The 55,762-nt window shown below is 40.7% G+C and overlaps 3 protein-coding genes across 5 annotated transcripts in view; all 3 read right to left on the reverse strand.

Annotated features, from left to right (window-relative positions):
• Positions 1–1,477, reverse strand: part of mreg (melanoregulin) — a 6,096-nt gene extending 4,619 nt beyond the window's left edge. Inside the window, exon 1 of the mRNA XM_042504612.1 lies at positions 1–1,477. This exon is cut by the window's left edge and continues 293 nt beyond it. The gene's annotated coding sequence lies outside the window, so the exon portion shown is untranslated.
• An 85-nt stretch (positions 1,478–1,562) lies between these two features.
• Positions 1,563–15,835, reverse strand: stard3 (StAR-related lipid transfer (START) domain containing 3). 2 transcript variants are annotated; one of them, XM_042504611.1, is made up of 15 exons: positions 15,783–15,835; positions 12,776–13,017; positions 11,879–11,956; positions 11,473–11,550; positions 11,308–11,361; positions 10,572–10,689; positions 10,393–10,494; positions 9,834–9,889; positions 9,651–9,743; positions 8,132–8,194; positions 6,898–6,993; positions 6,726–6,805; positions 6,451–6,555; positions 6,256–6,349; positions 1,563–4,356 (listed from the first exon to the last, which is right to left on the reverse strand). In XM_042504611.1, the coding sequence occupies exons 2-15, from the start codon at positions 12,986–12,988 to the stop codon at positions 4,234–4,236; spliced, it is 1,353 nt and encodes a 450-aa protein (XP_042360545.1). In that variant the 5' UTR covers positions 12,989–13,017; positions 15,783–15,835; the 3' UTR covers positions 1,563–4,233. The 2 variants fall into 2 exon arrangements, with proteins under 2 accessions (XP_042360545.1, XP_042360544.1); XM_042504610.1 differs by lacking the exon at positions 15,783–15,835 and adding an exon at positions 15,609–15,687.
• Positions 15,836–18,701: 2,866 nt separating this feature from the next.
• ppp1r1b (protein phosphatase 1, regulatory (inhibitor) subunit 1B) lies at positions 18,702–52,021 on the reverse strand. Of its 2 annotated transcripts, none has more exons than XM_042505263.1 (5): positions 51,583–52,021; positions 34,455–34,538; positions 31,118–31,193; positions 29,706–29,843; positions 18,702–20,893 (listed from the first exon to the last, which is right to left on the reverse strand). In XM_042505263.1, the coding sequence occupies exons 1-5, from the start codon at positions 51,748–51,750 to the stop codon at positions 20,727–20,729; spliced, it is 633 nt and encodes a 210-aa protein (XP_042361197.1). In that variant the 5' UTR covers positions 51,751–52,021; the 3' UTR covers positions 18,702–20,726. The 2 variants fall into 2 exon arrangements, with proteins under 2 accessions (XP_042361197.1, XP_042361196.1); XM_042505262.1 differs by having other exon boundaries at positions 34,449–34,538.
• Between the last annotated feature and the right edge of the window lie 3,741 nt (positions 52,022–55,762).

Consider the following 55,762-nt stretch of genomic DNA (forward strand, 5'->3'; position numbering starts at 1 on the left):
AGCTGTCACAACAAACGGTCCACTTGGATGACTCTTATTAAACTGGTTTCTCTTAGTAAAAACGATCAAAAAGAACAAGGAGTCAAAAAAGTCATAGAAGTCACTGATCCCAAAACTCTACCTAATTTTCAGCTTCCCATTTTCAGGGCCGCAGCTCCACATCCAGCAGGAGGTTTGTCCTCCAGATCATTAGCCACAGCCTGTCTGGGTAGAGGCGCGCAGGCAGATGGCAGTCCAAGGACTGGTGCTTCTCATCAGCCGTACATGGAGGACAATGAGAGCAGTGAAATGCTCTCTCTCTCTCATCGATTCCAAAAACACACATATATTCACACACCCACAGCCTCAGAAGACGGTCACAACGTAATCATGTGAGCCGCTCCGTCTCTTGTCCTTAGCATTGTGTTTTGCCCCGGGGACAACACATCTCTTCAACAGTGGGTCTGATTACACGGTCTCTATCCAATCTGCCATGGCTGTATTGATTTAAGGAATATTTCACTGTGTGTGGTTACTGAAATAAATAATTAATCCGTATGAATGTTGTTCAATAAGAATTTTTATGTGGACTGCTTTAAATTTTTCAAGAATTCAGATGTCTTCACATCCTGGGATTATCTAATTTTCAGAAAAGTCTGTCAGAGGAAAAGCTTAAGTCTGAAGCATTGTGGACTTTTTACATCGATAAGGCTTCCATGCATGTGACATAAGCACAAGTCACAAGGTATTATTGTTCATGACAAATTCCCCCTACAGGATCCAGTGCTGGAATTACGTAGGTAGAAACTATCATGTTAACACGGTAAAGCAGCTACAAGAAGTTTTTAACTGGTTACGAAACAACATCTCGCAAGGAAACGAACCATCGTCAAGAGGAGGCTGTTACTATAGTGATATTCTTTACACCTGTCGCCGAGTCTGAATCTCTGCTGACACAAACAAAACAATTTAAGGCACATACACCAAAAGAGCCTATGTTTACATTTTCCCTGGTTATGTTAGACAGTAAGTTAGCTAGTTAAACTGAAGCAGGAGAGGATTTTTCTTCTGAAAATGTTGTTTTTGATGTCATATTTTGTGCTTGTGGCTGATACTGGGCTGAAACTGAGTCAGTCCTCTTCCTCTTTGACAGGTATGTAACGTGCTTTCTTTGAGTTGAGAGAGGAACTAGAATTTGTACCTTGCCGTTGTATTCCTCCGCCTACCAGTCAAGCCGCAGTTTACATTAATCAAGACTCATATGTAGCACAATACTTCAAATACGGACAGACAGGGTCACAGTTACCTTGAATTTTGGTTTTTGACCACCAAATTCTCATCAGTTCATCATTGAGTGTGAGTGGACATAGGTGCCAACTTTAAAGAAATCTCCCTTAAGGTGTTCTTGAAATATCACATTGATGACAGTGGGACAGTGGGACAGAGGGACGGACAACCTGAAAATAGTCACCATCACAGAGGCATACAAATGAAAATATCTGTATCATTATGTAGGTCATAAGTCAGTCTGATGTTGGGATGTACAGGATAACAGAGTATAAAATAGTTAAATCAAGAGGTTTCTATTAACTCTGTGATGAGTTCATATATTTTATTAGACATAAGACACTGGTTAAGACTCAAAAACTGTTGGTCAGTATTTCTGTAATGGCTTTAAATTAACATGTTTGATGAATGAGCTATAGACACCATTATTTAAAAAAAAAACTAAAGAAAACATGTTCTCTAAGCCGGCTTAATATGCAAATGGCATAACGTCGCTGAAGGTAGTAAGCATTGATTTAACGGTATAAAATGAAAGCAAAGCAGAAGAAAAGGCAGACATGTAACGTTACTGTGATAAAGGCACCAAATTGTTGATATAATTAATAACTTTCTTTTGACATTCTCTCAGTACAATATGTAGCTAAAATCAATCCTGACAAATGATCCAGTTTAATCTCAATAGCGAGACTTTAGGGCTTCATGAGAAGGAATAATGTCCAACTGTGATTAAAGCATTCACAAATACATGGGCTTACAAAGTAAAACGCCTCAAGGCTGCGTGGCAATGATGTGAGTGTGATGTGGCGAATGACCACATCACACTCACATCGTCACAGTAACATCCACAAATATGCTCCTTCAAAGTGTAAACAGCTCGAAAAAATTGTTTCATGCATTATTTCTCACTGTTAAAAAGCACAAGGAAGAACAACTCACTCTCTTTGGTTCAACTTCACAGTCATGTGAACCATCAGCCAGCCCCAGTCTTTTTCTCAGATGTCATCACATATGCAATGATAAATAATAACTTACTGAGGTACAGACCATAGACTGTATCATGAAGACTGACAACATGACTGTTCCCCAAAAGTGAAGCCAAAACATCTCGATCACTCCCTAGTGGCTGCCTGCAGTATTAAACCCCGCCCACTCCATGTTAGCAATGCAACATGGGCTAAACTAAAAAAATCAAAGTATATGTCAAATATCTTGTTCTCAAAGATGCTTTTAGGTCATTCTTATAACATTTATGCATTTTCAAGTGCTCCTTTTTCCTGATAAGTTTTTCTGATCAGTTATTTCATGCTACAAAAAGGGGGTTTAACATCTTGTTGAAGGCTTTGTGCCAATTGATGTTTCTCACGGTTGGCTGGACTGGTGTATGGGTTAGGAAACCGAAACCCTGGAGGTTGCGACTGCGGCTCTGGCTCCACTGATGTCACCAGTGCAAGATGGCAGCAACAGTTTCCAGGATTAAGGGTGTAACGATACATTGATCTGGATGGATACATCTATTCAGTGACCACTGATCTAATATCACTGATGCAAACTGAAAACATCGAAACTTCCAGTTATATTTACGATACGCATCTATTTTGAAATTCCCATGGCATGTCTGTGTCACCTGAATGCCCCTGAATCGACATGGTGTCTAGAAAGACTTTGTGATATCAGCAAATATTGGATAGTTGTCCAAAGAGGCAATATCATATCGTATCACGGTGAAACCTGTGACTAACACCCCTATTTGGGATATAAAGGCTCCATTTTATACAGTCAGAGCAAGTGGACATGCGTTATCCATCTGTATATACAGTCTATGAGACAGATTTTGAGACAAAAGCTCAAACAAGCATTATGCAACATTTCTAAACTGTTTAAAGACAGTGTGATGCTCCATGATGTAAGAAATAATAGAAAAACCTCATTCAGTGCCACATCTCAGGACCTGAGGGGAGGCCAGAACTAAAGTCATGAAAGTAAAGTTACATTATTAATGTGTCTGATGACACATAATGAGTGGGACATTTTTCCATAAGGCCACTGGAGGTTATTGGCACCAAAGACAGCTTTAGTAAGTATACAGCAGCCTAATTTACAAACATTATCACCATTTTTCATTTGTCCCATTGAGCTTGTTAATGGATTTTAACACAAACAGCCTCCTGATCTGAGTCACGGTTTGACCTCCTGGTTGATCCCAAAGTGCAAAACAAAAACAGTTTTAAAAAGCATCAGTGATAGTTGATTAGATGTTGGCTGACAGATTTTTGCACCCTGGGATTGGGGATGTCAAACTCCAAGGCTTTCACTGTGTGGATCAGTGGTGTGTCCCTCTAGTGGTGATGAGACTGTGGGTGTTTGTTGAAAAACGGCTGTCATGTGTGGAGTTGTTTCAGGGCTGTTGCACCAGAAAATGATGGTGAGGGGAAAACACACACAAAAATCATATTTAAAAAGCAGAAAATCATGGCTATGTGTGCAGTTCGATAAGGCTCAGAGAGACAGCTGCTTCATGACACTGCAACAGTTTTTTGTAACAAGTGAGACGGACGCCCAGACAGAGAAAATCACAGGTTCAGTAATGTCCAGCCAGTCACACGATGACTTGGCAGGTTAAGGAAACGGTTTTCATTGCACGGAGAGGAACACAGCAAAACAATTACAGGTCCACATAAAAATATGTATGTGATCACGCTTTACAAAAAACCCAAAATGCTGAAGTTTAACGATGAGTGCGAACATCGTCTTTGAAATCTGAAAACTCCTCTTCTCTTGTGATTTAAATGTGGTGAATATGAGGTCACACATGTCACATCTCCTCTGCTTGGAAGTGCAATTTTCTCAGTTACGTAAGCACGTCCTCACAGCGGACGGTACTGCTACGTGCATTTTTGGGGTCCACAAAAAGAGAGCACTAGTGACGCCTCTCAACTAGCTGTCGCACAATTAGACGTCCTTCCTGTTTTAGGTGTGATGGTGGGAGCGGAGAGAGGGCCGCAGCTCACAGATACGTTGACGTAAATGCGACATAAACTCAAACATGGTGGCAGCCAGACTCTGATGGATGAGGTAGCGGGGCAGTCGGCCCTGACGAGACACAAAAAGTAAGTGTTAATTGTGTTCTTATTTTATATTCAAATTTTTTGCTCACCCTGCTGTATATTTTAAATTCCACTTTTGTTTACTTTCATGTGCATGTTTTAGCAATGTTTGCGGAGATGTGAGTGATTAGTCAACGAGTCAATTAAACATTGCTGCCCTTGCTAGTCAGCGCCAGAATTACCAGTTTCAAAATTTGATTTAATCAAAATTATTATTTCATTAAAATAACACATTTTAATAACATATTAATAAATATTCTGATGACTGTTAATATGTTTTTACTCTAGGGTAGATTGTTTGCTTTGCAACTGCATTCACCCAATGAAAACACTTAGTTATAGTAAGGCACGTTTCCTAGAGTTTTTTCTTTTTTAATGGAATATTGTTTTTCATAAATGTTGTTTGTTGACTTTTATTCAGTGAGTTCTTTTTTATATTGGATTTGGTTATTAAAAAATGTGATTAACAATTTCAAATGGCTCATACAGACAAATATTTTTTGGTACAATATTTAACCTAATAGACAGACATGCACAATGAGTGTTTTCTTACCCTAGTTGACTAGTCTAAAAGTAAACTTCTGTTTAAATGTCAGGGATATTAGCTGTTACAAACATCCATCTTTAGCGGCTCTATGGATGAAAATAGTGTCCTCCACATTGATCCAGATTTAAATATCCTAATAAATTTATTGATGGATTGCTGTAAAATTATGTACAGACATTTGTGGTTTCCAGGGATGAATCCTTATGGCTTTGGTGATACCTTGACTTGTCATATTGGGCCATTGTCAGGTCCAAATTTCAATTTGTCCAGTCAAACTCCCATCAAATTATATTTGCTCTGGCAAATGTGTCTTGACCCCCTGCCTTTCTGCAAAGTTTCAGCTGGCCTGGCCCTCTTTGGGACGATCACAACTGTTCGTTTAATATGCATTTTTCAGATAACGACTGACAACTTACGGAGCAATTGTGCTTTACACAAAACGTGATGATCTCATTTTAGGCTTGTGCACCCTCATGCCGAGGACACTTTGGCGAGCAGCATGAATGTAGCTTAGTAAAGACAGCTCAGGCATTTTCGAAAACAACTGAGATGGCTGCAGCTTATGTGGAAATTTCTGTTGAAGCACCATTTTCAAATTCCGATGGCAAAAATGGCAGCACTCATTCACAGACATATTTATACTACATGTTACTACAGACATATTCATACTACAAAGCTTATCTCTGCGCATTGTTACATTTTAACGTTTGTCCTTTGCTCAGCGCTATGTCACATTTTTTATAACGCTCTTTGGAAATCAAAAATGAACTGAGAGGCTCTAGGCCATGCTGCTTTTGCAGTGTGGTCTGATGATTTCAGGCTGATGTTCAGCAGCTCAAAACTTTCTTTGTCTTAGTGTGTTTCTTTAATTCAAATGTTTGTAATTATTCGTATAATTTATGTTAACAGATTCTGAGGCTCCTTTATCCCAACTGCAAATAATGTGGTCAAAAAACTACTGTAAACTTAAATATGAGATTGTAATCTGTACACCGTGGTACAAATGCGATCAGTGTTGTAGAATTGAGAGATCTTTGTTCCCTCCGTGTGAAGGTTTTATCTTGTGGCCATGTTTTATGTTTATATTTTGCTGGATACGACCAAAGAAAATGTTCCTGCCTGGGCTCTGTTGTATAATTGCCAGCTGAGTCATCGTTAAACGTCCCTATTTGCTCTGTTCTCATTCTATTTTTTGCATCCTGTCACTATTTTGTGTGGCAACAACATCTCTTCAAAACTCAGACAATTCAAATGTAACTAATCTTTGAGGTAAAACTGATCCCATCTTGCCTCAAATGACAGAAAACTGAGCAATAACTTCAGCATGTATCTTTTTACCTTCAAGTCTGTGTTGAGGACCCAGATGAAGGTGCAGACGGACGGGTTACTGCTGGATTTCAGGACCACAAATCCTCCAGGACCGTTCTCTCCCCTGAGGCCGACAACAAAGGCAGAGGAGAAGACACGGAAGTTAAAGAAACAAATTGAACACAACTGCATTTTGTCAAATCAATAACATGTCCATGGTCTGACCTGACGTAGCGGCCGCACGGAGGCTTAGCATCGTGGTCGGTTGCCATGCCAGCAGACATGTAGCAGTCTCGTTTGCGTTCAACCCGCCGAACATTAACAAAGTCCCTTGAGGAAGAAAAATCAATTGGTGAATCAATTTACTTTATTTCAGACCTGTAGTCAGTGTGAGAATACAATTAAAAAGACAGGAAATAGGGAGAGAAGATAACGGATAAAAAAGAACATTTTAAAAAAACAAACATATTGCAGCCTGATGTGTGCTGTCCTGTTGTTACCTCGCAGACACGACTCCCCCTGCTGCTCCAGAGGAGACGTCATACGATACCAGAGTGTTGTCATCAACCCTCTGAAGGATCTGAGGAAAAGGCAGAAAGCACCGTTAGACCTCTGCACAAATCAGATTATACATACTCAGAGGGATGAGGAGACAAACATCAAACTTGTCACCTGGCAGGCAGAAACAGTTCTGTTCCACTGGACCATCTTCTCTGGCTGCAGAATCACTTCCTGATACACGAGCTCAGCAGGACACTGCATAAAAGCCTGAACACGAACCATAATACACATCAAAATATGAAAATGCCCCTTTTTAAACCTTTTTTTACTATTTAACTACACTTTTATTCCATAATGTCACAAGCTGAACGCATGCAGATACATAATATGATCTGTGTTTTTAAATGACGTAAGTAATTTACTATTGTAGTGTTAGAGACTAAATAGTGTTTTTCTAATTGTGGTTATTTAGACGTAATGCGATGCTAAATATGATGCTGTTAGATTGCTGCTAGAATGCCCCTTTAATATAGGTGCAAATATGGAACAAATCCATATCCAACAAATATGGATTGAAGATAAAGAAATGGAGGAATTTTTGAAATGATTGCTCTGGAATTATTTGAAAAGTTTGGATCACAGGAGTTGGAAACAATCCTACGCCGCCACCACTGGAATCTCATTCAACAAATACTATTGTGGTCTAATAATATTAGTGTAGCCCAATCTTTAGCTGCAATTGTGCAGAAATACAGTGTTTAAACTAAATTAATATACATGCAAAAAAAAACGAAAGCATTTTATTGAAGTTTTGAAACTTCGAACTCCTCAACATATCTAAAAGTAAAATACATCTGAGGTTGCACTGGTTGTGACCAGTCCTTGTTTATGATTTACAGTAATGATTTGACATGTTACAGTGGTAAACCCTGACAAATAGCCTTCTGTTAAGTAGCATCCTGTGAATAGCAGACTTCTTCTGAATTTAACACCACATTGGTCTCAATTATTGCATCACTGTGCCCTCTAGAGGTTGTTCAAATACACATCAGCTGCAAAGTGTTTTTGATTCAGTTATTGCAAAGTGTTAAAAAGGATTGTAAAAGCTGCGCTGACATACTGCCTAACCTCCTCTTTCCTGTTACAGCTACAATAATCTAGTACAGTGTAAAATCAGTCACCAACATGAAATGCCAATGGTACCGAATATGGCAGTAAGCAACTTTTTTTAAAAGTTTTTTTTGATGGATTGCATATTTAGAAATGGCTTAAACATATTTTACCAAACAGCCTGTTTGAACACGATGAATAAATACAGTATCAAGTCACTAAATATGATTGACTGGGGTCGCTACTGGAGCACGTGTCTTGGTGAGACGCAGTCTCAACATGAGTGCTGCTTTACCTTGAGAATGAAAGTCTTTCCATGGAAGGGAATCTCCAGGGTGTAGACAGAGTCTCCCATGTCCTGACATGACACAAAATACTGTTATCATCTGGATGCTTTCGCTCTCATGGCAGTATTTTTAAGTAAAACTAAAGTAAAAGACTATTCACTCTATAAGGACATTCAATTAGTTTCGATGTTAAAATAAAGATCCTCTTTTTTATACTTAAAATTTCAGATTCAGACAAAATGAGTTGCACTTCAAATGAACTGAAAGCATTCCTGCAGTGAACAATGTGGCACGGCAAGAGTTAGGTTTCGATATGCGATCGCATTTTTGATCTCATTCCAAGTTGACACAATATGTGGTCACATTGTTTGGCTCAATAAATATCTCATTAAATCTGCTTTTCTTATTCGCAATGAAGTGTGTACAAAACATTTCAGTAACTACCCAATACGGTATGTATCTGACAGCAAGTCATAGTTCTACTGCTTTGAATGTCGATGTCTGACTTCATTTCTTTCCCATGAACAAGTGTCTAAACTGAACTGAAAAAGGTATAAATGAGTCACACTAAAGGGAAACTGAAAATTATAATTGGTGCAGTATTAAGCGTGAGGTCTGCGGCTGGGAAGGGTAAACATAAAAGATCTTAATCTTTCACCAAAAGCTTGATCTCATTAGGAATCCTTTCCATAAGAAACTTAAAATAATAATCTGCCAGTGGCAAAAACAAGCACTTTTAGTGGCCGTTAGTTGACGATGTATGGCACATGCCCCGAGTGTTCACGTTGCCGCCTGTACAGCGGCTCTTGGCTGCAGCTCTCTTGCTTAATACTGGATCAATTTCAAAAATGGCTGTTCTCATTAGTCACTAAAACACAGAAATATGGGAAAATACGGTCACGGTTGAAGAATACAGAAGTTACACTTTAACACAGCTCTGATACACTGTTAGGAGAGTGAAAAGTAAACAGTTAGGCTGATATAAATGAGATAAAATCAATGATGAAACCACATCAGTCTATAAATCCTCTAGAATCGTTTTTTTAAAGAACTGTGACTAAAATGCAGACCAAGCAGGACATGTTTCAGGACATGTGGTCGCATGACAGTCCTCCATGGTGGACAAACTATGTAATAGTGTCACTGTTAGTGAATTGCCTCAACCTACTTTTCTGCATTAAAATTTCTTTTTTTTTTAACTTGTCAGCTGACAAATACACCAATACCAATATGCTAATGTCAAATGGTTTATCGGTCGAGCTCTTGTACACAAATTCGATACTAGATTCAGATTCATTTAATCAAATCCCAATCCTCCATATGCAGCAAACACACTTAAATTTGGGATATTAATGGCTTGAACATTTTGTTTACACTGGAGATAGAGTCAAAAGCAGCACGTGAGCAGTCAGTCCCCCAGATGCATGTTAGCACTCTAGTTATGCGTGTTACCCCAAACGAAGAGGAGGAGGAGGAGTCACTTCTCTGTTGCATACGTCAAATATGTTCAAACAAAATTATACTCACATTGTTTTTTTCAAATTTCCAGTTTTCCTCCTGCGATAGGATCTGTTCTACCACAGACATGGCCTCACGACCCTGTCTGACGTACTCCTTCTCCTGCAACAAGAGCGAGAGGAGGAAAATAAATCATCGGCCACGAGGGCAGGATTTAAGGGACATAAAGACTCCTTGGACTGATGCGGATACCTGCGAAGTGACAGCTCTGCGTCCAAGACCCTCCTCATCCAGATCCTCTTCAGAGCCTGCAGACACAAGTTCAGGGCCAAAACTTACATTGTGGCTCAAATAATACACACATTGTATCTGAGGCTGATTAACCCTTTGTACCTTGAGTAAATTGGTTTGATTTCTTTCAAAAAATATGGTAAGAAGGCAGTGAGCAACAAAGAAGAAATGACCCAAACATTAGCAAGAAAAAAAATCCCACAAGTTAATGAAATATTATTAAAAAAATACACACCAAAAAAACAAAAAATGATACATAGTTTTTCTCTAGCTTTTATCCCTTGAGATTTTTCCCTTGCTTTTTTAAAAATAATTTTCAAAATCTACTACTTTCCTACAATTTGTCTAACATTTTTTAACAAGTTGCTTTTTGCCTTTTTTCCCTCACGTTTCTAAACGAAATCGCACCAATATGCTCAGGATTCAAAGGGTTAAATACTTGTGAAAGGCGTCTGAAAGCAGCACAAGAAAAGTGATGTTGCTCCAGGTTTCAGAGGGTTAACTGATTTATAAACATCACCTGCGACAGATTCAGGTGGAGAGTAAAACTGTCCGTCTGAAACAGCTCGGGGGTAGATCATAGGCGCTCGTTCGCAGGCTGCGTTCACCACCGCGAGGTAGGCTGATGTCGAGAGAGACAGTTAAAAAAAGGGAACAGATATTTGTCAAGTTGAAACTCGTCGGGATTCTTTCCCTCACCTCGCTCATCATCGGCCTCCTGGGTGAGCACCTTGAAGTCGAGGAACCAGGTCTCCAGCCAGGCCACCACAAATGAAGTGATGGGTAAGACGTAGCCAAAGGCATTCTGGGTCAGGAGCTGCAGAGAGACAGAAACCAAAGCTGTGTTCGAAACCGCTCATGCGTTCGTTCACTCACTCACTCACCTCTATGTAGTGTGTATTAAATAGTGAACAAGAGAATGAGATTTCGGACACTACCCTGGAATTTTCTTCTTCTGGAAATACACAACCGCATTGCATTGTGGTATATGAGAGTTAAATATAGGGTGCATCGTATGTACACTCAAATTTGCTGTGCATTGTGGGTATTTTATTGTGCACTATATAGTGGATGACAATAACCGCTGAGAATTTGAACTCACTATATAGTGCACTATTTCAGTGATGGGGAGCGGTTTTGAACACAGCTCATGTCCATTCCTGAGGTTGTGGGGGAGTAAAGGAAACTTTACAGGATCGGGTAGTCGTATGTTCTGTTGGTTTACTTCCCTACTGTTATATGAAAAAGATAAGAGCTGCATAAAGCAAATAAATTATAAAAGTTTTTATCAGCTCATCGTCCCGTCAGGGAGGAGATTACTGGCATAAATGCAGAAGTGAAAAGATCTCTGTGGTTTCCATAATGTGCTTGCACCAGACAAAAATACACAACTGTGAAAGTGTAGAGGTGACAGGAAGGGGCGGGGGTCACTCACACTCGAAACAATGACTTTAACAACGAGGAAGACGCTGGTCACAAGAGTGGTGACCTGTGGAAGGAAGAAGGATATAGATCTGTGTCATGATTCACGTCCACATTTGTTATTATGAGATTTTACATTGTTTCATGAGTGCGTGTTTCACCACAGCTGCTCACTTACCGCAATAACCCACCAGTGCTTCAACCGAAAAGCAGCGTAACCCACTTGTAGACACAGGAAACGAAACAAGGCGAGGAGCTGAGGCGAGGAGGAAGGAACGGAAAAAAAATGACCTCAGGCATTTAATGATATCATGTGTTGCAGACATGTTGACCTAAGCTAATATTTTTTCCTCTTGTGTCAATAAATTCAGACATGTGACCAGCCATGACATCTCACTCAAACACTATAAATCAGGCTGTATAACAATATCCACCGGTTGCACCACAGGAGCACGTTTAACATGAGTATCTGCTCATTAGGGAAGTCATCGGGAGGTCAGAGCTTTCCGAACGTGATCAAGATTACACACTTACACAATTCCATTACTGTACATTGAAATCAAATGAAATTTAGCTCCACTTACAAAAATGTCAAAGAAGGAAGACCTGTAGTCATAAAGGACAACCTCATTTTTTAAGCTCTCCCAGATGGAGCTGGAGGTCTGCAGAACAGAGAAAAGTCGACATCAGCTTTACACATCACTGCTGCACAGGGTTCCCACATGTTTTCATGGACAGACTTTCAAAAGTTTTCAGTTTTCAGGGACTCGTGATCTTTTTTTGTCTTGCCCCACTCACCCAGCGTTTTTCAAACATATCCGATTCAAACATGATTTAAACTAGCTGGCAAACATGACGGGAGAGAAGGATCGCGGGGAGAAAGTAAAAAAAATGTAGGTGATGATGAACAAAACACGTTAGAGCTACATCGACAGCTTTTATGTTAAATGTCAGATTATCCACGGGAGATTACTTTAACAACTTCAGAACACAAAATAAAATTCCATGACTTCTCCAAAACTTTCAATGATTTTTTTCAGTCAAAATGTTGAGAAAACTGTATTTATAATGATCATATTTATATATTTAAAATTATGTTACGGAATTGCTACTTTTTTTAGCGCTTTTCCTTGTTTGTTATTGTTTTTTCTTTCCTTTTTTGCTTCTGTGCACATATTTTTTTTCTTGATACTTTTTGCTTATTTGTTGTAGAATTTGGGTTGCTTGTTGCCCTCTTTCCATTTTATAAAGAAATCAATCCAGTTTGCTCAGGTTTCAAAGGGTTAAAATTTGAATTACCTTTCCGAAACTTTCAATTATTTTCACTTATTCCATGACTTTTCCAGACCTGGAAAACGTGATTGTGAAATTCCATGAATTTGAGGTTTTTCATGACCACTGAAACCCTGCCTGTTGCAAAATACAGCAAACAGGACAAAAATGTCCCTGAAACTGTCTGTTGAGCCCAAATGAACACTCACATTCAGCTCAATGATCCACAGAAGAGAGATGAAGAGCAGATCGAATGTCACGAAGAGACAGAAGGTTCGACGGACGTCAGAGATGGCCTTGCGCTCTGCGGGGGGCACCAACATGTACGGGGAAGGGAGGGACAGCGAGGTGGAGTAGGACGCGTTCAGGGAGGCGATGGCAGGGAGGCTGCCCCCAAGCTCCCCATAGTCTCCACCCGGCATTCCTGCAGTGACACAGGAAACTCCCCCTGCTGCAACAGGGATGACAGAGGGTTATATTTAGTATCACTGTCCCTCTGTATTAAGCCCAAAAAATGAAGATAATGTGCCTAAAAAAGGGCATTGTTCATTCAATATGAAAAGCCTTTAAAACCGGTATGTGAAAGTCGTTTATACCCAGTTACTGTTTCATTTCCAGTGTGTGTGTTACAGCAGCATGTAAACGATGAAATGCGTCCCGGCTTTGACTGAACAGATAGCTTAGTTTTTTTCCTCATCTATGCTCTCTTTTAGCCACCAGACTCCATTGAAAAAAAACTGTATTTTAAGCTCGCTGAACACTGGCGCTGCTGGTCTACTGCTGCTTCGTTCAGTTTGTGTTATCGCATGATTTGATGAATCAGAACTAACCTCTTTAAACACAAAGGAAACACAATAACACAAACAAACCAAAAAGCCCTGAGTGAGGCGGCAGTAGACCAGCAGCCTCAGTGCTCAGTGATGTTAAATCATTGTTTTTCTCAATCGAGTCTGGCGTTTATGAAAGCAATATCACGACATCGGTAGCTCGTTTTAAATCACTGTCTGACAATTGGTGAAAATACTCTCAATATAGCATGCACTTAAACTGACTCTGATTGTTTCAGGTGAGACTTTTTAGGTGGCTAAATTATGTACTATTGCTGACCCCATTCACAGCATTCACTTTCACCTTGTGTATGCTTACACAAACACACACACACACACACACACACACACACACACAGATAAAAACAATGAAAACAGCCAAGGAGAGATTTCTTCCTCGTTCACTACTCTTGTTACTCTGTATGCAGTCTCATGACTGTCCTCATGTCGCCATAGGGCCACTTTATCAGGTGTAACATCCAAAATACACATAATGTGGTTAAGATTAAAGATCTCAAGGTATCATTGTTAGCTCATTGTCTTTCTAAATAAAGAACCCCAGTCCCTTTGATTGTCTTTTAGTCTCAAAAACAGTCCTCTACTAGTGTTACAATTAATATAGTGTTTCTCCAGTAAAGATGTCACATAATACAGGCATGTCCAAAGTCCGGCCCAGGGCCAATCCCTTGGACTGATTTTAAACAGCCCTTGGCTTGTTGTTCAAAATACACTATATGTGGCCTCACATATAGTTATTGGTTAATAAAGCTAGATCACTTTGAATTTTTTCCATTCACCTCACAATGGCAGGACTATCACACAGTTTGCAGACACATACCAAGTGGAAAATATGCAAGAGGAACTAATGTAATTTCACGAACAGACAACAAACAAGCAAATGAGCAGTAAACTAACACCAGACAGTTCCTGCTATGTTGCAGACAAAGTCACAGCAAAGTAGGGTGTCAGAAAATATCGACACACTTGTGAATCACAACTTTATATTTATCCTAAAATGTTTTTGAGAATAAATAAAGTAATGATGTTTTAAATTAATATTTTATATGTGTTGTGTTTAAACCCCCAACTGCGAGACAGCAGTGCTGTGATCTGTCTTCAGTCATATGACCCTGTCATTTCAACCTAACAACATATTTGTAGCATGTTATACAGAAGCTGTGACAATACAGATCCTACTGTTCTGATTGAATTGAAAAAAGTAAACTTTTTGCACTCCAGTTTATGCATCCAGTTGAGAGGTCTTTATGACAGTTTAGCTTCAAATTTGATTTAAAAAATACCACAATATATCGCCTTGCTTACAGTATTGCAATATACCCTGACATAGTGAATCATAACTTGTGTTGTGTTTTTTCTTCTAAATAACCCACATGATGCGAGAAGCAGTTGGTCTTCAGGTATTTTCACATTATCTAATCTAAAAAATCTAAAAAAAAAAAAAAAAAGTTTGGACACCAACCAACTCCATGACAATGAAACCACAATCTGGCCTACACACAATAGTTTGAAATCTGGCCTATGATTTGCAGGATCTGATCTTTATTAAGGCTCATGTTTCTAGACTCAGCGAGGCAAACAACGTACCTCTTACAAAGCATATAAAAATGTCAGTATATTCTAGTCCTAGAACATTTCCTGAACATTTCCTGCTTGCGCGTTAACATCAGATTTTGGCAGAATAGCTGCTTGTAACAAGAAGAGGGTCTGTTTTCATTTAACAAGTTTGACCATTGGCCCATTGTTAAAAAGTGAATCACGATCAGTCAATGCTGAGTGAGTTTCTTCTTGAACTATTTCTAAACAATGAACTTCATGTCAACAGGCATCATGAGACATCCCCGGTTTATCTACATACTTAGAGAAAACACATTCATCAGCATTTGGATAAGACATCTTTAAATCGTTAAAATTCAGATTTAATTTAGCGGTTTCAGACCCCAACACTCCTCCGCCTCTCACTTCTGCTGAAAAACAAACAACTGCCTGACGGTAACGTTGCTTCGCTGTCTGTCAGGCAAGCTAATAAGCTAACTTACCCCTTTCAACCAGTGCAACCAGTGATACAAGACAAACATGACATTATCACCAGAATCGCTGCTACACAGCTGTAAACAAACACTGATCTACCGAAGATTAGCTCGCTAACTAGCCATTGGTGTTAGCTCCCACGGTTAGCTAACACCGGCTAACTTACCTTCGTTTCTAGACAAGCATAACTGTTACAGCATGAAGACAAATGTCACACTCATATCATGTCTCAAGGGAACAGCTAGCTGCAGAAAGTAAGGTTATGAAACGAGGACGTAAAGTGTCCTTAAACTTGAGTCATATTTTACATTAAAACCACATTTTTAAGCATTAAACTTACTTGATTTACCGCATCATCATCGCCTGACGTTTGTCTTCCGGGCTGACCTCTCAAAGATTAAATATCGCGGCAAGATGAATCACTGCCTCACCGCAACACGTCAAAATTACGTGATGAAATCGCATCGCTTTCTGTATTTTTTGTGGAAGAAAGGAAGTGGGGAAACTACAGAAAATTTCACACAAACGCAAACAAAAAACAAAAGTCACTCTTTGCTATTTACTTGGGGAAAAGTGACATTTCGTAAGAATCAGCAAAGTGGTAGCTATATCAGAGCCTCCTCTGAACGACAGATATTTTTCCTTGAGCCTTACCGAGCGACTGAGAGAAATGCACGTCTATAACAAATGACATGTCTCTGGAGATTTTTAAATTAAACATGATTTTCAAACCCACTTGCGGGATATCTGGTTCTGGGTATTTAAAATAAATACAAAATAAAACTGCCTCCCCAGTGCTTAAAAAATATTTGAAGTGCCTCCCTCATTTTGCATCACCTCCTTTCCCTCTCATAATTAACAAACAGTTCCTTTTTTAAATGATTTGTTTGCATATATTTTTCGCTTTTTGCGTCACTACACTATGCTACGTAGGGTAGTGTTGCATTTAGTGTTGTAAAGTTTATAATGTCTCACATTTTAAAATCATTATACAGAAGTAGTAAACCATGTCAAATCTGCCCTGGTGGTAGCTTGCAATATTTCCCAATGACTGTATGGTATTTACCATATAATTGAACAAATTTTAATTTTTAAAATGTGTTCCAGAGGATTAAATAGGCTATAATGTCTGCCTTTGACGTTTGATAAAATTGAAGATGAATAAAACTAAAACGTAATTGTACACTATGACGACAGAAGGGAAGTAAAGTCGTGATTATAAAAGCTCTCATGTAAATTATCCTCCACATCAAGAATAAAACACACAAGAGACACAAAATCCTCGCGCTACAACTTCCGGTGAGGACATTAAAATAAAAGCTTTTAAAATTGACAGGAGTATATATATATATGCGCTGTTTTACGGGCATGTAAATGTTATGCTCCAAACAAACCACTCGTAATACTATTGTTACTTTAAAGCCGAACTGCCATTGAAAGACGAATCAATGCATAAAGCTATCTCAAGCCAAAAATCATGAGACCACCGTTAGCAGCGACGTTCAAACAAAGGAAGAGAATCATCTGCAGTGTACTTCCGGTTTCGTAAGCAAATAGAATATGGCATTAAAAAAGCTTTAAAACTAGTTTTTAGCAAGATGTATAACCCCTACATTATATATCATTGCGTGTGTATGTTGTGTGTGTGTCTGCATGTGTTATAAATAGTTTTTGAGTTTGCATATTTTGTATCATTGCTCCTTGTGTCTGTAATATATGTTGCTGCCTGCCAGGACACACTTGAAAAAGAGATTTTTAATTTCATTATCAGGTTTTTCTTATTAATTAATGGTTACAGAACTATACTATACGAAAAAAGACCTCCATAAAACGCAGTATGGAGGTCTTTTTTCGTTATGTTAGACCCCAAAAGACAATGTGGTGTTCACAGTACTAATACAGTTATTCTATGTTTTCATAAACAGCACAAGAATGTTTTAGTCTTTGCATTGAATAAAGGACAATGATTGCGGTATTTGCGCGGCAAAACAAAATGAATAGAAATTCAAATTTGCTTGGATGAATTCAGATTTCACACATACATACAGGTCAGTTTAAAGGAGAAAGGGAAAAAAATGTTTTATTTTGATATCATATTGTTGCTCACTTAAAAACAACCACATTACATAGAGAAATGAGAGAATGGAAAAATAAAATAAAAATAAAGACAGAATAAGCATAAGAGTTCACACGTCTTTCCATGGTTGTTTTCTTCTGACCCGGGTGGAGGCGGGAGGTGGATGAAGAGCGGAAGAGGAAGGACAAAGTCAGCTGCAGAGCCTCGTCCAGTCATCCCACTATTTGGGCAGGTCAGAGGTAAAAGTTTCACACATTTTTATGTACAAACCGCAGCCCAGATGATACAAACAGCAAGCTTAATTCATCCTGTGGCCCAACTGGAAACCTTCTTTTACATCGAATCCTGTATTTTCTGTTAAACTGGAAATTAAAATAGATAGATGCTGACTAAAAATGTTTATACATTTTTGTTGACTCGAAGAAAGGAGAAAGCAAGTGAATATCTGCATTAGAAAGACTTCAGAAAGTTTCTGTGATTACTATTTTGCTCAAATGTCAGTCATGCAGCCTGGTTTTAGGCTTGTGCATTAGATACAAACAGTAGAAACAGGACAGAGCGGAGCTACTCATACACTGGACGTCAGATTAGAAAAATAGCTCTTACAACAGATCCAAGACATACAATCAAAAAGATGACAATAGAAAAGCGTTAACATACAAAAGGGAATCCGTGAGCACTGAGAAATCCCCAAATAAGTCGACAGATTTTGATTTTAAATTACATCTTTTGATTCTTCAACATGGTGTCAGTTCACGATGAATCCAGTTGTGTGATGCATGGAGGTTGGATACTGTTTTTCAAACAAATTAGAGGTAGCTTTGCCCTTTAAAGAGTCATTTTTACTCAAATATGAAAAGTGTGGTGTGAAATATTCACACACAAACACTCAATTTCTCATGGATTTAACACCATTATAGACAAAAACATCGGTGCATATTATTGAGTCATACATAAAGTGATACTCCACCCAGATATTTTTAGTATCTTATTTTTTTATTATAGATTCACTGATTCTATGACCTTTTCAAAAATATTCCTAAAAGTATGGCGGGCAGAATAGAAGCAGATTATGATACAAAAATGGTCTGAGAAGTTTCTTTGGACATTTTTTTTTTTTTACTGTTGTAGTCCTTAAAAAATGTCCATGAATAAAATGTGAATTAAAATTGATGACATCTGCTGTTCTCTTTTAATTTTTTAAGAGGTTAGTTATAGTTATAGTTAGTTTTATTCTTATAATAAAAATAAAATTTCAGTATGTGGTAATTTAAAGGGTTTCAACCTGGACTGTATTTTCCTATGTTTTTGCATCACAGTGACTAACTTTGAACTTGGTTTCATCATAGAAACACTTTAAATCCACAGAAACAAAATGAAACTAACAAAAATCATCTTATTTCATCTTTCGACTGTTCCAACAATCACATGTAAAAGAATATAGTCTATATACGTGAAATTAATGTTAATTTTAAATGGAGCCTGGTGGTTTGGTGAGGGCCATTTCGGGGCTGTCTCTGGTTTAACAAAAAGGATCTTATTCTTTGACAACAAAGTTCTTTAGGAATCTTTTCCACGATGTTGTCAGATACTTATAACAAACACCTGCACCTGTAAAGGCAAAAAAAAAAAAAAAAAGAATTTAGGAGGACATAAGCTGACGATACTACTTCATTGCAGCTGGTTTTGTGCTGTTGGCCTCAATGGTCCAGCTCAATACTGAACCATTTTCAAAAATTGTTCTTATCAGACACTTTGACATGTTAACATGGGCAAATAGAATCCAGGTTGGAAAATACCAAAGTTACCCTTTAACACAGCTCTGCTACAGTGTTAGGAAAGTGAAAGGTAAACAGTCAGCCTGATCATTAATGAGATAGAATTACAAAACAGTATGATGCATTTTTTCTTGTGAATCCTCTAGCTTAGGTAGGCAGTTTGAATCACTCATGGTAATGGCGGACTCCGCCACTAGCAATGACAACTACGGATATATATAATATAGAGTGTGAATGCAATAAAAGGCTGTTGCTTAAAACATTTCAACCAAATAGCATTAAAAGTGGATTTCACTCCATGAGAATATAAGTATTCCAACCTTAAAGAAGCAGAGTGTGGAATTAAGGGGAATCTATGTGCAGAAATGTTCATAATTATGGTTTCATTAGTTTATAATATTCTGATAATAAGAACAATTGTGCTTCATTAGTTTAGCATGAAACCTTCACATTTCTGTAGGGATGGGGTCCTCTTCCACTGCAGCTCTTTCTACAGTAGCCCAGAGGGGAAAAAACAAACTCTGGCTCTAGAGATGCCTTTTTAAAAATTTTAAAATGTGTTTTTTACCTGAAGGCCACCATACATTCTCCAACAAAGGAGGTGTGTGCAGAGAGATGTTAAGTGGGTTGTAATATAAAACCTCAGCACCAGATGCCGCTAAATTCTCCACGCTGCTCCTTTAGATGTTTGATACAAGGCAGAGAATCACTTTAAATCTGTTGTTCCTACTTTCAACTACAAGATGGCAGTACATGTGCATTTAATCAGGGCTAAACACTAAGTATGCTGCAAATCATTATGATATTTCAAAATAAAGTGGAACATATACCACACTCATTTAAAGACTTTCAAGTGCTTCTGAATATGTTGTATGAGAGACAGTCTTTGTTAAAAATGCGCCCGAGAGTTTGTGTGAGTGTGATTATTGTGGTAATTATTACCCTCTATACAGGATAGCTCTGTGCAGAAGCATTGAGTTAGAGGCAGGACTGGTCTTACAGGGTATGTGGTCATGCTGACCTTGTTGGCCCCTCCACTCTCATTATAAACAAAGGGACATTAGGGCCAGAGTGGCGTCTGTGGCCTGCTGTGTCAGTCGATCATTTCTCAGCTGCTCATATGGGCTGACTCCTAAAACACAAACTGCCTCTCTGTGCTCTTTTTAATCCACCTTTACCTTTCACCATACAGAGGTGAAGTAGTTCAGCGATCTTTGCTCGCTCTCGCGTTTAATTTCATGGAAGTATCTTTCACAGCTCATTCGTCTCCACACGCTGACATCCACAAAACAGCACACACCCATTTTCTCATCTCTACAGAGTTCTTCAGATTTTAACCATTTGACAAAACACCTTCACTCCTCTCTCTCTCTCTCTCTCTCTCTCTCTCTCTCTCCCTCTCAGTTACTTTTCTTTCACTCCCTCTCTCTCAGTAACTCCCCCGACTGTTGTCCTCTGTCGTTGCCTTGATTTTGTCTCCCTCGTCCTCCTCCTCATCCTCCCCCTCTTCCTCCTGTGCTGCCTGGATCTGCTTGGCCGTCTCTCTCACGCTTGAAAACTTGTCTGACTGCTCGGTGGTCGCCGTCTCTTGGTGATCTGAAGGGACAAAGACTGATGTCAACACAAGCAGTTTAATCATGACACAGTGCTTTGCTTAGGGTAATTTCAACCGTTGATATCAATGTAGTATAAGTATCACATGGAGTTTCTTAAAAATACTTGTGGATTTAATTTTAGTGAAAGAGATGCTTGGTGGGCAGGATGAGAGAATTATTGACAACTGAGCTGGAACAATTAGTTGATTAACTGATTAGTCTCCACAATAAAAAACAAACAAATAATAAATAAATAAAAATTAGGGAACTATTTCAATATTTTACAGTTGAAGGCATTTTTTAAAGCAAAAATGTCCTTCTTCAAGCCACTTTTTTGACTTGCATGATATCAATCTGAATATCTTTGAGTTTTGGACTGAGGGCCAGATGCTGACACTGTCTTTTGACATTTTATAGCACAAGTGATAAATCAGTGATGTTAGAAAATAACTGGCAGAGTAATTGATTATGACAATACTCATTTCTTGCAGCCCTAAGTGACAGGGTTTCCCTCTGTACTTAAAGGGACAGTTCACCCCAGAATTAAAAATACATATTTTTCCTCTTACCTGTAGTAAAGAGCTACTTGTGGTGCTCAAAACGCAGGTGAAAAGTAAATAGTTCCTATGTGAAACCGCTCACTAAAAAGTTTTTGTGAGTTTATCTTGAGTAACTGGGTCATGATTTCTGTAAAGAGACATTGCTGTTGAGTTTTTTTCAAATATTTGTTTTTAGTGCTTTGAGCAACACAAGCCGATTGCCATCTACTTCCATCATATTGGAGAGAAGGCAGACATCTCTACAGTCGATATCTCCAACACTTGGCTACTCACAAGAAAACAATCTAGATTCATAAGCAGCACTATAGATGAGAGGGAAAATATGTATGGGGTGAACTGTCCCTTTAAAGACAACTGTAAAACTATCAAAGACGTTTGTTTCTTATTAGTGTTACTGAAAAGCATATTGTACATATTGGCATATAATCAGTTAAGGAATGGACAAGTTTAAGTGTGAATTTTGTGTTTTATGTGTTTTTTTCTAAGCTGCAAACCCACTTCAGAAATTCAGAAACACACCAAATGTTATTGAGAAGGAAACTAAGCTTATTCTTGAATAGTTTATCCATCAGACCAACAGATACCTGATTTAATACCTCGTTTTTCTTGATTTGTCGTCTGTCTGTGATAACACAAGCCAAGCCCAAACTGTGTCACTCGACTGAAAGAACAAATGAACTGTAATCTAAGGACCCAGTTGGGATCTTTCAACATCCCATTTTGTGTTTCAGCAGGCTTCCACAAAAGGATTTATTGTAGGAGCCTGTCATCTGTGCCGACAGAGCAATGATTCTGAATGAAAATGCCACTGTTCTCATGTGAAATAATGGAGATTAAAAAGCAATAATTTGGCAGCATAAAACAAAATAATGAGGAAATATATATGCAAAAAAAGTTTGCTTCAACTTGAGATTTGTGTACTACTTTTTAGTTTTTGCTGGAGATAAAACTTCCACATTCATTGCTGCACATAACTCAGTCGAAAGGTTTTATGCTCTAATATAAAATAAGAGAAGAAGAGTTTAAGAATACAGAGTGGGGTCAGCACTGCTCTCTGTGTCTGGCCTCTCTCACTGGTCTAGGTGTTGCGTCCAGGCCTTCAGTGCCCAGCTTTTGGGAGAGAGACAGAATTAATATGACACTGAAGCTGTCTCTCAATGTACAGAGCTTTATCTGTGCTGCTGGCCGGCCCACAGAGGAGCTTACGTTACCCTGCAAACTGCAGCAGACTTTGAGAAGAGCAGCTTTGTTCTACCGGGAACAAATAGGGGTTTATATTAAATTTGTTATGGGAGCAAATGATGTCAGAAAAGGTTAAAGGTTATGGTTTCTGTTGCCCTTTTACTTCTGCTTTACTTTTGTCTTGACAGTCATGTTTGTTTTTCTGTATCTTTAAACAGGCTGTTCTCATACACCATTTGTATGTATACCTACAAAAGGTAATGTGCCTGAATGTGTATATTACTCATTAATTGGGGAGGCAGCATGTGACCAATGTGCTGATAGGGGTAACAAACAAACGCAGGACTTTTCCCCAGGAGACCAGTGTTTGTGTCCCATGTGAAACCATTTTAAGATATTAAGTCATTTAAAGGTATGTCATCAACATGGTTCTTTTCCTAAACCTCACCTACGAAAATCTACGTTAGGTATGCAACCCTACTTTAGGAATGTAACATGACCATTCATGGGTCGTTACGTTGTTAGATACCATATGAACTGTTTTATGAACTATTGCTTTAAAATACAAACTTGTTCACGTAAGACTTTAAACTTATAGCTTATAGAGAATTTTCTAACGCTTGTAATGTTGCCAAGTTTCTATTTCTAGAGATGTCAGGTGACAGGTAAGAGTGTAATGTAATGCATCTACCTAAATGAAAACACTTAGCTTAGGCAGAAACTTTATCTAAGCATACTGAGGCTTAAGTTTTGTTGTGACACATTATCTAACTTTTTACGTCTGTAAAACATGTTTTTTCCTTCACTGTTTAAGATGGAAAAAATAGTCCTTAAATCTAAATCTGTAAACTACATGCATTGTTTGCAGACAATGTCAGGATAAATATTAAGGAAAGGGACAAACTGGACCATTCACACAAACCTGAAGAAAAAATATACCCTTAGATACTCATACACTGCACATATCACCTGCCTGTGATGTGTTCTGTATTTTTTCTGATAAAAGACTATTATTTTTGTTTTCAGTACATTTTCATTCAGAGGAACTTTTTTATAGTTCCAAGAACCCTCCTGTGTTAGCGCAGCAATAAGAAGCAACGATCAAACTTCTTGGAATGCTGCTTTTTTAAAATTTAGCTATTAGCAGTGCGTAAGATTTAGGGGCATCTAGTGGTGAGAACTGCAGATTGCAGCTAGCTGAAACTTGTCTTGTGTGACAAGAGGAACTCCCAGATAGGATTCCTTTAATGGAGGTAACTAAAACACAGAATATAGCATTTCCCTGTGTCAAATCAATGTTTCTCCACTGCTGTCTGGCTTGTCTTAGACGGTTTTCTAACCCAGTATTGTGATGTGAACATTGTTGGGTTGGTCTTGTCAGAGTGGGAGCACGGGTGCTGTGTACCCACCAGGGGTTGATGTTCCTTGTGTTGCATTTATTTTGAAGGAGACTTCTGCTCTGGTGGTCACGTGTGCCCCTGGCGTTGTTGTATGCTTGACCTCTAGCCGACAGAGACGTTAACAGACTAGCTCCGGTTGTAATATTAAGTTTTGCCAGGATTTATATAAAGTGCAACTACGGCCACGAAGGTGTCGAGTGGTTCTTTTCCAGCTGAAGTTACCACATATTTTTGGCGACGAGGTGAAACTTTTTTTTTGGACGTGTCGTCTCCGTTTTTGTTGTTTTCTTAGCTATGCTAGGCTAAAGTGTGCTAGCTAGTTTCAGGCGGCTGTTACGAGCTACGCGCGGACGTGACAGTGCCAGGAGGGGAGACGCGACCCGGAGCAGAGGTGCGGTGCGACCACGGCGGGCACAGTGTCGGCGGCTGCAGAGGAGCAGCTCGGGGAGCAGGTCGAGGAGGAGAGACAAGCACCGGCGGCTGCAGAGGAGCTGCACGGAGGCGGGGAGCCTCGCGCTCGGATGGCTACGTTCGGGACTATCGGTGAATTTGTGGAGGGAAACGAGGACTGGACAGAGTATGAGGAGAGGTTGGGACACTTTTTCAATGCTAATGGGATTACTGAAGAGGCTAAAAAGCGCTCTATTCTCCTGAGTGCGTGTGGAGCAAAGACTTATAAGCTGATAAGGAATCTGGCCACACCGCGGAAACCGGGGGACATCCCCTATGAGGAACTGGTCGCGCTCGTGGCGAAACCACCACAATCCGAAACCGTCTGTGATAGTCCAACGCTTCAAGTTTCACAGCCATTTCCGGAAGCAAGGTCAGTCTGTAGCCAACTTTGTAGCTGAGTTACGGCAGCTGTCAGAGCATTGTGATTTCGGGACAGTGTTAGATGATATGCTCCGTGACAGACTTGTGTGCGGCATTAACAATGATGCTATACAGCGCCGCTTACTGGGGGAAACCCCACCGCTGACTTTTAAGAAGGCCCTAGAGATTTCACAAGGTATGGAGATGGCTGCTAACAATGCAAAGGACATTCAGAAAGGAAATGGAGGCGCACAGACAGCAGCAGTGCACCAAGTCAAGAGAGAGACTGTTAAGAATGCCAAACGGGTGGAGTGTTTTCGGTGTGGGGGGACACACTACGCAAATGATTGCAAATTTAAAGACACTGTCTGCCATGTTTGTAGTAAAAAAGGGCATTTAGCTAAAAAGTGCAGAAGTTCAAAAGGGAGGGAAAGCCTGGGCAGGGAAAAAGTCATCAGCCTCAGGCAACCACACACCATCTAGAGGAAGAGGGTGTGTGTGTTCCTACAACATGTTTGGGGTGGAAACAGACGAAGAACCTCCTGAACCTTATTATGCTACAGTCAATGTTAAAGGGCGGGACATCACGTTCGAGATTGACTCAGGAGCTACTGCATCTGTCATCAGTGAGGAGACGTACAGGAGCACATGGGGGCATAACCTGCCTCCCCTCAGACGTTCAAGGCTCAGACTCAGGACCTATACAGGGCAGCCCATCCCTCACTTAGGGGTGATCTATGTGGACATTTCAGCAGAGGGTCAAAAGGCGAAAGCCAGGCTGGTGATAGCTAAAGGCAACGGGCCCAGTCTTTTGGGCCGTGACTGGCTTCGCAAGATTCGACTCAACTGGCATGAAATAAAGTATGTGCACGCAACAGAGGACATTCTGAAACAGTACAGTGACGTGTTCAGAGACGAACTGGGCACACTGAAGGACGTGACAGTAAAGCTGCATGTTGACCCTGAGGCCACGCCGCGGTTTTGCAAGCCCAGATCAGTGCCCTATGCCATGAAAGGCAAGGTTGAGGAAGAACTGGAGCGGTTGCAGAGGCTTGGTATCATCGAGCCTGTCCAGTTTTCGAGGTGGGCGGCACCCATTGTGCCAGTTTTGAAAGAGGACAAAACTGCACGGATATGTGGGGACTACAAGCTCACGGTGAATCAGGTCTCGAAGCTGGAGGAGTATCCCTTGCCACGCATAGAGGATCTGTTTGCGACCCTGGCAGGAGGTAAGCTCTTCACAAAGCTTGACATGAGCCAGGCATACCAGCAGCTGCTACTGGATGAGGACTCAAAAGAGTATGTCACCATCAACACACACAAGGGATTGTTCAAGTACAATCGCCTGGTGTTTGGAGTAGCGTCCAGTCCTGCCATCTTCCAGAGAACAATGGACACTATGCTGCAGGGGATCCCGCATGTGGCAGTCTACCTAGATGACATTTTGATCACAGGGGCCACAGAGGCAGAGCATTTGGCTAACTTGGAACAGGTGCTGAAGAGGTTCTCAGATGCAGGGTTGCGGTTAAAGCGCAGCAAATGTGTGTTCCTAGCACCAAGTGTGACCTACCTAGGCCATAAGATCACAGCAGAGGGACTCTGCCCAGTGGAAGACAAAGTAAGGGCTATTAAGGAGGCCCCGAGCCCCAAGTGTGTCACTGAACTGAGATCTTTTTTGGGCATGGTGAACTATTATGGCAAATTCCTGCCCGACCTCTCGAAGGTTTTGGCCCCACTGTACAAGCTGCTTCACAACGACACTAAGTGGCAGTGGTGCGAGGAGCAGGAGGGAGCTTTTAAGGAAGTAAAAGAGCTCCTCCACTCAGCGACGCTCCTAGTTCACTTTGACCCAGATAAGGACATAACCCTTTCATGTGACGCTTCCCCATATGGTATTGGGGCAGTTCTTTCACACGTTATGGAAGATGGGTCCGAGAAGCCAGTTGGTTTTGCTTCACGTACGCTGACAGCGGCGGAGAAGGGATACTCTCAGCTGGACAAAGAGGGCTTAGCCATTGTCTTTGCTGTCAAGCGTTTCCATCAGTATCTCTATGGCCGTGCATTCAAAATCTATACGGACCATAAGCCACTGATGAGCCTGTTCAGCGAGAGACCAAATGCATCCCGCCACTAGCCTCAGCCAGGATACAGCGCTGGGCGCTCACACTGTCAGCCTACCAGTACACCATAGAGTACAGAGCGGGTAAGGACAATGCAAACGCAGACGCACTGAGTCGGCTGCCATTACCAGACACACCCGCTGTGACACACGTACCTCCCGAGACTGTTTTTACATTGGAGAGGCTGGCAGAGACACCTGTCAAAGCCTCCTGCATAAAGCAGTGGACAGAGAGGGACCCAGTCCTGTCCCAAGTCAAAACCTTCCTTTTGCAGGGTTGGCCCAGTGTGGTTGAAGGAGAGGAGTTGAGGCCTTATGCTAAACGCAAACAGAACTGAGTCTGCAGGATGGCTGCATCTTTTGGGGTGCGAGGGTCATCGTGCCTCCCCCAGGTCGTGCACAGATCATGGACGAGTTACATGAGACTCATCCAGGGGTATCGCGGATAAAAAGTCTTGCAAGGTCCTATGTCTGGTGGCCGAGACTGGATCAGGATCTAGAGAACAAGGTGAGAGCATGCACTCAGTGTCAGGCCAATCAGAACATGCCTCAACCAGCCCCCTTGCACCCTTGGGAGTGGCCAGACCGCCCCTGGTCTAGGCTACATTTAGACTTTGCTGGTCCGTTCAAAGGGCAGATGTTTCTTATAATGGTGGATGCACACTCTAAGTGGATAGAGGCCCACCTCATGAGCAACATTACAGCCCCCACAACCATTGACAAACTCAGGCAAGTGTTTGCAGTACATGGTTTGCCTGACAGATTAGTCACTGATAATGGCCCGACATTCACCAGCGAGCTGTTCAGTGAGTTCATGCAACAGAATGGCATTCATCACATACGGACAGCTCCTTTCCACCCCGCCTCAAATGGGTTGGCTGAGCGGGCTGTTCAAACAGTGAAGCAGGGCCTGAAGCGGATGACAGGAGATTCGCTCAGCACTCAGCTTTCGCGTTTCCTGTTTAAATACCGCCTCACGCCACACCCTACGACGGGACGCTCACCAGCAGAGATGCTGATGGGGCGTAGGCCCAAGTCGAGGCTGGACCTGCTGCGCCCTGACATGAAGGCAAAAGTGGAGGAAAAGCAGAAAAAGCAGAAAGACCGACATGATCAACATGCACGGGAGAGACAGTTGAAACCGGATGGCTGTGTCTACGTGTGAGGAACTTCAGCGGCAGTAACAACCAGCAGTGGCTGCCTGGAGTTATTCTCAAGCGTAGTGGGCCAGTCTCCTATGTTGTTAAGCTGACTGATGGGAGGATTTTCCGCAGACATCAGGATCATGTTCGCTTGCGGCATGATACAGTTGTGGAGAGAGACAGTGTTGCTGAGTTTCCAGTGGTGAGACCGACAGCTGTGGAGGTGGGTCAACCAGAGAGAGAGAGACACAGGCAGAGGTTTCTGAGCCATCCAGAGAGGGAGAACCCTCTCACACTGACACCCAGACCCCTCTCAGTGCTGCAACACCAGATCCGCCCAAAACACATACACCAGGAGGGAATGCTGGGTCACCGGGGGTAGTGCGAAGGTCACAGCGCACTCGCAAACCTCCAGACAGACTAAATGTTTGATGGACCAATGTACGTTGGACTGAATGTTAAAGCTGTCATGTTTTCCATGTGTTTGTATTTACAGCTGTTGAGGAAATACTTTATGTTTTGAGAGTACCCCAGTTAAAGACAAAAATGGGACTGTTTGGTTTCTGCTAGTAATTCACATTTTGGGGAGAATGTTGGAATTTAAAGGGGGAGAAGTATTGTGATGTGAACATTGTTGGGTTGGTCTTGTCAGAGTGGGAGCACGGGTGCTGTGTACCCACCAGGGGTTGATGTTCCTTGTGTTGCATTTATTTTGAAGGAGACTTCTGCTCTGGTGGTCACGTGTGCCCCTGGCGTTGTTGTATGCTTGACCTCTAGCCGACAGAGACGTTAACAGACTAGCTCCGGTTGTAATATTAAGTTTTGCCAGGATTTATATAAAGTGCAACTACGGCCACGAAGGTGTCGAGTGGTTCTTTTCCAGCTGAAGTTACCACACCCAGCACCTGCTAATGTGTGCTCACCTTTTTTCTCTGATAACCTAAGATCCAGATGTTCTGGTGGTTTTTACAATGAGCCAAATTATCTACAGAGATTTCCAAAATAAAACAGACTCTATGATTTAAAGCACTAAAGCAGACTATGATTTTAAACACTGAATAAAGCATTTTCAGGTTAAAAATATGTGTCTTTCTGATGTTGTCAGCTTGTAGTTGAAGAGCTGCTAACTGTGGTGGCTCACACAGAAGCAAGAAAAGGACCCACTCCCTTTGTAGATAAACAGCTAATTCTAAGGTAAAAAAAACTCCAGAATGATTCTTATTTCTAAGTGACTATACACTAAAGAAAACATACTTTCTATGTTATGTTCCATTTCTGACATATATCCCTTTAAATCCTATGCACTGGACCTTTATTTTTTTTTCTCCTTCTGAGCTCAATTATAGCTGTGCTGGAAATGTCTCAATCACACCACTCATCTTCACTATTCACAAGCAGAGAAGAAAAACACACGTCAACAAACCAAAGGCCTAGAAAATTAAGGTGCAATGCCAGTGGTTCTGTTGAAAGCAGTGCTCAAGTGCCACAGGGTGTATTTGTCTTTAGAAAAACAACAACAGCGTGGTCTTTGCTGCCACCATGTGCAGTGTTGCTGCTGTTGTGTTCCCAGCCAGTTGACAGAGAGCCTCCCTCTCACCGGCAGCTTTGGTGGGAGATGTGTCCTCTCCCTCCTCTCCCTGCCAGTGGTCCTCATCCTCCTCCCCTTCACAAGGGTCTTCCAAAGGGGGGTAGACACCTAGGTTCTGCATATGTGCCTCGGCCATCTTCTGCACAGCTACACACAGGTAAACACAACACACACACATACACACAGAGGGAGACGGCCACGCAAACACATGGACACAGGGATAGAGGGATATGTTGTTTTGGTTTTACCACGCTTCAACACTGTCAGTTTTTATCAAGCCTCACGGGGGTTTTTGATTACATGCCAGGCAGGCAGGGAGCCAATTAAACACATGCACTGATAGACAGACAGGCAGGCAACTGCAAAACGGTATCCCACACTGATTTTTTTTTCTTTTTACAGGAGAGCCTCCGCTGTTGTTTTCTATGCTTTCCGTCACCCTGTTCTCCCATCTGTTTGTTTGTACCCTCGCCTCTCCTCGACTGCCCGCCCTCCTCAGTGCTCTCGCTCGGCAGTGCTGACTCACACTCTTCTCTCTCCCTCCCTACACACTCTCCTCTTTTGTGATATTAACTCAACTCTCCCTCTCACCTCCTTTGGGTCACCTTGACCCTCTCTCTCTCGCTCTCTCTCTCTCTCTCTCTCTCTCTCGCTCTCTTTCACACCCTCACATATACAGTGCAGCACTGAGGCAGGTCACTTATTTTAGCTTAAGGTTGGTTATGTAATTAGAAATTACTCCGAGGTAGCTCTCTCTTCCGCTCTCTGATGAAGGGCAGATTTCTGATGCAGGATCGAGGCTTCCTGACTCATTATATCATCACTCGACATGCAACACACACTCAGAAATCCCCATGAAATGAAGCTCTGCTGACAAGCTCTGAAATGTCCCCTTTAACAACCACATGCAACAGGCAGCAAGGCGCATGCATAAAAAAACAAAAGAAAGTACATGTTTGCGCTCATGTATGTATTTCTATCCTGAGTGTGTTTGTGTGTTCATGTCTGTGCATGTGTGTGTGTGCCACAGCTGTATACACAACTGACTGTAATCCTGGATGATCCAGACTTTCCTAGACTCACACTCAGTGTCTCACAGCTGTCACACTCTAATCTCTCTCTTTCTCCCTTTCTCTGTGTCTGTCACACATAAATATATACAGATCCTGTTGTAGAGTGTACAGTAAGAGAAGAAACACATGCAAACATGCCTTGAAAAGTTAAAATGAAATAAAAGCTATTAATGCTCATCTACCCATCTGTCTCATGCATTTGTTTTCCTTTGTCTGCTATTGTGAATCACGGAAAGCAAGGAGGAAGTTGACTGCAGCGAAGCACGGTAAAACAAAAAGGACTTAAACCACAAGGATGAATCACAACAAACAACCACCAACTGTTGTATAAAAACTGCTCACACCTACCTTTGAGTGATGGAGGCTGATACACGTTTGGGTTGACACGTTTTGGTTTGAGCACTCCGTTCTCTCCGACAACCCACTGCGGACATAGAGAGAAACATCACACCCCATTTTTTTCAAACACATTAAGAAATGTTAAAAGACATAAAATACTTCTACTACAAAAAATTCAATAACCGTGTTGCTGTCTACTTCCTCTTCTTCACTGAAAAATAAATATGCAAATATTGTTTATTCCAAAAGTTTAACTGCTGAAAATATCTCCTACTTCATTATGAGCACTGAAGACTTTAGGCCGCAGTTGAACAGAATATTTTGCTTTGGACGGTTCCTTAGGTGCAATGGCCCTGAAGTACAGTTTTTCAGTTATCTAGTATCTCAGTTATCTAAATGCTTAGGAAAGTTACTTTAATGCTTCCTTTCTTATACCCTTGAGCATCATTTACAAAAGGAAATGCGATGATATCTCACAATTCCTCATGGCAGCAACATTTGCAGGAGTGCACTTTTCAGATGTTCATGAAAACAAACAATCAACAACCTTGGTAATGAAATAATATATTTCCCCGTGTTGTTCACTTGTAGTGTGCATGAAAATACAAGTATTTTCATAAAATACAAGTATTTTCATGCAAATACAAATAGTAAGATTTGCTTTATCAGTCCATCTTCGGAACGCTGTGGGTTTACCACAGCAGACCCACATCAGAAACATTTGCTGTCGAATAATTGTGTAATAATTGTGTAGCCTAGTATGAATGCAGTCAGATTCAGCATGGCAGTTGTTCTTTTCCTAAGTCCTCATGAATCAGCCTTCACGGTTTTCCTTGACCTCATGACATTTTCCATCGAAGTCAAGGAAAAGTTTTTAAGAAAAGACATAAAATGGATTTTTTTAAAACTATTTTCCACAGCCAAAGTTTTCACATCAAACTTGTGTAAGTTGCCTGGTGGAAAATAATTGGCTCAAATCTAGTTGTCAAGTCACAAAATCCTGCTAGTGAGTAAATATATAGTAAGATCTAACGCAAGTTCAACTTTCCCCTTTTCAGCGGATGAATGTTAAAACAGAGTATTTGTGTCAAAATCTGTACAGTTAAGCTAAAAACCTCCAAGTGAATTAACAACAAGCAAAACAATATGCATTTTTGAGTGGAGGGGGCTTTAAAGTTTTTCTGACAAATTCGTATGTTGTCTCAAAAGTTACCAAAAGACGAAGGCATGGTATGATTGTATTAGTGACCAAAAAATGAAGGAGAGGTTAGACTTGAAATTTGCTTCATCAATAGGTCATAAAAAAGGCAGCTTGCTTTGCAAAAGTTAAAGTAAGTGTGCACAGAATCAGGTCAACCCAAACAAAGAACCAATGTGTTCTAGACGAGCAAATTCATCAGAAATACTCAATAAAATCAGATAGTTACATAATTTTATACAAAAACATAAACACTAGTGCTGGGCCGTTAACGGCGTTAACGTGCTGCGTTAACGCGGGATTCTTATCGCGCGATAAGGAAATTATCGCGCGATAAACTATTCACTAAGTTGGGTCTATACAGTGAGCAAGGCACCAATTTCACTGTAGCGCGGATGTATACCTGGTCGAATTACGCGGAGGGGGCGTGAACAAGGCGGAAGCTGGTCTACCTGAGTGACTGGAGTGATTGGCTCAAGCCGTGTCACAAAGCTGCTGACTGTTAATGGTCTTCTTCATGACCTCTAATGTAGGCCCACAGTTCAGTTAGGGTCATGTTATCAGAGGCTGCGCCCTCTGCTGTTCATTCCAGTTAGCAGGAAAAAGCTTTTTCCACATGGAGACAGAACCTGTGTTCCTAAACCTGTGTTTAACAAAATAAAAAAAAGTTAAACACCAAAGTAAATCTTATGGAACATTATTTTTCTTTACCAAATATTATAGTAGAACAGCTTTCTCAAGCAGTTTGTGTTGCATTTTCATCATTTAGATAGATAGATATTATTTTGAATGTCTTTGGCAAAATTCAAATCTATAATTTTAATCTAGATTAATCTAGATTAACTACAGGATTGCAGTGAGATTAATCTAGATTAAAAAAATTAATCTATGCCCAGCACTAATAAACACCCATGTAAAATCAATATATACATAAATATATCATGGTACAATAGAATTTAATCATATAGCAAATTTGATAGAAAGTGCTGCAGTTGCATTAAAGGTGATGCTGTTTAATGCCAACATTAGGATACTTATTCAAACCCATGATGCACCTGTAAATAAAGAGAACCCTTCTCTTTGTCACATGCTTCCTTTATTCCTATGGTATCATCACAACATGCGTCAAACAATGCAATATTTGCAAGACAGGTTTGTGTCCTGCGACACGTCAATATTTGCCACCTGACTGTGTGTGAGTGCACAAGTGCAAGGATACTTATTGTGATGCAATATTAATAGGAGTGAACATTTCCCCAAAGTACTGCCTGGCATCTTATCTTTTGACACTTTAGGTAGTCAAGAGAGTTTAAAATTTGCCACCCCTCAAAAAATCTCATCAAAGTGATTACTTCCTTCTTCAGTGGATGAGAATTTTTTTAAAGCTGTTCTTTCTAAAGTAAAGATTTTATGGAAGGCCATTTCCGCCGATGTGATGAAAAAAAATATTGTAATGCTGCGTAAACATGGAATCAGGAAGATGGCAGATGTACAAAAACTTTTAGACGGCACGGAAAAAAAGAGTCTGAATGGTAAAATAAAGCTTGCATCATGTTTTGTTGTGATGGTGATGCTGAATTGTTAAAAAATGCATTCAATACAAGTATTTAATGTTTATTATATTATATTATTATTCCAGTAAAGACCAGTATTTGTCCAGATCACCTGTGTTTTCACCTTGTGTGTAGGAGCTACATCACATCTGGTTGTAAATTCCAACATGAATAATGGCAAAAAGTTCAAATATTTTAACTTTGTACATTAGTGGCTTCCAGTCTCATCGAATTTTACTGCCCTACTCTAGTCCACTGAAATGATATTTAAATAAATATATGCCTGATTCCATGTGAATGCACCATAAGACATTATGGTGGTGTGCTATTTTGAACTGATGAATTAGCACTTCAAAATAATGTGAAACAAGTCAATATTTTGCGGGAAAAAAAACAGCTGGGTGCTGATATTTATGAGGTAGATTGCATAAAATAGAAAAACATAAAATTATGTTGTTAACAGAGAAATGGCAAACTCCAAACTGAGGCTGGTTGATTTCTTTAGTAATTGGGATTGGGAGGAAAAGAAAGGGACGCGGACAGATGAGAGTCCAAAGATGCTTATTATAGAAAAGTGTTTTGACTTCACCTTTACCTGATGGGTGGACTGATCATCCTCAGGAGATGTTTGGTCAGCTACTCTGAACAGCGTGGCAGGTGTTGGCCTCCTGCGCCGGATCTGTAAACAAACACACAAACACAAAGGGCAGCCATAAATAAATGAACAATTAAGTTCGCAGACACTGTATTATTAATAATGCTCAGCCAAAGCCTTATCAATCAAGTGGAAAATGTCTGCAGTTCATGCTCGTGAAGGGCAGACTGACTCCATCAGTGCTGCTGCCCAGTGTGCTGAGGGGTCAACAACTTTCAGCGCTCAGTACTGGTCAGGTCAGAGCACACGCCACGGTCAGTAGAGCAGAGGAGGACTTGTTATGTAACTTTCCGATTTCAGAGACAGATACAGCAAATGGTAGGTTGTGTAGAACAGAAGCTAAATTCATGCTCGTTGTTGCTCAAGTTTCAAATGACACAGCCTTTAAGACATGTTAAAGCTACTGATGCAGGACTGATATGAAATAAATGACCTCTTCACACAACACAAAAGTGCGTTTGATCACCTGAGTGGGCCATATGCACCCTTACAAACAGAGGGATCATAGAAAAGAGAAATTTTAGACTAAATGACTCCTAGCAATCAGCCCAGACACTCCCTTCCCCTCCACTGTCCAACACCACACACAGATCCCTGGAGACTGAAGCCAGGTCGTTGTCGGTCTGAGAGCAGACAGCCAGACGGACTGCAGGTCTACACTTCACCTCCAGCAGAAGTCACTGTATACAGTGAACTCTCTGTCCTTACAGGGACAAATGCCTGGCTGTGCCCCTCCAGCTCGCCAGTATCATGCCCTGCCTGAAGGACTGTACACTGTACTATACATTTTTAAAGGTTACTAGCACACTTAAAAGGGTTATGCATGAGGACTGGGATACAAGTTGCGGATTTAGCTTTATTTTGGCAAAAATATATCATCTGGAAAATTATTCAGCATCTACATTAATAATATAAAGTCATTAATCAATGCCAAAATGCACTTTTTCCTTTGATTTTTATATGTGTGACTTTCAAACATCTTTTTGTTTTGGCCCCTTGGAACGTTTTTGGGGAATTCTATTGATTTTTTGATTTGATTAACTGATTAGATGATTTTTTTCCCTTTGACATTTTCTAGACTAAATGATTAGACTAGAAATTAATTATCAGACAAATAGTCAACAGATTAATCAGTGAAGGCGGTTCTCTTGCAGTGTTTATAGGTATCTCTATGAAAAGTACTGCACAATAATTGGCATATAACCTACATTATCATGAGCCAGTAACTCAAGAGGAGTAAATAAGGTAGTAGCATACAGATTGTGACGAGTTAGGTTGGGGTAGGACTTTCCCCCAGGAGACAGGTACTGGAAACAATGTGAGCTTTGAGTTATTTTAAGTTACATCGTCACCATGTTTCTTTTCCTAAACCTAACCTAGGCTACATAACTTAATGTTAAGTATGTAAAGTCATTTATGAGGTGCTGATTCTGAGATAAAATACATATTGTTGCATTAGGATATCTTGATCGGTGATGGAAGTAATTGTTATTCACCACCTAATACAGGTTTGCAGCCGATATTACGCTGCAAGAGTTTTTCTGCAAGTTGGAAATAGCTGTCACACTTGGCATTCATTGCAATGGACATAAAATCAAGTTTAAAACAGTTTCTATCTGTTTTCTATGGAAGCCAAGAATGGCTATGCTCACAATTTTTTTAACACCATCATCTTAAGTTTCCAAGTTAATTTTTTTCATTATCTTAAAAAATTGAGCTTTTGGAGATAACAAGACAACCTTGTTACCACAAGAAAACAAAAGGTTATTTCCTTTTATTGCTTACAGCATGCATAGATGGAGTCTTGACAATTGTAGCAACTGATTTCAGATGAAAATGTCAGACCCAGGAGTGTGGATTATTGATCAGTGCTTCCAGCTGTACTTGAGGCTAGCCATTCTCGGCTCCTGTAGTTCACCATAAAGGAGCAAAGTGTAAACTTTTTTACAAGCCCCCGTTCAAGCTAACAGGACATGACTGTTTGACACTCAAAAAAGATGCATTTTGGATGGAATATAACTTTAATAACATTAGTAAAATACCCTGGGCAGAATGTATGGGGCCTTCACTGCATAGGAAGGGTTTACATGTGAACAACTTTGACTCACTTTCCCACAATTCCTTAAGGATAAGTAGCTGACATACATAAAACCAGCTTTTGGAAAAATGTTGGATAAAGTGACGTGTGCTGAGAGTGAAAGCAGTGCAGCTAAGTGGACTTGGCAGGTCAGACAAACGAGGTATTGAGAAGTGTCCTCTGCGGAGCCAGCCAACCTTGGCCATGACATGAACCCTGGCGCTGCTGTTTACGGCACCACAGAACATCACAGGAAGAGAGTTAAGTAGCCTGGCTCTATTTTGCGTCAAACTGCTCCATACGGAGAGATGTGTTTGTGTTCAGTTTCCCTCCGTCTTGTTAAGCGAGGTGTGCGTCATCGCAGCAAGGCACATGTTGCCAAAGCAGAGGCTTGCTGGGCCGCGTGGTGGAAAGCTGCCGCTGTCAAACACTACAACACAGAGTAATCGAGCGTGGATTTCTCCCTTATTTATGGCACCAGACACACATTTTAATCTCATCACGCAACTTCCAGCTGTCCTGTCTCCCCTGTATCTGTCACACTATCTGTCTCTCTTCTTCACCGCTCATTTCCATCTCACTTGATCCTCTGCTTCCTCTATCCTGTTTACTTCCATATCCATCCGTCATTCCTCGACAGTGACATTTTCCTCACTGCTCTCCTCTCAATCACCAGAGTGCGTCATAACTGAAATTGTGTTATTAGCCCTTTGTTTGCTGACTTGTTTGTCTGCTCCTCTCCTCAACTGATCTCTCTCTTTCAGGGTACATCCACAGGGCTTCCTTTGACCCCTCCCTGTCTCCCTCACCTCTCCCCCTGGCAAGGTGTGGAGGCCTGGGGCTCCATGCTGCTGTGAACCCTGCTGCCTCTGCCTGGCTGACACCTGCTACCAGCCTTGCAGGGCAGCCTCAGGTGTCTCACATGAAGACCCACAAGAGACTGCAGACACCAGATGCTGCCATGACCAAGCCTATGTCTGAGTCCTGAAGCATTAAAGCCATTAAACTGGAAAAACCCCAGGATCATTCCTCTGTGTCCCCACATGTAGACATTATAGGTTCTGCTGGTTAAGCTATCCATACCAACAGAATCTTACAGGTCTGTATCATTTTAATTGTTAAAGGAATACTTTACACACAGAATTATCATTTGTAAATTAATGAATCTCCCCATGTTACACTGAATTTGTTGTTGTTTTTCTTGCATGCCTCCATGGTAAACGAAGAATCCAAAAAGTGGAGAAAATCTTAAGAACTGGAGTAAAGGGGCTTTCAACAACAGCAAAACTACATCAAAACAGCCATTTGCAAACTCTAACATAACTCTTGAAGAATAATCTAAGTCTCATTTATCCAATTGTATGCTCAGTACTTCCCAAACACGTGTATTTTTTTACTGAAGCTATTCTGTTTAAAACATGTGCTCAATGGAATGTATGAACCGAGTTCAAACACACACAATAGCTTCGCAACTTGTATGCCAAAATGTTTTATTAGGTTTAGGGTGTGTTTGTATTGTTTTGGTGTTGTTAAATGTGATCCCCTTTTAATCCAATTCATCAAGAATTTCAGCATTTTTTTCTTCATTCACTATGGACATATGCAAGAAAAACAAAACTCTTCACAAAGTCACTGTAACATAGGGTGTCTAATTGATACACAAATGATAATTTTGTGGGTGAATTTCATTTCATGTATATTTTTTCATTTGTAGATGTTTACTGCCTTTCTCAGCTTTCTACTTTTCCAAACAGAATATTTTTCACTTTTGGACAATTGGTCAGAACAAACAGGACACCTGAAAAGGTCGAGAAACTGGGATGAGTGATGATTTTTCATCCTTTTCTTACATTTCAAAGACAACACAATAATCAATTACTCTGGACACTAATCTGAAGTTTATTCAGCAATGACAGCAATTAACAGCTGTAGCCCTAATTAACACACACAAATAAACATACAAATTTTGATGTCATAGCTTACAAAACATCACTTCCCCTTTTTACAATATTACAAATAACCCTTTAAGCATGATAAGTTAAAAATAGCTGTCACACTTCTTCTTTTAACTCTACATCAGTTTTCTAAGGAATGGTTATGTTCTATTTTTTTCTGGTTAAAGTGATGGTAAAATTTGATTTGAGTCATTGCACTTTTTCATGGAAAATCGGGCTATATGGAAAAATCCACATGGCTCCAAAGAAAGACATTTTTCAGCAATGCATAACAAATTTCCGAAGCTATGCCCCAAGCCTCTAATCTTTATCTACTATCTTTGATATCTCTGGGGTGAAATAAAAGCATTTTTCATTATTCATACCTTCTGAAGCCTGTTTCTTGACCCATGATGAATGCTTTTCATCTAATAAGATGCCACTGAGAGCAATTTTAGAATTGCAGAACAAGATTTAAAACTGCAGAGCCCCGTTTCATTTATTCACATTGAGATAAAAATAGAGACACTGAGAGAAATGGATGGTAAAATGATTGTGTGGGATAATTGAGGTCACTGAGAAGCATAATCTGTAAATCTGATGATCTATTTACCTGAACGTGTGCTCACATCCAGTGTGTGCATGTTTGTGTGTGTGCAGATGTCGATGGTGTCCTCCTAATGTCATCACATAATCATCATGTGAAATGCCAAGACATGACCTCCTGAACCAGGAAAAAGACAATAATCCACCAATCCACCCAGCTAAATTGTAAAATAGGTTGTAAAGTAGATGAATGACAATAAAACCAGAGTCAACAAACATAAAAGCATTTGTAGAACACAAACAGCAGGTGTCTATTTCCTTCTTTTATGCGCATTCACACACAAAAAGTGATGGCACTACAGGATGACACTGGCAGATGCCAGATGACATAAACACACACAGTGACTCTAGTAATTTTCCAGCTTTAAAACCAACCCTGCTCTCCCCGAGTTACATAATATGTATGTGACTTCCTCATTTACGCCAACACGCAGAACGGCGTGTAAGATTACTCCCGCTATGCTTTATCCCTCCAACCCCTCCCTCCTCTACTTCTCTAACCCCCCTGTGCACAATTTCCCAAACTCTCTTCTCTGCTGGCAGTTATTGTTTTTGTACCAAGATCAGTCGAGCTGATACAGACTTGCACCGAGGGGCTCTAAGCAGGCTGCTGCCGTGGCCTTTCAGTGGCTCCACAGGTGTACGCCTGCAGGCTTTCCCGAGAGGCTGCAGCACCTCGCTGGGTTTCACACAGAGCTTTGGTCCCAATAAAAACATTGGCTGATGGATCGTAGCATAGAAAGGAGATGCATCAGTTGATCTAAAGGTGATGAGTGAATTGGAATATTGTGCTGACTGCATTGTATGACAGATAGAGGAGGTAGAAAAAAGGCTCTAGATTCACTGAGGCATGGGAGACTGTGTGGCAAAACTGAAATATTTCTTTATGTATGTTTTTTGATGCAATCCCCTTTTATTGCATTTAAAGGAACAGTGTGAAAGATTTAGGGAGAAATAGTGGCATCTAGCGGTGAGGACTGCAGGGTTTAACATGCTGAAACTTCTCCTGGTTAGAATTCCTTCCATGATCATTGTTTAGGAGGTACTTTCGAGAACTGAATTATCCAAACAGGTCTTTTCATCTCCAAACAGACTCAGTGATTAAGCTGGTAAAAACACTGAAAAAAGCAGTTTCATGTTAGTGTTTCTCTGATGCTGTTAACTTCAGGTCCAGACGTTCAGGGTTTTTTTCCTGGAAGCCAAATTATTCCCAGATGTCTCCTCCTCTCAAAAACAATCAAACTCAGTGATTTCAACTGGTAAAAACACTGAATAAAACAGTTTCATTTTACAAATTAGCGTTTTTCCAATGCCGTTTGGTTTATTATGGAGGGACTGCTAACTACGGTGGCTGATGTCAAAACATGAATGGCCCTTTCTAGACCCAGTGTTTGGTTTTGTCTGTTCTGGGCTACTGTAGAAATATGGTGGTGCAACATGATGATCTCTCACAGGCGATGACCCTATGTGTATATATAAATGACTTATTCTAAGGTAGCAAAAATATGAAGATTCTTATTTTCATGTGATTATTGGAAGCATACTTACTATATTATATTCCATCTCTGCCAATATATCCCCATAAATCCTACACACTGAATATTATAATTTTTATATTTCTACCCTCAGTGATGTGTTGATACCTCTCAACTTCCATCACGCTATTTGGCAATTTTTTATTTTGTTTTTAGAGGTGCCATAGTATTACAAATCTTACTAAAAGTTGTATTTTCATAAGGTGTCAGGTGTAATTTGGGGCAAGGAGGCTAAGTAGCTAGGAATGACTCCACTCTGCTGCCTCACTCTGTGCTGTGTGGGGTACATGAGTCATTGGTAAATGTTGACTTTGCACATGCGTGTATGTGTGCACAGGTATGTGTGCGTTGGCTCAGCACAGTCTTGCGTAGCAGCCTGGGTGCAGATCGGCTGATATGGGTCTGCTCCCCAGAGGCCGTCCTCTAAGCTGGTGCTCTCATGGCAGGGCCTATAAAAAGCGGCAGCAGTAGGACAGCGTAAACTAGATCGGAGGGGTCCCCAGGGGGGCTCTGTGGGAAGAGACAGAAAGGCTCTAAAACTCTGCCCCGTACCAGTGCTAACAGTCGAGCATCTTGAGGGGAGTCAGCTGTGCAAATCTGGCCTTGACGCAAAGAGAGAGAAACACACCTCAGATCTCCTTCCCCATCAAGCCAACATCTCTTATTACCAACAGCACTGCAATACATCAGTCCATCTTTTTAACATCATGTCACATCTCTCGGATAGATGCGGAAACATCATTCAGATCCATATGAAGCTTTTCTGACTCCCTCCCTCGTGGCCCAGCTGCTCTGAATGGATAGATATGGATTTGTACTAGATTGATTTGCAGTTATGGCATCTGCCCACCGGCGCATGCCATTACATCACTCAGAAATAAGCACTTGTGTATGTGCATGGCATACTGTACACCCATGGGAACATACTCATAATGTTCAGCCAGACACTAAGGGGGGCATATGGAGTACATTTGTGCAAAGAAATGTGGGTCTTGTGTTGAAATGTTTCCCCTTCAAACAGAGTTTCTGAGTGTGGAGATGGATGATATTTTTGTTTGAGATCTTCAATTTCTTTGCATTTAATTCCATGGGGCAGCACATGGGACAGTTCCCTCTCTCCTCTCTTGAGTCTGTTCATTTCAGCGCTGTTTTTCTCTGGGTGAGAGGTTCTCTGCTGCAGTTTTATTCCCTGTCTCGGCTGCTGTCGTGATCTTTAGCCTGTTTGAACTCTGTGGAGCAACTCAATTAAACAGAGTGATGTCTGCATTTTTCTCTGAGCCAGGCTCCCCTAGTGAGCCTTTTAAAATGAAGTGGCAGAACCCCATGTGGTGCTGTAAGTGCAATCTTGCAATGAGTTCATCAACACAATAAGGTGAAAAATGATCCCCCTCAGTATGATTTGTGTGGGTTTTTTTCTGGTTGCACATTTATAAGATATATATATATATATATATATATATATATATATGTATATTTATATATATATATATAGAGAGAGAGAGAGAGAGAAATTTATTGTAAGCTTAATTACAAATATTAAAAAACTGCATGAACCTTGCAAGTTTAATGATTTCAGAATTTTTAAACTGGCTAACTGGCTAACTGCAGCATAGGTCACAACCTCGTCCCCTCTATGTTAGTGACTGGGTCATGGGCCAAATGAAAAACTCAAAGTGCGAAGACAAGTTTTTCCCAAAGATGGTGTCTGTCATTTCAGGTACTTCTTATCACTCCAATGTTTGTTGATGTGTTCATTTTTCAGATAAGTTTGGTTTTAATTACATATTTGAAGATATAAAAAGGGGGTCTGACGTCATGATTGACAGTGTTATGAGCCAATCAGTGTGCTTGTGCTCAGTGGCTTGGATGATTGTATAGGTGGGAAGTGGACACTGTGGACATTGCCGCTGCGCAGAATCTGGCTCCAAATGACACGATAAGCACAATATGGCCGTATTTTGTACAGTGGGAGGAAACAGAGTTGCGTTGTTCATCTTTATTTACAGTCTAAGAAAGAAAACATGGACAGGTCTGGTGTGACATCTTGACAATATTTCATGTGACCCAAATCTCCACCACCAGGAGATTTAAAACACAGCTAGCATCAGTTAGCAGCTAATTCAAAGAAAAAGAGCAACAATGAGGTCCGCTATATAACAGACATGGTAAATGACTGCATGTTATTCCATTGTTATAGTTTATGAAACGCTGCCACTGTGCATGTTATATATTACACCAGAGGCTGACGTTATGATGTTACATGTCACGCCTCTTTTGCTTTCGGGATACTGGCATGCTGTCTAAAATCACACACTGGAGCGGCATGATATCTGCATTGTTGTTTGGTTTTGTGTAAAAATGCAAAGGCAGCATGAAGAAGGGTTTTCGTAACAACCCTATAGCATGATCAATGTATAAAAAGTGCTGAAGATTAAGATTCGTTGCCTTTATCCTATCTGGTTTGTGTGAATAGCAGAGTATCTACTTAGATTTTGTTGGTTGGAGGCTAACCGAGCTGTTTTTGAGCTCCAAAATGCATTGTTAATTGATATCATCTCCGCCTGCTGTTTTATTTGTGAGCATGTTCACACTGGAATTTTTAGGAATTTGATTTTTTACATTTTGTGTATGTCAGTCCACCATGCTGTTTCCTGACAGAGCTGGGAGACAAAATGTTTTCATTTACATGACAATGACAAAACCACGGGCCAGCGATCAGATATATCATGTGACAGACAGCTCTGTCCGACACGTTCAGGCTATACTCGGTCATCACTAAAACACAGCACTGCCAGGCAGCTTCAACAAGGCTTTACTGAGTAACACCCGCTTGCTGAGTTTCCAGCTGTTTCAAAGAGGGTCAAGGACGCAAATTACAACCCCAACTGCAGCTCAGTAAGGTCTGAGGTCTGACAGATTTGCATGGTGTGCTAATTCCTATTCAAATGAACAGCAAATTCCCAAAAGTCAGCGAGACTGCTGCATGTTGCATCTCAACATTCATGCAACACTTTTGCGGTGACCTTTGGCCTCACCACTGGCTAACTGAATAAACAGATGGACTGGAGATAGCATCTGGAGGGGCTCTCCAATGACCCCAAAATAGGAAATGTAATTAAGCTGCACCCACTGGCAGAATGATATCACACTCAGACAACCATCGCCCCTCTCTGTCTCCTCTGTCTCATAGTAACCCCCCAGCATTTATGTAATTAGCTGCTGGTAGCTGTTTAGGCGCATTGTTCCAGAGACTGTTGGAAGAAAGGCTTACAATCACAGTACAATAGAGATAATATGCCAATGGCTGATGAGTGACAGGAAGCCACCTGCCAGGTCACAGCACACACTGGAGCAACACATGGGGCGAGGTGGCAACAGGGTAGGTGCCAATCAAAGCTTTCACAGAGACGATGGCGCTTCTAACAGAGAGCAAACATCAGGATGATTCTGCTTTTGTTGTTCACACACTCAAACTTAGTGTTGTCACATTGTGCAGTCTCCAAAGAACAGTTCCAGAGGTCAACAGGCAGGGACAAACAAAGGACAGAGTAGCTATAGTTACTCATCTGCAGCATCATACCAACCCACAGGTGATAAATTAAAAAAAAGGTGACTGCTGATGGTTGCTATGCAGATTACAGATCATTGCTTGGATGCAAAAGGCATCTATGAACTCAAATAAGTGTAAGATTTCTACATCACTTAAAGGTGCAGTCAGCAATTCAAATCAAAACACTTTTTAGCCATTAAAAAAACATCTCCTCATGGTCAAATAGCTGTCTGATCTTTGTGTGCCAAAAAAATCTTGTGTTCACATACAGCTCTGGCTCTGTAGATGGGAAACAAGTGGCCCTGACTGTACTGCACAAAAGAAGACTGCATTGGGACTGGGACTACACAGGACCCAATGCAAATCTCTTGCAAGCCATGAAAACACATAGGGCCAACAAGGTACGATGGCTCATTATGACCAAAAAGGACCATTATTTAGACAAAACATCTACAAGAATCGAATTAGTGTTATGTTTAAATGCAAAAGAGGAGAACATAGTTTTGTTATTACTATAGACTGTATAAAAATAATGGAAATAGCCACCATTGGTTTTTGGCCTTAGAATGTCACCATTTGAATGAATTTTTGGCAGTAACCATATTTGAACAAAAAATAACAAGCAAGTGATATAAAAATTCACCCTCATAAAGGTATCATGAATGTTGAGATCAAAACATTTTTTTTGTACCAGGCTGTAAATATGTTTATTTCAGCTCTAAAGTTGCACATTTTAACATGGGGTCTATGAGGTTTGACTCACTTCTGGAGTCAGCCTCAAGTGGCCATATGAGAAACTGCAGTTTTTGGCACTTCCCCGAAAACTTCTTTTCCTGAACACGTAAATTATGGGAGTGGGTCCTGCACAGGGCTCTATTATAATCATTAGCTACTCTTCTATTCTACATCCTTGCCTACGAGGAATGGAGCTTCACCATGATAGTAATGAAATGTAAATAACATAGGAGCTACTACTGGGGCTTCTAAACAAGGACTGATGGAAGTATTTGCTCAGGTATTGAGTTCAAATAGAGACAGTCTTTCTCCAGAATCCCTGACTCCACCTTTATGATCGTAACCAATATTTGGCTATAAAATATCCATGAACACCTTTATTTGTTATCTGACTGCGTAAATTCTGAATATTGGTTTTGCGTCTCTTTGTTACTGTAATATTTGAGCATGACCTTGTTCCTGCTTTGGGCCATCCCCTTTCATAAACACATCGAAGATGACCCGGCATGCTTCTGTGTAAGCTCATTAAGTTTCAGGCAGATAAACACAGCAAAAAATGTCTCAACAGCTATGACGAAAATCAGAGATTACAGCCGGCACAGCAGCAATAACATAATGCCATGTCTTCTCTGTGTTGATGAAACAGCGATCGAGACCAATCCCATTTGTTTTGGGTCACGCTTCAGTGCTTCTCTCAATATGCTGAAATCGGTCTGACCATACTGTGGGCGAGAGAAAGGGACTCCTGACTCTACAAGTGAAATCAGGAGGCAGCTAAACGGTGCAGTTCCATGTCCAATTTCTGACACAGTTGCAATGAACATACTGATGACATTTGGTGACAAGTCTGCTCCTGATCCCCCCTGCTGTGCCACTGTTGCCTTTCTAATCCTCATCACAGATACAGTATAGTTCGCACTGTGGTCACTATAGTCAGCATTCAAAGATGCTTTAGATGCCCTGTGATATCTCTGCAGTGTCATAGATAAGGAGATATGTCCAGTTAGAGATGAACGTGTGCACATTAGGGGGCTGTATATCTCTCATGTCCTGACTACAGCCTGACTTAGTTTGATAAACGATGATCTCTGAAGCGACAAGTGAGTGACTGAGTGGGATACTGCACCAGCTGACAATAGAGGATTTGTTGACTGTAACGCATTTGCAGCATTGCAGGCCTCCATCACACTCTGGACAGTGCCCGTGCATGCCTGAGGTGCAGCAGGCATTATGGCACATTTTCAACTCAGTGTGTACAGTGTCATCAAGCAGCAAATCACTCTACCCATGCTCAATATTTATGTTTTATTCACTGTTTACACATGACACACGCCCGTGCACACAGGAGCCAAAAGCAGATGATTGTTCTGTTAATATTATCATGACGACAACATGATTTTCAGAATAAAATATAAATGATTAAAAGAAATAAACTGGCTTTTGTATGAGCTCAACCAAAGTGGGAAAAAAAACATGAAAGGAAACTTTGTGTTAACTGCTGTAGACAGATGCAGAACATAAAAATGTTCCCGTAGAGCCATTAACTAATCAAAATGCCTGGACTGTCAAAAACAGGGAGGAACAAACACAAACGCAGCCTTCAGAAGACAGAGGTCCATTGAATGTGTCCTAACTGTAATTACAATCTGTGGTTTCCAAAAAAGCAATTCATCTTATTTAAATAATTTCTCTCCCCAATTAGTTTTTGCCACCACAAACATCAACAAATTGCTCTGGGCTGGCAACTTTAAAAGGAACACAAAAATTAATTTTCATACATTTGACAGATGACATCATGGGCAAACTGAGGCACACATTTAAGGACTGCCCACATGCTATGGAAACAAAATGGGTCAAGCAATGTATCACCATGTGTGAAAACATTTTGTCTAAATACATTTAAGTATGTGAATGTGCAAATAAAAATTTGATTGAATCATCCAGGGATACTCATCCTATTTTGCCCAGGGGCCACTTTTACAAAATAACAGGGGGCCAAGGGCCATTTAATAAACAAACAGTGATATTTATCAGTATATACAATAAACAAATTGCCTGTTTTCAACCTTTCAGCATTTGCTGCCCTTGTTCATCTTTGCCACAAAGCAAATGCAGTCAGAGCAGCCCTGCATGACTCAGGTGTAATCAGGGGCATTTCTAGGATTTGAGGACATATGGGTCTTAAGGCTTGGAGATACTTTCCATATTGAACTGTGGACAGCTATGACAACGCAGACATGCACCAGGTTCCATTAGCACAATTGACAGTCCATGTCAGCCCCTGACAGTAAATGGGAGGACTGGGAGGGGAGCTTAATGTCCTCCTATCACCGACATCAGGTGAAAGTGAAACTAAACAACGCTACTGGGACTGGAATGAATTTCCCAAATATCCAACTTTAAAAAAACCCTTCACCTTGGTTGGGTGGTGTTTTGTGTACAGTGTTTTGGACTGGACTGGACTTAGGAGATTGGAGCATGTGCAGGTGAGTTTGTATGCCTATAGTCCGTGCAGTCAATGAAAAAAGGAAAGCACACAGATATCAATTTAGTGGTCTGTACAGACCCTCGTGGACATGGGTCGATGAAGACATTTATGTCATATGGACCAAAGTGTATTTACATTTAATGAACAAAAAATAGTTCTGCAAACCATCATGCATGTCTTCCTTATGCACTCACTAATTTGAAATCATTTCTGCAAATCATTCTTCCATCATACACAAAATGACATGCACAGCTACAGATGTCTTAGGGATTCTAAAATTAAATCTATTTATTCAAAGATTCTTAACACATTTGAATGTATTCACACAAAATGTTTTCACACATTCAGATATGATGACAAACAGCTACAGTTTTTTTTTTTACCCTATTTTGTTTCCATACATGCAAGGGAAAGATCACTGCACCCTCTTGCCCACTTCCAGCACGCTGTGTGCCATCCAACAAGATGTTCTCTCTGGAAGTGCATGTTGACAGTCCCCCAGATTGCTAATGTTTACCCACAAACACATGCTGCATCAAAGGTCGCTGTTTGACGTTTAACCTAGAGAATGGACTGGGGAGGGTGGGAGGGAGGTGGGAAGAGTGGGTGGGGCGGGGAACCTAAATCATGCACTCTATAACCCGTTTAGGTTTAATATAGATTAATGTGGAAGAGTTTTTTTTCCATTGGAAAGCTTTGGACTGATGCCCTTTGCTGCCCTTTGATATTCCCTTTCATATTGTGAGTTTCCTGTCAATTCAAGGGATCGACATGAGCTGAACAGGTCACGTTGAGTTGAGAGAGGAGAAACACAGAGACATGTCTGCTTGTTGAGTCCACAGGGACACACACTTGAAGGGAATCAGGGGATGCAACGTCTGCACCATGACCCTAATCTCTGTCCATCATGCACATTACCCTACATCACTTGCAAAGCACGCAGGATTGCTGTGTGTGTGAAGGGGGTGGGGGTAGAGATGGTAAACACAGCCATGTGCTTTCTCTGTATTGCAGAATTTGGACAACTACTACTTTGCTCATGACCTCTCAGAGATGACTAAAAAGTTATCATCTGAAAAATTGGATTTCCAGAAGATACCGATGGCAGATATACTCAGAGATGCTTGGCACGGTGTTGACAAACAAAAATATTATGATGATGAATGAGTTTGTGAAAAATTCGGATCAAAGTGCTTGAGGATTTGATAGAAGACCTTGACTTACATTTTTGGTGTAAGGAGTGGGAAAAAATCTGTTAGTGGAGTGGAGAATTTTATTTGATTGACATTTAGGTTGCCTTGGATAATGTACAGAACCCACTGTGGACAGTTTTCAGAGGTTGGTAGAAATATGCTCAGAGTGAGGCAAATGGATTATCCTGGACATTGTTAATTGAGCATTTTTAAAAATTTTAAAAGGTCATTTTCCAGTGCTTTGAGCACCACAAACACAATTCCATTCATGTACATTGTAGCCAAGACATTTTTACACTGTACTGTATTTTTACACTCATGCTGACTTATTTGGAACAATGTTTGAATGTTTTTTGGACAGAGATGGGCAGTAGCTGTGTTCAGATGACAAAGAGTCACAGAAGTTACTGACAGAGGCGCCAGAACACAGTCAAAAGTTAGGGTGTCATGTGTCCATCACTGTTGATTAAAGCCAATCAAAGCAGGAGCCAAGCTTTTTCAGCTTCCATGGAGGCACTCAAGCAAATATGGAGAGTTTAGTTCCTCTCCAAAAAGAATTGCCCGTTGTTAGTGGCTGTTGGCGGGTTTTTTACACACTGAGAAGAGGAATGAATAGTCACAGAATTTACAGACGGAGACAATGGAAAAGGGGCAAAAGTTAGCTGAGCACTTAGGTGCCTATGTGACTATTGCAGAGTCTTTGTCCCAAAAATGAATACCAACTGTAACATTTCCCACTATGACAAAAAACAGATGTTAGTGGAGGATTTTTGTCCTGTGGGAGAGGGGCTTAAATAAAACCAAGATAATCTACATGACCAAATACTAAATAAAGGGGTTTGCAGACCTTGACACGTATGTATTCTTTCGGAATTAACATCCACAAATATGTGTGAAATGTTCTGTAAGAATATCTTACATCTTTAAGGCATATACAAATAGCTGCTGTTTTCTCCCACAATGTGCAGCATTTCCCTGAGTGGGAGGTACGGTAGCGTCTCTCACATTAACACCCAACCCACTGTTGAGCATTCACACAAACATATATCCACAAACATGTAACAGCACCAATGTAAACAATCTGTCAGACAGACAGAGTTGTCCATTAATGTTGACCTTTTAGATGCAGACGGTGGGGGAGCTTTGGGCGACATAGTTGTCCAGCCCGTCTCCATAGTAACAAGGTCCCGGCAGTTTGGTCGATAGCGTTTTTGGGATTTTAAATGCCATCAGAAGGAACAAGAAGGAGTTACCGGTTGTGTAACAAGTTTGGAAGAATGTTATAGTCATTGCCTCTCATTAGCAAAGACGGACTTATGGGCGACAGTAATTGCAGTGAGAGGGGAAGGGAGTTAAATGAGTGTCGTTAACCAGTTACTCTTGCACACCCACATGTCCTTGGAGACTCCCATCAGCCCAGGGTAGATGCTATCTGCTTTAAAGCACACATGCACACATCCTCTCCTGAACGCCCTTCGGTTTCCCATACTTCCTTGTAACAATCAGCATTCATCCACCTGCAAACAACTTCAAAATAGAGCATCAACAACCAACTCAAGGTTTTATACTTCTTTATACTCTTGAAACACTGACATAACTGTTGTCCTGAACAGAAGCTGACACCAAAAGTTTAGCAAACACAACCTATCTGAAAGTAAAGGCTGCTGGAGGAGAGCCAGCCAACAGAGCACTAAATATAGCTGATCACAGTTTGACCATAAGGTGATTGAGCAATAAGGTCCTCCCCAAATCAGGAGGAAGTGAGAGATTTTTTTTTTCTTATGTGAAGGTGCAGCTCACATATGGTAGATTGATATCCTGTGGCTTCTTGGAAGAGATGATAGGTATCAGTGCATGGTGACAGGCCATGAGAGATAGAGAGAACATGAAGAGGAGGAGGAGAGTGTGTGTTTATGTGTAAATGTGGAAGTCTGGCGTATGAGCATTGCAAAGCACTTCCATTTTGGCAAGTCATTTAGTCTATAATTCAGCGTTAGTTGTGCTGGTAGCATAAAAAAGTGACATCATCATCACACTTTCTCGCAAACAAACTTGTTGTGACAGTATATGCTGATCAGTTTCAGGCCGCTCAAGTTCATCAAAAGCCACTTTCATGCAAGCTGTGAAACAAGGACAGATACTGAGGGAGCTGACCCCAGACAGGTGAACCCAGAGATTAAGGTTGTGTGTGTTTCTCTCTCTCTGCTTTCCTTCATATAGCACATCTTTCTTGCTTTCCATCTCTCCCTGAGATCTCAGGAGGGATGAGCCATTGGCCTCGATCTACCTCGCCACCAAACGGCCCACTTTCCCTTGCTCTAAAATAAGAGCCATCAACAGTGGAGCCCAAAATGAAAGATCAGAGTTGTCCTGTCAAAAATTAACATTTCAGAGAGTGACACAGGCTGAGTCAGTCATATGATGTTTCTGTGGAAAAGTAACATTGAGGGATTGTAACAACAAAAGCTCAGATCACAGAGGTCATTCACATGCAGAGATTGCAACAAGCAGCCAAAGACAAAAAAAGAGTAATTATTAACAGTGGCAGTGACCGACAAAATGTCAAGGGCTTGTTTTGTTACAAAAGAGCTTCATACGCAAGATAATGACTTTCGTGCCCATGTTGCATTGTTAAAGAGGTCAAGATGAGACACTAATCTCATGAGGAACCAGCGAGGGAAATGTCATCATGATTTCTCAAAAATGTAGCAGACAGACCAAGCAAACCCAGCACTTTGTGTCAGAGTTGAAACAAAGCAGAGAGGAAAGGTGATGCAGAGTAAAGATGTTCTGAAGTGGAGAAATGTGAACGGTAACTTCATAGTTTCAAGGAATTTAAGCTGTGAAACACTAAAAATTCAAACACAAAACAGGTCAGAGATCCTAAAGCAGGAACACTAAATACATTTTTTCTCTGGGTTAAACACCCATCTGTCCACTGCCTGCTCACCATCTCCACTTGCCGAGGGTCCAGGTTGGTGGGCACAGAGGCCGGCACAGCAAATTGAATCTTCTTCCTCTCCTTTGGTTCCCCCTCCATCTCAGTCGAAACAGCAAATTGGATCTTCTTCCTCTCCTTGGGCTCCCCCTCGACCTCGGCCGACACAGAGGGCTCCATGGCTCTGGATCCTGGGGGTCTGACACCCAGCGGAGAGGAGGGTTTGCTGCCAAAGATCACTATAACCTCCCTGGAGGAACCTCCCACTGCTGAAGACTTGTCTCCTGCCTCACTCCTTCTCACCCTGACTCCCTTCTTCTCTCAGAAAAACAATCAGCTGATCTCTCTTTATCACCTTCTGTCCTCTTTCCCTCTCCAACCAGTTGCTAATATTTTCCTCTGCCTTTCCTGTTCTCACTCTTTGTCCCCTTCCCTTACAACCTGTGCAGCTGGAGTGAATGAAGCTTGTCCTTAGATGTGGCTGTGAGGGAGAGAAGTGGGTGGGGGTATAGGGGAGGGACCAAGGGCCAAAAGAAGGTGGAGATATCAAGAGAGAGGGGAGGCACCAGAGCAGAGAGGGGAGGAGAGGAAAGAGGATGTAACAGAGGGGGTGGAGAGGAAGCGGCAGTGTTTTTTTTCCCCCCCTAGCTATCTAAGCTGACGTTGATTTGTAATCAGAAAAAAAAAAATAATCTCATCACATCAGCTGAGCCTCTTTTGGCCTCTATTTGTGAATGAGAGATTTATGCTGTGCTGAGAGAGGGAGGGAGCAGGGAGTGCAAGGAGGGATAAACAGGAAGAGAGATGTGTGGAGTATATGTAGTGGGGGGAACGTACATGGGGATCCAGCGGCTAAACTCATGCTACTAACATCTCTAGATTTATTGTGCCGGGTGGCGTTATATGTGATGCTATGAACAATGATATTCAATGGAAACCCCCTCAGAGTAACACAGAAACACTGAGGCTTTCTTTCATCCTGTAGTGAATATTAATTACTAAGACAAACCCCATTAAAATGTTATTTTTTTTAACCTGAAAAAACTTTCCTAATAATGATAAAACACCAGACAAAAATGGCAGTTTTAGACATATTATTTTCTTTTAATAATAATTTATTACTAATAGATTAATAATAATAATAATTTTATTTTTTATTTCATGTGTTGTTTATTTCTGCATTATTCTAACCTCATATTCTCATTTTGTATAATTATATAAACTCAAATTTTATGTCATAATTTCTTAAAATGCAAAAAAGTATATAACATGTAAATACTGACAATCATCATCATCATTATCATCATAGTACTCATAATCCCAATACAATAACACTGGCTACTTCTTTTTTGTATTGCACCGCAAATGGCTTTCGCTCTATCATTTCCTCTTACTCCATATACACTCTCTTATGACTTTTTTCAATATCAAACAAAAAAAATGGGTTAGGGGTTGGGGGTTGGTTGCTCCTTAGACAGGCGCCTATGTCAAATATAGGAAGATCTGCCACTGGGAAAAGGGACATCAATTTCTAAAAACAGACAGACGACGGTGGAGAAAGGAGGCAGATTGTAAAGGGAATAGAGAGAGAGAGGGGCAGTTCCAGTGCTATTTTCAGGGCCTCACTGTTATTTCACTTGCATGGCAGAGGGATTTGGACAGTGAAGAGCGGTGGATTTGGCCTCGGGGCAGAGTTGAGCTTTGGCATGAGCTGGAATGAAGGAGATAGCTGGAGTGGTAGAGGTGGTGGAGGAGGAAGAGTGAGGCGGCTGGAGGGGCTTAGTGGGCAGAACAGAGAAGAAGGTCAAGGTGTATACAGCACTCTGGGAGCGCAACTGGCGCTTACAGAGTCCAGAAACACATTAAAACAGTCAACTGAGTGTTTATCCCGCTGGTCAGAGCGAGCTGAACATGCCAGCGTGTTATTTATTCACTGTTTCAGTGAGGGGGAGAATGAGGAGGGGGGGGGGTTCTGATTTTTAAAGAGTTTTTTTCTGGGTGTTTTAACTGCTGCAAAGCCACTCCTGTCTGAAGTGAATAACCATCTCCACATGCCTGCAGGTGGAAACTCAATACTGCACCCCTCATACATCAAGTCTGAAAGCCTTAGGTTTTTGACAAGCTAGACCAAATATAGACTGTATGTGGCTGCTGAATGTTTCTGAAGAAATTAAACCTTTCTCAGTCACCCGCTGCCATTTAATTCTGTTGCCAGAGTGGTTACATAACTTCATCAGAAATTGAGCAACATATCATGAGGAATGTGTAATAGGCTCTGATTAAGAAGCCTGTTCACTACAAGCTGCATAATTCCTGAATCAATGAAACAACTGATTGAGTTATTGTCAAATAACAAAAACTAAACAGATATTTCTTTATTTAAAAGCCTGGACAGTCAGGGAGTGAGGAGCAGCCTTAATTTAGGAATGAGGGGCTTGATGGCACTGTGTCTGAGCAGGATTTTATAAACACAGGTGCACCCCAGTGCCTTTCCTCTCCATCTAAACAAATAAAATAGGCAACAGATTCAGGACTGACTCTCATTTGTGCTAATATGCTGAACACTTGTTTGGTTTAAGGGCACTGAGAGAGCTGATTATCTGATGTCAGGTCAGCAGCACTGTGGTCAATGATGCCAGCAACTTTACTTGCAAGTTTACTCTAGTTTACTTGTTTTGTGTGATTTGTTGTTTTAGAGCAGCATTTCCCAAACCTCTCCCCAAGTACAACTTAACCTTCATGTTTTAGATATCTCCTTGCTGTAGTTTGGTTTCAAAGTACCTTTTCAAAACAAGCTGCTTTAAAAATAATGGTATATGCTGACCAGTATATTGCTTTTGTGTACTGTTTAAGGGCAATTGAAAATTTACCCATTTGGATAATAAAGTTTTAACCCTGTTCTACTCAACTTTGCTTGTATCACTGTATTAAGAGTTTGTCGTACAGTGCAACTCCAATGAGCAAACAAACCTGGGAGGACAAGCCAAGATAAAACTGGAAAGAACACGAAAATAGTCAAACACAGACTAAACAAGCAAGTGCAAGGCTGTCGCAGTGAATACAAATAGGATGATCAGCTGTGATCTCAGACTCCAATATAAGACGAGGCATTTAATCTCCAAAAATAATCACAAATCTCTGGCAAAATAAAATGTGTCTTTCAGCTTTAGTTTGCGGATTTAGTGAGAAAAGTAACAGCAAATAAGATGTTTATTTAGGGAAAAAAAATGATAAATCGAGTAAGAATATGATTAAAAAAAGAATAAAATCACTGAAATTATCACAGAGGGTCAGAAGAGGGTGTTACCATAAACACAACATCATCTTGTAAGGTAGATGCTGCATTGCAGTGTTGTTCAGAAAAATACCCATGCACATACAATGATTTATAGAAAATGATATTCATGCATGTGGAGACTTAATGCTGCATTATACATACTGGCTGGATTACAGGACCAGAAAATCAGATTTAGGGCATCAGTAAATCAGATTTTTTAAATTCAGATGACACATTCTGTTCTTGGGCAAATCCCACAACATTTACTCCTGGGGGCGGGTGGGTACTCTGCCCTGTCAGCTCATCATCTCTAGCTCTATTAGGTTAGGTGAGCTTATACGGTGTTATATGGATACTAAACACATTCCAACAAACATAGATGTAGCTTTCAGGAGGGATGCATGGGACTGTTCATTGTTGAGTTCAAGTGGGCATTTGTGCCAAATTAAAAAAAAAATCGGATATGTTACGTTCACAGGAGTGAGACAGATGCAAGGTCACATCGACCTTTAACCTTTGACCAATACAATGTAATCAGTTCATCGTTGAGTCCAAGTGAATGTTGGAGGTATTAAAAACAAACAAAAAACAAACTTTTATGACAATTGTATGGAGTGTGAATTTTTATGGCCTATAACTCACTTGCTTCCATTCTATTAAGGCCCAAAGTTACACATTATTTAAGGGCGGGGCCACTTGAGTGACACGCTGAGGCGTCGCCTTAGATAAACAAGATGGTGAACTAATCGCCAAACTTAAGGCATCAAAACAGGGGCACGTTCAATTGAAACAAACAAGTTGAAACAAAACCTACACCTCTGATGTCAAAGCAATCTAAAATTATAAAGTGTTGCACCACAAACACAAGCAGCCTGTCCGTCTACTGCGTATAGTTTACTAAAGAGACAAACACAG

This window comes from Plectropomus leopardus, chromosome 17 (genome assembly GCF_008729295.1).
Source record: "Plectropomus leopardus isolate mb chromosome 17, YSFRI_Pleo_2.0, whole genome shotgun sequence".
Taxonomy (NCBI): domain Eukaryota; kingdom Metazoa; phylum Chordata; class Actinopteri; order Perciformes; family Serranidae; genus Plectropomus; species Plectropomus leopardus.

Coding starts and splice junctions, on each gene's coding strand:
- ppp1r1b (XM_042505262.1), bottom strand. CDS start 51,750: ATGGAGCCCTCTGTGTCGGCCGAGGTCGAGGGGGAGCCCAAGGAGAGG. Junction 29,844..31,117: donor TCAGCCTCCATCACTCAAAG/GTAGGTGTGAGC, acceptor ACCTGTGTGTAG/CTGTGCAGAAGATGGCCGAG. Junction 20,894..29,705: donor ATCTCCCACCAAAGCTGCCG/GTGAGAGGGAGG, acceptor TTGTCCCTTCAG/ATCACCAAGAGACGGCGACC.
- stard3 (XM_042504611.1), bottom strand. CDS start 12,988: ATGCCGGGTGGAGACTATGGGGAGCTTGGGGGCAGCCTCCCTGCCATC. Junction 11,362..11,472: donor AGCACTGGTGGGTTATTGCG/GTAAGTGAGCAG, acceptor TTCCTTCCACAG/GTCACCACTCTTGTGACCAG. Junction 6,806..6,897: donor GAACTGTTTCTGCCTGCCAG/GTGACAAGTTTG, acceptor CCTTTTCCTCAG/ATCCTTCAGAGGGTTGATGA.